The sequence below is a fragment of the Rhyacophila brunnea genome, unplaced genomic scaffold, assembly GCF_057557595.1.
Source record: "Rhyacophila brunnea isolate RB1 unplaced genomic scaffold, BYU_Rbru_1.0 scaffold_145, whole genome shotgun sequence".
NCBI classification, from domain to species: Eukaryota; Metazoa; Arthropoda; class Insecta; order Trichoptera; family Rhyacophilidae; genus Rhyacophila; species Rhyacophila brunnea.
The window spans coordinates 549,441-621,529 of NW_028232801.1; the positions used below are offsets into that span (position 1 = coordinate 549,441).

Below are 72,089 nucleotides of genomic sequence, written 5' to 3' on the forward strand. Positions count from 1 at the left end.
AAATAATACAAAAGATGGAAAATTTTTACAAATATCCCAATATATATTAGTATTTCTGCTTGGACGGTCCCAAGAACAAAATAACAGAGTAAATCGAGCATCACCATGAAGAAGAGAATTCGGAATAGGCGGCTGCCTTTTACTGGCTGATCCCAATTTCTCCAATAATTGACAAGATTGGAAAGATAAATAACTACAATAGTTGTGAAGATAGAAAGTATCAATATATGGAATAAATCGAGTTGAAACTTGACAACTTTCTCGATGATGGACTTTAAAAGTTTCATTTGGGGCTAAAAAAGATTTCTAGTTTTAGAAACCATTTAAATTGTCATGGAAAGAATCAGTGCTTAAAACTCTAGTTATGTTCTGATGGCTGATACTTCTCCAAAAAAGATGAAAATCTAGTCTATTTGTGGACTTTGGTTATGCTTGTTTATAAAAACAGTATCTAAAAAATATTGTAATGAAACTGAGATACTTTTATTGCCATGAAGAAGGGTAGTCACATCGACAAGTTAAATGGCTTATCAATCTCTCTGCGTCTCTGAATCTCTTTCTCTTTTAATATGTTCGATTTCATCGGCTAATTCTTGGCCAGCATTACAAACTTTTGAAATATTTTCCATGATGTTTTCAATTAGAAGTATATTATACTCCTTTCTCCGAATAATAGCCAAAATAACTTGGTATTCTTTATTCCTAGGATTAGAATGCTTCAAATCAGCCGGGACATTGGATTTATTTGTGGTACTACTATTTGAATCAGAACTTATATCAGTGGTGGAAATGAATTGATTTTTATTTGAATCGGTTACTGTGGTATTGATTGGATAGTTTGCATATATTTTGCCATCATCTATGTTAACCTTAGAAATAATTTCAGAGTTTGATAATTCGTCAAGAAGATTACGAATAGTTACTCTCTCTGATTTTATATAGGAAAGTAAATAAAAGAACTGTTTTCTTAACACTTTACAATCCACAAACTGCTCTCTGTACTCTATAAATCTAATAAGGTTGAACTCATCAGTATTTTCTGCTTTACTTCTGTTATATAAAACAAAGCTATCTTTCGAGGAATCCGGAATAAACAGACTACCTTCATTGTTGGTTTCAATCTTTCTTTCAAGCTCTTTTAAAACCAAATCTATCCACTCAGATTTAATCTCATGATCGATGCACTTTCTATTCATGTTATAAAGCATTTAAGGGAAAAATCAGAAGCATCTTTTTATGCAAAAGTGAATGGATATAACAGGACATGAGTTCAAGAGCTACGTCACACGAGAAAGCGATGAGGGACTTACGATATATGAAGTTCATATTTCTGATATTATGGAAATAGGTTTGTTTTTAGATATTTCATAAATAATGCAGGTCAGTTGTTACATACTAAGAATCACATCTTGCTTTGTCATGCACATTTTAGTAAATATCTATTTAAACAGATCATCATCCCTGTTTGTCCAGTGGTTAGGATGTCTGATTCTCACTCAGGAGGCCTGGGTTCGATTCCCGGACGGGGAATTTGAAATACTTTTGCAAGAGCTTTTTTATACAGTAAAAATGAATTTCTTTGGTGTTCCTCACTGGAAATTGTTTCTAAATTTCAAATATGACAATATATTTAAGTCCCACTCCAAATTCATTCAGGTAAGGATGCTGCATTTCAGTGGTGGTAACTTAAGTACATCAATCTAATATCCTATTATTTATTTCAATGTAAACAAATTGGTATAGATCATATCTCTTTGAATAATTATTATGCCACTGTTAATTTCTATGAGGTGAGGGCTTACCTCAATTATTAGTTTATTTTACAATAACTTTCTTACAAGATTCAAAACTTATTCATCTTACATAAAAATAGACAAAAAATGATATCTAATCTACTTTATTGCGTTTTAGCTCACTGGGCCATCCTTGATAGTAGTTTTAACATATTCTCCATCTACAAGAACCTTCTTGCCTTTAAAAGTCATGAAATGGTCGACAACCTTAAATTCCCGCAAAATACTGGCATATCTAGCTTTCTTCAAATCAATCTTTCCATGCTCTAGACCTGTAAAGATTTCCAGCATACCTTCAAGTTGAATTTTTTTATTTGGTGTGTTCACTTTGATAGCCTCAATCTCTTTTCTATCAGATGTGTTTATATCATCAGAAGAGTCTTTTTCGTGACTAACACAACAAATCATTCCTTCACTATGCTCTGAACCGAGTTTCACCTTTTTAATATTCACCACAAACAAGTATACATTGTTCAACAAATCTTCCTTCAAATAGTATGGTCTTAATCCAGAACATATAGAATATTCTTTCTCGATTTCTACTATTTCTTTAAATAGTTTGTCCATTCCATGAACTTCTTCAATTTGAGATATTTTTCCTGACTTAATGTTCAGCATTAGAAAATCGATATCTATAAAGTCAATACTATTTGCTGTAGCGAAGTTACAGATAGCGTCATAGTTTTTAATATTCCCCTTTTCAAGCATATCTCTAACTAGGTTGATAAAGCTGATCAGACCTAATGTTTTATTGGCTTTATCAACTGTAGAAATATTCTTTCTAGAGTTTTTGAAATCTTTCAGCTTAATTTCATCTCCATTCAAAATAAAAAGTTGCGAAATAAGCTCATCATTGTCAAAGGATTGTTCATTGAGTATCAATTTCGTTTCAACGCCCAATACACATTTTACTTTTCGATTTGAATAGTAGCACATGAATTTTAAATCCTCATCCTCCTTCTTATAGGTTAATATCATTAGGAGGGCCTATTCCTTAAGAAATTGGAAAAATAAATATACCACTGTAGCTATTTATAGGACTTATCTCTCCATTATGGTTTCCTCCCGGGCTCTTAAGACTAGTGCAATAGTAAAATCTTTAGCTGTGTAATCGTCAAAACCACTCGTAGGGGCTTGAATCCATCTTAACCAACTATATCCAATCTCTACAAGTTTTTTGAAGATAGAAGAATATTTTTTACCCATAGAATGGAGACTAAGAAGTTTGAGCCAAATTGGGAAATGATTGCTAGAAGATCCAAGATCGAACCATTTGGAGGGGCAGTAAAGCATAATAAGGATGGTCTACTGCCAGAAATCGTTCAAATGAGCTTTACCAAATATACAACTTCAGTCAAAGTTGAAACGCATTCGGAAGACATCGTTGGTGCTTATCAGCCATCTCAAGCTCTAAGCTTCAGCACAAGTACTGTTCTTGAGCCAATGTATAAAACTGCCAGGATCACAAACATTCCTATAAATATAGATACAAGTGGTTTATTGCAAATACTGTACAAAGAAGTCCCATCATTATTGTTTACAAGAGTACACCTGGTCTACGATCGAGATACACATATTTCTAAGGGAACTGCTTATGTCAGTTGTACAACTGAGGAAAATGCCAAGGAGTTCGCAAGAATAGCTAAGAACATTGTTGTGGATTCGTTTAGATTATGTGTAGAGATAATAGCCAACTAGTCATTGGTACATTTGAATCTGCCACGAAAATAAACTTAATTAACACTGATCTAGGGATATGGATAGAAGTCAATATATTTATATTTTGGCTATAATCTATACCAAAAATAGAACAGAAGAGATGAAAATATCACATCCTACTTTTAGTATAGATTATAGCCTAAGATGATATCATTTGTTCATTGGTCGGAAGTATACATCCAAATTAATCCTTGATGATATTTAGTACCTGAAGAAAGTACAATAATGTAAAACAGATTCAATGCATAAGTAAATAATACTCTACAATAAAAAACATAAGCCATTTGTTCTTTCAATCATTTAATCATTCTTCTTATCTTCAAAGTCATTACTATTCCCCAAGACAACCGATGATTTTAATGGTACTTTGGAAGCAATGGGGCTGGCATTCTTTTTCTTCTTTTTCAGCACATTCATGATGCAACTCATTGTCTCTGCATTCGACTCCTCTAAAGTTTTAATTCTATTCTTTAGTATTTTCTCCTTGTTGAGTGTATTGGCATTCAACGACTCAATCTGTTTTTCATATGTCTCCTTTACAATTTCGATTCTTTTCAAATATTCGGCCTGAATCGTTTTAAGATTTTTGTCTAAAACAGTAGTTGCTTCATCAATAGTATTCAGCTCCTGAGATTCAGCTAGGATCTTGTTGCTTAGGGCATTCTTTTCATTTTGTAATTTCATTTTGGAAACAAACTCAATCAGGATATTTTCCACATCCCCTTTTATCTCGTTAACATCATCCTTCAATCTTTTCACAAGTCTAACTTCATTCTGTAGCTTGGAATTCGAATTCTCCAATTCTATAATCTTCATTTCCAACTCACCTACTTGAGAATTCAACGAGTTGATATTCTTATAATACGATGTCTCCATAAATTCGCCATTATTATCAACACTGCTGTTTCCAATCTGTTGAAATTCGTCAATCTCATTCTGGAGTTTACTAATTTCATTTTTTAATTTGTTCTGCTCAATCTTATATTTTTTAGAAATTTTAGCTATTTCATTTTCGTTTTCCAACAATTCTGCCATTCTATTTTCAATCAACCTGTTATTCTCCTGGGTAGCTTGCTTATTCAGCTCCTTGAGATGCTCTATCTCCAATTTCTGTGTTGCAATTACTGTGCTATTGCCACTTTGACCATTCTCGTTTTCCTCGATATCATCATCTGCTATACTTAGTACACTTCTACTAGCTCTTGCCCTCTTATATTCTGTTTCTTTCTGCAATCTATTGTACTGAACATGGAGCTTCTCCAATTCATTTCTGTAGTTTGTTGCTTTAATTTCCAACTCTGAATTTTCTTTAGTGGTCTTATTCAACTCTTCTGACAGCTCAATAACTCGGCCATTACTTTCTTCAACTGACAATTTTAGCTCTGCTTCTACAAACTTGTATCTGTTAAGTTTGTCCTCCATTTGTTCCATTGCCAGAGAATTCTCTCTATTCTTAACATTCAAAGTCCTTTCTAAATCACCTCTCTCTCCTTTTAATTTTTCAACCAAAACCGATAAATCTTTGACTTGGTTTTCATATTTTTTGTTTCCACTCTCCAATTTCAAAACTACTGCTTCAAGCTTCTGTTGATCCACATGATGCGACTTCTTTAATTCGACAATCTCATCTTCTAACTCATCAATTCTACCTTTCATCTCCTTTATCTTTTTGTCTTTTTCTTGAATCAACTCATCCAGATTGGCCATTTGAGAATCCTTCTCATCATTTAAAGATTTACAATGAATCAATTCATTCATAGTTTCGTTGTAATCGGAGTTGAGCTTGTTGAACGTGGAATTTAAACTGTCACATTTTTCCTGTTGCTCGTTAAATTTCGATTTCAACTCGGCATACTCTGATTTCTGGGTCTCTAGTTTGTTTGAAATGATATTGTATTTCTTATTGGTATTCTCTGACACTTCTGTAAGACTTTTCTTGACTTTCTCAAAGGCTTTGGCTTTGTCCTCAATCGATTTCACCAGCTCCAAATTTGACTTTTTCATTTTTTCATTACTCTTAGACATTTCATCAACTTGTCCTGTAAGATGATCATTCTTAGAAGTTAGTTCTTCAATTGTGACCGTCTGCTCTTCATTCTGTTTACTTCTCTGCTCAAGATCTCTTTTAAGATCCTTTTCAGATTCCACCAGCTCATAGTAGGTATTTTGTAACTCATTATACTTTTCGTTAACCTCACTACCCTCTTGTTCCATTTCATTCAACAAATTGTTGTATTTTTCCACTGAACTGTTATATTTATCATTTAAAGTATTGAATTTTCTAGTTATTTTCTCATGCTCCTCTGAAATATCCTTACATTCTCGAACTGATTTCTTATAGTTCTCTGTTATGTCATCAAATTGCCTTTTGAGCTTCTTGTAGTTCTCAGACTCTACCTTCAATGATTCTGTGAGCTGCAAAACCTTTTCCTCAAATTTGTGAGATTCATTTTCAAATGCTTCTTCGATCTCCTCCTTCTCACTTTTCAAATCACTCAACTTGGTCTTGTTTGAATTATTTTCGTTGGTCAATGATTGATTAATAGCTCTTAGCTCAACCAGCTCCTTCTTACAGTCTGCCAATTGCTTTTCAAACTCATTTCCACTCTGCTTAAATCCTTCAATTAGCTTCATTTGCTCCACCTCTCTATTTTTTAAATCTGTAATTTTATTATTTAGTGTTTTGGTAATATCACTGATCTTCCCATTCATTTCCTCTATGTGATCACTGTTGCTTTTCTTCATCTCATCCTGCTCAACCATCAGCTTTTCTAACTCTTTTTTGTATTTTGAAATTTCTGAACTATTGCTTGAAATAAGTTTATCGGATTCCATTATTTTTTGTTTGTATTCTCTGATTTGCTCTTCTGAACATATAATCTGTTGCTCATACTGCTGCTTCACACTTTTCCACTCATTCAGATATATCTGTTTGTTTATTTCAAACTCCTCAATATACAAGGATCTGTTGTTGTTAAACTCTTCAATATACTTCTTCCTTTCATCCTCGTAATTCGCCTTGATTTTTTCTATTTCTATTTTTTCCTTCTCCCTATTTTTCTCTAAAACTGCCTCATTTAACAGTGGCTTGACCTTTTGATACATTTTCCACCAGTTACTCTTCAATAAATCAATACATCTCAAGCTGTCAAATTTCAGAGATTTGACTGCTGCCTCCACTTTTTCTATTCTTTTATTTCTTTCAATCTGTAGCTTGCTTTTTAAAATCTCTGCAATATAAAATCCTATCTTTTCAATGACCTTTTCTCTTCTATTTTCTAATTCTGCTAATATACCTGTTTTAAAAAATATTTTTGATTTTCCAAATTTATAATCAACATTGATCGAAAGATTTGAGGAGTCCAGAATACACTTTGAGGCATCTTTGACCGGCTTTGATGAAATATCATCTGTCAATCCCTCGATTGAGCTGCTCTTGCTACTAGAACTACTTAGAAGAATAATATGGATACATTTGTATTTGCTAATAAATTGATCATACTCCATTCTGCTGGGAAATCCAATTCTACTGATTCTAATACCCTCCAACACTCCATTACACCTCAGCTGATCCAAAACCAGTTTATTATTAAACAAATTGTGCACTTTTTCTAAATTCGGCAAGATACATCTCACAAAATGAGGCTGGGTATTGTTTAATAATGACATGAGCTGATTCAAATTGTCTCTGTGGCTTTGAGAAACAGTTCTAAAGAATCCTTTTTTGATAATATTGTTATTTCTGGCAAGATTAGTGCTGTTCTTGTGTGTTCTCCTTCGGATAGGATTGTCTCCATGATTATTGTTTTTGATGACCGACTCAACCTCACTGTGCAAATAATCTTTATTCTTCTCTATCCAATCAGAGACATCATATTCCACATTTCCTGCATAATGCTTTAGAACAAAGGTAAGATTGTTATAATCTACATTCACAATGACTGGATTAGCTTGTGTCGAAGCATCTTGCTTCATACTACCATTAAACCTATTGCCGTTGTCATCCTTTAAATCTCTCCCCTGAATCGTATGTATCTTTTCTGCAAATGTTCGGTCATTAGCTCCTGGCATTACACACTCCTCGTCCAAATAAGACAATATCCCTATTGGACTATTGGATTCTATCATGGAAATACAAGGCTCCAGATCCAGTCCGAAATCTATAAAATCCCAATCTATTCCTTCCTTTTCATAAACCGCCTGCTCTCTCACGAACATATGATGGTTAAAAAATTGTTGTAACTTCTCATTTGTAAAATTAATCAAAAGCTGTTCCAAAGAATTCTGCTTGAAGATTTCAAACCCTGCAATATCCAGAATCCCAATAAAGTTGGTTGAACCATAAGCACTGTTATTGCAAGAGAAATTGGAATTTCCCAGATCCAATTTGTCATTGACTTGATCAATCAGTCGATCAAACATTCTCTCGTATATAACCTTTATGATCCCTTCTACTATTTTATTGCATTGATCTTCATTTCTAGTAACCTCAACAACTTCATTACCCGCATGGATTTGAGGATGGATTATTGCCGATAGCAGGGCGGCCTGGTTTATACCCAATAAATCACATGCTATGGAAATGCTAGACTTATCTGGCTTATCATTCATACTATTTGGCTTAATGTCTATCTTACCAGAATTGTTCACAAATATAACATTCGATAAATGCATTATTCCTGCAACAACTCTAAAATACTCCATATGATCAATACCAAATGCCTCTAACATTGCAATTAGGGACTCACAATCTGTATTGACCATGTGATTGGAATGATTCACAGCGCTCTTGCCGTTACTAGCTATGCACATATATTGAAGATTACTGTCTATAAACAATGGCTTTTTAATCTCATCACTTGCTGCCAGAAGTGTATAGAATATATGATAGTTCTGTTCTAACTCGTTTCTGTAGCATAGTCTGCTCTTCTCCAAGAGATATTTGTTAATCTTCCCACCTGCAATATTGTTTTTGTTGAAAAATATCTGAATGTACTTTCCAAATCTGGAGGAATTATCATTTTTTACTGTTTTAGCATTTCCAAACGCTTCCAAAATAGGATTGGTCAATACTAGTAAAGAGTTTATATCTGTAGTACTACCGATGGGTTCATTTGACTTTGAACCATTTCTTTCTCCAATGCTACTAAGATACTCTATCACCTTCTTTGTATTTTCCGTTTTACCCGCACCAGATTCCCCAGTAATAAGAATTGACTGACTTACTCCAGAATCAATCAGGTCTGTATAGGCTTGGTGTGAAACTGTGTAAATATGAGGCAACTGAGTAGTTCCACTCACATTGTCATCAACAATTTGTCTGTACGGGTTTACACCGATTAGAAACATTCCTGAGTTTGTATAAATTTTACTTTCGGAATATCGATTGTTCAGGGTATATAAAACAGAAGGCTCATTCAGATGACTCAGTTGAGCCAAGTCATCAACTGTATCAAACGCAGATGGATTTGCAGGTGCACATCTGGAAATATTGAATGTAGATCCATCTTCTGTTAAATATGTTGTAAGTGAGGAATGAGTTGCAAGAACATTCTTGAAAGATGATGAATTATCTGTAGGAACCCAAATTCTGAGTGGGTTAATGGGTGCCATTGTGGACGCATCATCCTGCATTTTAGAATCTTTATCATTCTTCATGCTGTGTTTATTTTCAAACATGGGCACAAAAACAGAACTAAAGAAAACAATAATATGTTTGTTTTAAACAAATGGGTAAGGTAATCGTTAATCTGTTTGAATGAGATTATGAATATTTTATTAACTTTATTTCCATCTTCTGTTTGAAAAAATTCCAAACTGTGCTGGTAAGTGTATAAAATAGATCTGTGTTTCTTTTTTACTAAGAAATACATAGTTCTTCATAGAGTACACTGCTGGAAGAGTTATAGACTGATGATTCGATTCTTGTTGGCTAAAATTACAGTGCCCTTCCAAATTATATTTGTTTGGATGGAGTCCCAGATATTGATGAATGGGTAATAACGTTAGTTTACATATGTTCAAAACAAAATTCCAAACTGTCAATTTTCGTATAATAGGTATATTTCTCTATTATTCTAACTTTTAATCAACTGGCTTACTTTTTGAATTATCTATGCTAGAGCTATTTGAGAGAAATATTAAACTATAATGTACAATTTGCTATTGATATTGTGATCATTTGTATAAAGATAGCACTAACCTTTTTTAGATTATTAATTGATTACCTCCTTGATTTCTTGAGTTATAAGGAGTAGTCAATAATCTTTAAATAAAACTAATTGAATAGGAAAAAGCACAATGGATTGCATAAATAGGTTGTTGTTATAAAAATATTTTACAATTTTTTCCATCTCCTAAAATTAATTAATTGCATATATTTAATCAATATTATTTGGGTATATTGATTTAGTATAAAAATAAATTCTCAAATTTGTCCCAATGCTATTCACACAAATAATGACACTGTCAATGATTTACTGTGAAGATCGTGATCTTGGATCAGATATAATAAACCCAACAACAGTTCCGCTAACACCAACGACCAAGGATTCGCCAACACCAGGTCCAGATCCATTAGATTCACCATTAGATTTACCATTACCAGAATATTCCCCAAAATCCGAACTGTTAAATGAAATGACAACTGAAGGTATAACAATATCGGAAAAACTAAACCAAATATTTGAAGGTTTAAAAGGAAATATTGAATCATTTAAGGAAGCTGCAGGTAACGCGATTAAATCCATAGAATCTGAGGAGGGTCCTTCAGAAATCACTGAAAAGATGAATGGTGCTAGTGAAACTTGTAAAGAACTCCAAAAATCAATTGGTATTGCACTTCATAGTATAATTCTTGAGAAAACCGGTAAACTGACGAAAGAAGAGTTAAAAATGGTTAAGGGTGAATTCAGAAAGATTGTATCTGACCTTTATCAGGGTTTACCATATGACCACAATTCCTTCATAAGGTATTGTAAAACTCTCCCAACATCAACACCAGAAGATCCAGATTTACCATTCCCAGAACCAGAACATTCCATAACACCTGAAGCACTGTTAAATGAAATAACAACTGAAGGTAAAACAATATCGGAAACACTAAACCAAATATTGGAAGGTTCAAAAGGAAAGATTGAATCATTTAAAGAAGCTGCAGATAACGCAATTAAATCCATAGAATCTGAGGAGAATCTTTCAGAAATCACTGAGAAGATTAATAAAGTTCATAGAAGTCGTAACGAGCTCGTAAATTCAATTAATACTTCATTCCGTGAAATACTTCTTGAGAAAACCGGTAACCTGACAACAAGAGAGTTAAAAATGGTTAAGGAAGAATTCAACAAAATTGTATCTGATCTTTATCAAGACAAACCATATAATAACCATTTCTATTTTATAAGGTATTGTCAAACCCTCCCAGCATATAGAGAGTATCTCAACAAAAAGAGATGTACTGAAGTACTTCTTACTACCAATTTTACCAACCCCAAGTATAATAATATAACTGTTTTTGAAATGCTTAAAGATAAATTAAGTAAAAGTAACGTTAGAAAATCTCAAATTGATACGGTAAATAATGCATTGCATAGGGTTGATGAGTTAATAATTAAAGAAGCCACATATTTGAAGCCCTTAGTTGATAAGGAAGATTTAAGTAAGGAGGATTTAGATAATATAGTAAAATTTATAACGTCTGATTTTAAACATGAATATGGAAGTATGAAAGTTTTAATTGCTCAAGCTGACATTGAGCTTAAGAGAGAGGATATTGAATCAGCTCTACCTATCGTTGAGAACATTCTTGAAGAGGAAAAAGATGATTTGAGAAGTAGTTTACCCTCCACTATTAGTAGCACAATCAACAGTGATGATATAAAAAAATGGGTTATCGAGAAATATAAAGAAATGGAACGACTAATGCCGGAAAATATCCTTTTAAATTTTATAAATTTAAAGATACTTTTTAAGCATCTAAATGATAGCTTGGAGAGGGCAAATGAATGTCTAGTTGCAAATGGACAACCACCAGTAGAGATCTACTGGTTGCGACCTAGTCCCAACTGAATAAATTCATTGAACAAACATTAGGTGTATTAAAATTTTTCTAACCTTTTGAGTTTATAGAAAACAAGCATATTTATTCCAAACCACTTGCGTCTGGATGACCAAGGCCGTTAATTATTGTTGTATAGAATTTTTAATCACAGAATAAATAACTCACATGGTAGTTTGGTTTTGCAATACCCTCTATGGATGTCTACCAAAAACTTTCAACATAAAATGTGACCAAATTGGTTGATTGTAATCATAACTCCAATCACCGAACTAAAACAGGGAATAATTTACAAATTTGTTAAACCCCAACTCTATAGTTTATTTATTTGAGTATTTTTCTCTAAAAACTGCAGGTTTAAAGGTGTTTGAGACAACTCTCCAATTACTCTGGAAAACAAGAAGAGCATTGTCAAACATATGTATTCCACTGATAAACAATCCCAAATCGTAATTGTCATTTGCTGAATTTACGATAAATCTGTCGTTTGCAAAATATTTCTCATTTGCAATATGAATTACTCTATTTACCATAGACTTTCTCTTTCCCCCATCATTAACAACAAAGTGGAGACCTTCACTTTCAATTAAATAATAAATATCATTGCCAATACACTTTGCAGCCAAAATATTGGAATATGCCAAAATATTTTTCGATTTTGAAGAGGCTTCATCTTGGCTTGATAAGTTCTCATTTTCCTTTGCAGAAGATTCCATTTCAAGCTCATACAATTTTGTTTGCAATATGCTATCTTTTTTTATGGTATATATAATATTGCTAATAGGTAATATCAATGAGTTTTCGGTTGCAATAATAGATTCACTCAGATTATCAACTTTTATATCACAGCAAACATCCTCATAAGTTTCCAGATTAAAAATACAAATGCTTCTGCTCAAGAAAACCATAACCAAATACCTATCTGTGAAAACAATCTGCTTAGAAGTCTCAAAAACCTTGATTTGCTCAGTATTAAAATGTTCTCCATTATTAATTTTGTATAAAATCGATCCATTAATGGAGGAATGGGCCATAAACTTACAGTCTAAGGACATCGAACCTGCCAAGATGTGTTTTTTAGTGTGAAATTTCATATAATGGTTGTAGTTTGTAGGCTGTGGATCAATTGACGAGTAATCGATCTCACAGAATGTTGATTTATCCACAAAGGAATTAGAAGGATGGATTTCTTCATCATTAGATAACTTAAAAAGGCTGATTTCTAAATCACTGAAAATATAAAAGCATTCCGTGTGGCCATTTAGTTTGGACACACCAGTGATTATAGATTGATCAAATATACGCAATGGGACATATTTTTTACCTTTATATGAATTCCTCACGATCAGGGAATCCTCCCCAGATGTGTAAAAATCGTTACCCAAATTAATCATTGTAAGCACTTCTGCAGAATGAATCGTAGTCTGGGTCAGCTTGATAAGCTTTTCACCAACTGAATAGCAAATGATTCTAGAGTCTTCTCCAGAAAGATGAATGGTGTTATTAAAAAAGTTGATGCAGTTGATTTTGGAGTCTCTGGCCTGAATAGAATCCAGCCTCACCTCGTTGAAAATATCAAATAGAATAACTCTTCCGTTTTCGTGAATACTTACAAATCTGTTATTGCCAACACCAATAATATCCACTATATTTTGACTCAATCTCCTTTCCTCAGGGTTCCTATATCCCATTTTATCTGTTGACATTTTTAAATCAACCTCTGCAATAATTTTCTGATTTTTGATCAGTTTGACCGAGTGATCAATGGTGCAGACCAAAACCTTATCTTCAAACTCGTAAATGGATAAAACATCTGTCTTTGAGCTATATACAACTCGTTTGGTGCCAAACTGAACAATTTGGCGATGATTTATGACATAATAAAATATTCTTTCAGTGTATTGAACCTTTTTGAAGCTCCCAAAAATAAAGGTTGCATCAACCTCGAATATCTCCAATGTGAAGTTTACAATATTAAATAGAACAATGTTTCGACATTCGGTTAGCATAACCACTGTTTCCAAATCTAAGAAGAAAGATTGCTTAACGATGAAGTCCAATTCGTACCGAAGGAAGGGAATAGAAGTCAGGATGCTTATAAAATCAACAGTTTTATTTCTACGAAATGCTGTAATAATTTCTTCATTTGAACACATTGATGTAACTGGTGAAAAAATGTGAGGAATACTTTTAAAGATGTGTGCTTTCATAAGATGGTCAAAAATTTTCAAGATTGAAAAAATTCAAAAAATTATATGATAGAGTCCATTCCAAAAATTAACTCAGAAGAGACAACCAAAACTCTCTTTAAAGATGATATAGTTTTCGCAATAAACATCAGGCTCTCTAAGCTTTGATTTAAAATTACTTGAATAATACTCATGGATGTAGCCGACATTATATTGAAGAAGAGGATATTAATCCAGAGTCCATCTACTTGTCAGATATTCTATTATGATCCAAAATAGTTGTTGTAGGGAAGCATTTAATATGTAGATTTAAATTGTAAATTAATATTGGTTTCAACCAAATGCGCCCCGCTGGCTTAGTGGAATAGCACTCGGTCCGGGTCCGAGAGGTCTCGGGTTCGATTCCCGATCGGGGTCTTGTTTTACATTACAAAAAATATATGAAAACCAAGTCTAGAGATATCATCATCTCTCCTTTATGTATTTTGTATAATTTAATACAAGTCAAAGCATAATACAGAATCTCTTATTTAATTATATAATACAAATCAAATCGTTTTTGAACTGAATCTATATCTATGTCCCAAAATAAAAGCACTATATACAGCATCATCATAATTAGTATATAGCTTTAATCATATATATTGTATATTTCATGAGTTGGGCAAACATCAGTCCAAAACTAAAAACCAATGACAGCACACAAATTGCAGAAAAGTTTGTACTTTTATCCTGCATTTTTAGGTAGAATAGAAAGGGAAATATAAAAGATAACGAATTCGTGAATACACTGGCATTTAAAATTAGAAGTGTGTCCAAATTATATGGATTGAAAAGTGCAATCGAGGAAATCGAACCGCAAAGAAGTATGGTGGCTGTAGCCCTATTAAATTTAGTGTCTTCAGGGCCAAAAATCCAGCCTCTCAGTATTGGAATTATTGGATTTGCAGCCAATGGCAATGCGCTAAACAGAACTGCAATAAATCCATAGGAGCACAGCCTAATCAACACAATTCCAATTTTAAAAGATCCCCCCTTCAGTCTGCCTATCAGGGAGTTTGGGCCCAAGGTCATTGCGTCTAGAATAATTGATGTGATTTCTGTTCCCATAAGCCGGTATCCAGTGAACCCAATAATTCCATAGATAAAAACACTAGCAATGGATGAAATCCCGGTGGTGAATATGATGGACTTCAGATCTTTTCTCTCCATGGAATCGTAAATGTTCACAATGGAGAACTGACAATGCAGAGCAAAGATGAAGAGTGAAATGCCATCGGCAATATTATAGTTAAATGGTAGAAACTCCGAGGATTGGTCGAAGTAGAAGTTAGAGATTATTAAAATCAGAATCAAATAAATAATTACTCCAACACTTACAAACGCGTTGTATTTGAGACTCGTAATTTCCCGCTGTAGGCAGAATGGCAAAATTCCCGCCAATAGCATCAGCCCCATTAGGCGCTTTATAATAGCTTCAGGATAGTCCGGGAAAAATGAAAAGTTTTGATATAACTGCTCGGTACATTTACCAAAAGCCGATATCATTGCTCCAAAGCACGAAAAAAACAGTGAAATATCAACTGCATGTTTATATGTTGAGCTATATTCACTAGCTATTTTGGGATAAGAAGCTGTTTGTAGGTTTAACTTCATTGCTACGTACAAGAGAGCGTACAGGGATAGAAAAGTCATTATGCCTACAAACGATATTGCAGCCATTCCTCCTATATATCCAATATAGAGAAATGCTAAGGGCATAAACAGTGTTCCATTCCCCAAAACCGACATTATCATTGTGAAAATGGCCGATGTATTCGAAAACCGAGAGACCATTAAGGGTAATTTGCATATAACCGTTTATAAGATCACTGGAATGTCATACAAACAAATTGTAAAACTAAATAAAAATTGGTTTTACAAGCAAACAAGATTTTAGCAACTAAAACCAAACAAACCCCGTAGTTTTCCCCGGAAAATCTTATAAAGAAACTCTACCTAATCCAAGATCATTCCAATTAAATGTTCTAGAATCTGTTAACATGCCAAATAGTTCCTAATTGCTCCAAAAAAGACAACAAACAAAAAGACACTTAAATTATAATAACCTTGCCAGTTAGTGGCTCAATTTATTCCATTAGAATTCTTTCAGACAGAGCTTTCTGCAGTATTTCTTTTTTTTTATAATACAATTTCTCATCAAGTAGAACAACCTTCTTTTCCTTTTTTTCAATCGGAACCTTTGTTGCCTCACCAAATATTGTCTGTTCCCACCCTTGGCTAATGCTTTCTGCCTCTCTCTGAATAATTATTTTTTCAACAGATAGTTCTTCTTCAAAATGCTTTAGCCTATTCATGTAAGCATCGGAAATTATTGCATATTTATGAAGACCACTGGCTGTTTCTAACTCATCTGCCAAGTTCCAGCAGTTATTTAAACATACTTTTGCCCCCCGTAATAGCTGGATCTTTTTTTCCCGGCTATCCTTTCCGATATTTTCGTAATAAATGTCCAATTCACGATTTGGAAACTCCTCCATAGATTTGTTAGTAGATCTTCTAAAACTTGCAAAAAGGACTATCGTAGCAAAAATTAATGCGATTGTAACAATCATTGTATGGGTAAAAAAATGCACAATATCTTTGAAGAATTTGAAAAGTAACAAAAGCATACTAACTGGCATACCCTGTAGTGTTTAATGGGGGTGTATTATTTCAGGGCTATTAACATCTTTTGGTAATGGAAAACTGCCCCATAGTAGCAGTAGTTGTGCCAAGCAATTATGTTATTTAAGACAAAGATCAAAAATTAATATTCATTCTCTAATTTCTATTGTTGACTATTAAGGAGTAAAACTACTTCTAATGCAATGCTATTAATTGTGGTTTTTTCTTCACTACTAAATATGGCCTTAACCACCAATTGTTTAGTTTCTAACTAACTTGGGGGTTTGCGGGAAATTCAGATTATACTATGACAGAGCCATACTTTTCTTGCCCTTTATGGATGCAGATTTTTTTGAAATTTTTGATGATTCTTCTAAATTACAAGCCATTCCAACTCTTATAGAGGAAGATCCAAGAACAATTGTGGTTGATGAGTTTTTTGAAAATAATACAAAACATCAAGCAATCATTCCATATCCAATGTACAAGGAAATGTGCCAAAAGTCCAACGATGATAAAGTTAATACAATGTGCAGCAACAGCAATATTGTCGAGGATGGGACCTTGAGTTTAAAAATGGGCAATACTGTTCAATCTATTCCACGAATCCCTAGCCTGTCTGCTAAGCAATACAAGTTCCAGCTTGATACATTTCAAAATCTCTCAATTAGTGCTATTGAAGAGGACCAGTCAGTTTTGGTAAGTGCACACACGTCCTGTGGGAAGACAGTTGTTGCAGAGTATGCAATAGCTCAGGCTATTAAGAACAATCAGAGGGTGGTTTATACATCACCCATTAAAGCACTCAGTAATCAGAAGTTTCGGGAGTTGCAGGAGGAATTTAATGATGTAGGGTTAATGACTGGGGATGTCACACTCAACCCAGAGGCTTCCTGCTTGGTGATGACTACTGAGATATTAAGAAATATGCTATACAAGGGCTCAGAAGTGATTAGAGAAGTTCATTGGATTATTTTTGATGAGATTCACTATATGAGAGATAAGAGTAGGGGAGTTGTGTGGGAGGAGACCATCATACTACTCCCAAGACATGTGAGAATGATATTTCTGAGTGCAACCATTCCGAATGCGAGAGAATTTGCAGAGTGGATCTGTTATGTGCAATCGCAGATAGTTCATGTGGTTTACACTGAAAAAAGGATAATTCCTCTGATTCATTATTTTCAAACAGATAAATTGTATTGTATCAAGGACGAGAAATTTAAATCTAACGAGTTTTTGCAGTCAATGGAATCTGTAATTCCAAGAAAGGATTTGGCAAAATCCATTGGGGAAGTTCTTGAGCATATAAATGTGCCGGCTGTAATATTTTCATTTTCCAGAAAGGACTGTGAAAAGTTTGCAACCTCTTTAACTTCAAGTAGTACGGGTACTACCAGGGATTTTTTGAACGAAGATGAAAAGGAGACAGTTATAACCATTTTTAACAACGCTATCAGTTCATTAAGGGAAGAGGATAGAAATATTCCAATTATCGAAAATATGCTGCCTCTGCTTCTGAAAGGAGTTGGAATTCATCATTCTGGTTTACTACCGATTATTAAGGAGATTGTAGAAATATTGTTTCAAGAGTCTCTTGTCAAGGTCCTGTTTGCTACAGAAACATTTTCCATTGGTTTGAATATGCCGGCTAAAACCGTGATATTTACTAGCCTGAAGAAATTTGATGGAGAAAATAGAAGAATATTAACATCTGGCGAGTATATACAAATGAGTGGAAGAGCGGGAAGACGAGGATTGGATGACAAGGGGGTTGTGATCAGCCTAATTACTGACAAATTAGAGACAAGGCAGGTCAAGGAGATGTTTTCATCGAATTCTGATAAGTTATATTCTGCATTTAGGTTGACGTATAACATGGTGCTAAATCTGATGAGAGTGGAGGATCTTGATCCCATGTATCTTTTAAGCAGAAGCTTCTTCCATTTTCAGGCATATAAGAATGCAATCGCACAAGAGAAGGAATTGAAATTGGAAATGGCTATGGTTAAGAAATTCGGAGCAAATGAGGAGGTTACCCAACTAAAGACGTGGCTGCAGAAGAGAGAGCATCTTTACATCCATCGGAATCAACTACTTTCTTCTACTTTCATGGACTTTATAAAAATGAAGGGAAGAGTTGTTGATCTAATGATTCCGAGAAATGGATGCCCTCTTTTTATAAGAAATGCAGTTATTAGGAGTTTTAGAAGTGCAGATTCAGAATACATCACTGCACATATTTTGACAAATAATGATATAGAGCTAAAGGAGTTTCATATAGAGACTGTGTGTAATGTGTATGACATAAGAGTAAAACCAGATTTAAGGATATTTAGCAAAAAATTCAAATTGATGGAGTTTTCATGTGAATTGAATGAAGATATTTCAGAGCTGGAAGATCGTATTTTTACACAGTTTCCACAAATTGACTTAGAGAATTGTCTTTTTTGTGGAAAGCCGTCCAGGGCATGCTTGGTAGAATGTGCGACCGACAAATCTAGTGAGTATGGAGTTTCAGTTGTTAAGGAAGCTATTGAATCAATCAAAGCAGAAATAGGCCAGTCTCACTTTTTACAAAAGATAGAATATCTCAACAACCTTCGTGAGGTATATCACATGGCAGAATGCAAGAAAATGATCAATGTCTTGAAGAAGTTGGGACATCTAGAAGGAACTACTGTGTTAATGAAGGGGAAGATGGCATCAGAGATATCTTCTGGGGATGAAATGCTGTTGACAGAAATGATTTTTGGATCTGATTTCTGTGAACTTCCTCTTATGGATATGGTGGCTCTCCTAAGCACAACAATTTGTGAAGAATCGCCATCTGATGATGGTGTGCTGTCTGAGGAAAACAAGAAGCTCATAGACATCCTTAAAGCGTCAGTTCACAAAATTAGTGATGTAATGAACGAATGTGGAATTAGTATTTCAGAAGACGATTATATCAATAGGTTTTCTTTTGAACTAATGGATGTCGTCAAGATGTGGATGAGTGGATATACATTTGTGGAGATATGCAATAGCACTAACGCATTCGAAGGATCAATTATTAGAACATTTAAAAGATTAGAAGAGCTTCTTAGACAACTGTCCAATGCAGCAGGAGTTATTGGAAATAATGAGCTTATGAATATGTTTGGACAGGGGATATATCTGATCAAAAGAGATATTGTTTTCGCCAACTCATTATACCTGTAGCCCATTGCAATAGTATATTCCGAATAAATTAGTTTAACCAGCTTTTAATGCATTTACCCAACGAAGTTTGGCTATTCATTCCGAGATATTGTTCCAACCATCCAATTCTGGCAAGAAATACCAAGTAAAATTTAAACTATATATTCTTAGCCAAGGCCCTAGTAGAAATTTTTATTGAAATGCCCTTATGGACTATCCAGACAAAATATCCAAAATTATTTTTGAAAATATTTCACTGATTATTAATGGAAAAGAAGTAGCCTCGGAATTAAACTTTTATATAAAGGGAATATATGGATTGTATATCTCAACACCAAATTCTATTCTTGAAGAAGTATTATGCCTTTTCTCCAAAAATATAGAGCTGAGAAAAGAAATAGTGGTTAAAGGAACAATTTTGCTTCAAAGAAGTGATTCGATATGCTGTAAATTTTCAACAATAAAAGACAAGTATTTAGATCAGTACCATAGTAATAGTAGGCGCAGAAAAGACATTAATCTCATAATTGATTCATACTGCACTTCTCATGCCTCAATTAAGGATTTTACTAAAATAAACTGCGATAGGTTCCATCTATTACTGAATCCATTTGTTATTTTTGATTGTCACGAAACTGTATTGGATGCATTGAACTTTATAGATAGCTCGATATCACAGACTGTTGTTAAGGAGTGGAATGTAGATTTTTGCTACAAAGCGTTGGAAAACCTAACTGTGGATGAGTCAAGAATATTTGAGCTTATTATCAACGTCTTATCGAAGCCACCCTTTATATTTCTGAAGAATTTTGATATAGCAGTCAGAAAAAGAAAGGAATATCTAAGAAGACTTCATAAATTTGTCAATGAAAATGGAATTGTGTGTTTAATAACAACAAACTCAAAGAATTCGAAATCTAACAAATATTTTAATGGATCATTGATTATATCGAACGAGAATATTATAACCTTGGACGCAGTTGCATCTGAAAGATACTTTTACTATAGACTTCTAAACAAAATCGGACTAGGAGCCCCGTTGGATGAAGACACAATATTGATGAAATCCCTTTCCCATAGTCTAAATGAGAAATATCGAAAAAAAATACTGAAGAGTAATAATATCCCACCTGTAGATCAGATATCTAAACCAGTAGATGAATTTAACGAAGTAAAAGAAGTTACTAAAAATCTGTCAGAACTATTTTGTGATAAATGTGCTTTGTTGAATAGGAAGTATTCCAATTACGCAGCAACTATCAGTAAAATCCCCATGTACAACTATAGAGTTTATTATAGACGATTTAAGTGTGATAAATTGGTCGATATAAAGAGATCCAGTAAAACCTCAGTGTATTTTCGTATGTTCAATCTGAACATTTACAAAATAGATGTGAAGCAGGCATTGCTATTGGCAAGAAGAAGATTTTATCTTTTTATCTATAATTATCAAAACGAGACCAATATCTTTAGAGGGATGGGACCATTGATTATCCTAATTATATTATTAAAAATTAGCCGAGACATGTCATTTGACAAGCTTATGTTATTTCTTCCACATTTGGGAGTAGACCTTTGGATGGAGGGCAACTTGCTTCTAACGCTTCTTCTCTTTTTCTGCTACTCATTTATCAATTTGAATGATATTGAATCGATTCATCAACAAGTATTTTCGTTCGCCTCCAAGAAGGAATCTACATTAAATCATGGATTTTTCCAAGTGATATTTTCTAGCATTTCTATGGGTGTGCGAATGGTATCAAACATTGTCAAATTAATACACCAATACTTAGCATTGTGCTTTAAGGTTATATTCCAGGGGAAACTATCGGCAAGGCATCATCTCCTTGTCTTCAAGGTAATGATTTATTATGTTATTTTACACAATGATTCAGTGCTGTTGGACACAGACATGCAATTTCTTAGATATTATATTAATGTGGTGATATCACCCGGTACCTATATTTTTGGACTAATTTTATTCCTATTTGCCACTCAGTTTGCTACAACAAGAATTATTTTCTATATTTTTCAAATAGAAACTGATCAGCTGATCAATTCGCACAGTTTAATACATACACAGAATATCCAAAATTTCAACCCCGAGTATCAAAACACTCCAGATTTATGGATGTTAGGGCGGTATACCCTACCACAATGTATCATTGAATGCTTTCGAATGTGGAATACACTGTTTTCACCTATTCTAATAAGTATAATATTCGTAAATATCTTCTATGCTAATATTATCTCCTATCGGCATAGAGAAGTAACGGTTGCATACTTTATTGCCCAGTTTATACTCAGCGACTATTTGGAATTTTTCTTAAAGAATGAAAAGCTTATTTCCAATATCCACACTATTCAAAAATATTTCTCAAATATGTTCCCATTTATCACCTGTTGGAATATTTACTTTTCAAGCAATCTATACGCTCCGATTTTGTGCATGTACTATATTCTAACTTTTTTTATAAGTTGCACAAAAACATCATTTTTGTAAAAATCATTATCAACTTCTCGCAAGAACAAGGCTCAACAATCTATACATTAAACTAATTTTTACATCTTTATATGCTTGTGATATCATTTTACATTCATTTAAAATTCTTGATCTATGCCAAATCGTAAAGGCAACTCTTATTCTGGTTTTAAAATTATAACTTACTTCCATATCAAAAACTTGAGCTTTTGAATTGGTTATTTCTAACTTGAAGTGATAACAAATATTTGACTAGTTCAAGGAAAAAAACTGCATGCAGGTTACACAAATTCAAATGTATAGTGATGGGAAGATATTTAAAAGTCCTACAACTCAAAACTATTAGCATATGCAACTATATCTTGGGTTTGACATAAAAACCTATATATCAATTTTCATTAGATAATTTATGCTTAATCGAAAATTCAATGTTACAAAATTGACCATTTGTGATATGATATATGTGAAATACATCACATAGCATTTTAGAATATTTTGTGCTGAAATTATTTTTCAATTTTCTATTTTAGTAGTGTAATGACATTTACAAGTAATAATGAACAGAGAGGCAGGCTGAAAAATCTATATTGAGTAGCCGCTAACTTACTTTCTCCTTATTGATTCCGTAATAGTAAATGAATAATTAACCCCTCTTCAATGAAATTATTGATATGTTGGTTTTATTTATTCATGAGTGTTGTGGTCTCAGCATATAGTACAGAGCATACAGGGCAGGATGTAGTTTTGGAGCCTTCATACAATTTCTATAGACGATTTTACCTAAATCCAGTGATTCAAGGAGATACAGAGTGTAACTGTGATCTAAAAAATATAATGGATCAAATTTGTTCGATGGATAGAAATAGTACTAATAAAAAATATCAAATATACTGCAAGATGACTGAGGAGTTAGAAAGGTATAATGCCTCAGGACAAAGCAGTGATGTATTTCAAATTTGCGAATGCTGTGAAAAAAAACTTCCATTTTACAACAAAATATATTCCTTAGTTAGATATAATCGAATGAACGAGTTACAGGGAGTAGAGGACTCTGAAAATAATAGCCGTCAAATTATTACAAACAGTAATAAGGATGGAATTTACGTTTATGACAAATCAGCTAGAGATGAGGCTACGAAATATTTAGTGGGATTTCTAAATCACAGGATTGTTTGCTTTAATGCTGATTTCTTAGACATTACAGAAGAAATGATTAGTAAGAATTATGACATTGTAGTTTTACCGATTAAAGAGTCAGTAACAAAAAATAAGGAATCAGAAATAAGAGAGTTGATTTTAGGCGATGACAATATAGAGCCTCGAATTGTTCTAACATATCCTTTTACTTTGGTTGTGTTTGACACTTTAGAAAAACCTATAAAAGAAGCAATTAAGTGTGCAAAGAACAAATATAATCATTTGCTTGAACCATATAATACTAAAACCCAAAGAACTAACTATAATAGTAGCCGGATTTCTATACCAACATTTAGAACATATAATGCATTTCCTGGACAACCGAGGAACTCTTCCTACACACCATCTGGGGGAATATCGCAATCTCGACCAGGTGCTTATCCCTCTCAACCTCCAAAATTGGGAACACCCCATAATCCTGTTTATCCATCCCAAACAAAACCTCTGGGCTATCCTGGACAATATAAAAGCATTTTAATACACCCACAGCCCACAAATGTTAATTACAGCTCACCATACACTACAACCCATCCAACTCAGTATCATACTTACCATAGAAGGTACCCATATGGCTATAATTACTATTATTCTGATGAAACTCCAAAATATCATGTTTCTCACCACTATTCAGACACGCATTCTACCCTACCACCTGGCGAAGGTACTCCAATAGGAGTTATTGCTGTTATCATTGCTATACTTGCCATCTTCGCTCTGATATTATGTGTGGATAAATACCACAACACTTTTACTAGAACTACTTTATACTGAGTTTATATTCTTGCTTATAAAATAAAGAAAAGTTGATTCAAACAAATTTAATGATTACTGGATTCCTGTGTTGTGAATTCAAAGTATTTAGTTTGTAAATCATTATATTTGATTAGCATGACACGACTATGTGAGGTATGTTATGATGCCATCAAGTAAAATTTAATCAGACACTAGTCACTTAAACTAAAAGAAATAATCAGCAAACTCACCTTGAAGACTGTTTTTCATTTTGTCATTATATTTGTGTTTAAAAAATACATATGCCACAGTATTAATATTTTTCGTCAAATTTGTTGATTAGAGGCAATAAAAGACTTAGGAAAACAAGGTAATGCTGTAATAACTATAGATTGCCAGTGCTAACAATAAATATCTTTTATGTTGATGGAATAAACTTTTTAAATATTTTTAGCCCATGCTGCTTTCAACCCACTCATCTTCCGCAATAATTTCTCAATTTGAACAGATGTCAGATTGTACAGAGCCACTTATGGAATTAATAAGGAACACTCCTTTAGAAAATAAGAGAGATATATTTACGAACAGCATTAACACACTTGATGCCACTGGCACAAAGCATAGGGCATCAAATAGCAATAATCCCATCACAGAGGACAATTGTTCTACAAACTCATTATCCAAGCTACTCCATATTTTTAATTCTGTAAACAATTTCAATATAGAATCAATTATCGATTTGAGCTGCAGTTTGAACAGGCATCACAGACAAACAGCTATATATTTGCTATATAAGTACGAGGCTAAGGGAAACACTACAAACAGTAATTTACTTACTATTTCATATATTTTTGATAGCATTTTATCTGTAAGAATTCGAGATGTCGATGTTCTCATAAGGAATATGTCATTAGAATTTATATTTGAAAGGATACTTGTGTCTGCAAGCTTATTAAACACCACAGACACTATTATCACTAGCTCTTCAAAATATCTCACCTTCAGTTTGAACAGTAGGAGTGATTTAGTAAGGAAATTTCTTATTACAAAGCTGCTCCAAATATTGGGCAATAAGAATTCGACTCGATCATCATTCTGTATATCTTTCATCAAGAACCACAAGTCTCGTTTTCTAGAAATTGCTAAATTTGATAAAAACACTTCTATAAGCAGTGAGTGTGGAAAGTTAATCTTGGTCAATCTAAAAAACAGAATATTTCATAACAATGAAATTGTCGATGTACTTGGAGTAGTAAAGAATAAGACCTTGTTGAGAAAAGCCTTTAAGGAGCTACTACCAGAAGGGGCTCATAATTTAGAAGATATTCACGATGTCTATCAAAAAATGATTAGATCGAATGTGAAAAATTATGGATCAGCCCATGGAAAATTACCAGATGGATTGGTCGACACTACCTCAAACAATAGCTATTCTACCAATGCAGTGATGAATCTTGCTTTGTCACCTTTCTCAGCTCCAAATTGGAATATATCTACTTTTATTAAAAATATAGTGACCTATATTAGAAGCAATTCCACATGTTGTAGCAATGGGTATTTCTGTATGTTTGACATTTTGAAAGTTCAAGCAAATAGGCTGAAAGATGATAAGTTATTTATTGAGTTAATAGAAATAGTAAAAGATAATATAGAGAATATAGAAAAGGTCATGGAGGTGATGAATGAATATTATAAAAGAAATAAAAAGATAGAGCTGGAAGATGCGGTTGGTCCTAGTAATGGCTCTACAGAAGCTGATACACAGACGAAAATATCCCTAAACACTCTACATCGTATTTGTAGTCTACTATTGAATACTTTTGGAAACTTTGATTATAAATTGCCGGATAAAGTATTTCATAACTTTCTGAAATTATTGAAAATTCTACAAAGTTCCTCTCCAACATTCGTGGAGTCAGTTATACCATTAATGTATAAGAACACCCCTTTAGTTGTAAAATATTTTGATGTTGAGCTTAGAGACCAGGCGAATATGGAAGAAAAAATATACTCAGCATTATGGAAGATGTATAAGCGTGAATACTCCGAAATAATGCCGAAGTTTGAAAACAATGCAATCAGTAGTGATAGCATTATTGATATTACCTTTGCCCATTTGGTTGAATTGCTTTTATTTCTTCACAAAAATCTTTTACAATTAGAGGCCGTTATTGAGAATAATGCTGATGATATCATCGACTCAGTCCCTAAAGCTATGAAGTATATTTATGACCAACTTTATAGGTTTATCAAGGAAATATTGACACAAAAGTATTTTATAACACTTAGTTCAAAGACCAATAGCAACGAGAATATTAATGGTATTGTTGTTGCAAGTTTATTTAAACTAAATAATTCAGACCTATTTATTGATCAGACTTGTTTAATTTATCAATACTCCAATTCTACAGAATTGATTAACTACTTTATTAATAATTGTAAGAATATCAAGGGTGTGTTTGTAGGATTTCTGAATTACATTATAAACACGAGTAAGACCATTGATGGTAATGATACTTCTCATAACTACTATACAATTCGTCAGTTGGTAGATTGGTCAAAGGATATTTGTAAAAGAGTAACCAAGAAGGAGAGCGAAAGGTATGTGTTTAAAACCATCAAGGATGTGTTGAGTGATTTAAATAGCAAAACTGCCAATAGTATAGATGATGAATGTGAGAAGGAGAATCACACTACAGAGCAAAATCTTTCTAGGCTCAAGTCTGATGTTCATATCAGGCTACTTGACAACATTCTATCTATTTTCATTCCGTTACTGAATATCAATGAATGTATAGTTATTGAGGCAATTGCAAGGGATAATACAAAGTTAAAAAGTGCTTGTATGAGGATTTGCACTAAGAAAAGAAAAAGTGAAAAAACTACACTTATATAAATATGTTACTATGGAGAATTTAAAAATAATTTTGGTTTTTGATTTGAGACATATGATATATCCCATTTTACAAGGTATAAGAACGAAATAATTTTTTGAATTGAATTTTAATCATCACCAATTTGTAAAATCTCCATAGATAATTTTAGTTGAATGCTATTTTACTACAACTTAGACAACAAACGATATATCTTTGGAGTACGACATACTATCAGAAGATACACAGTAATTACAATCACATTAATCTAATTGCTAGAATTATGTTTTTATTTTTTGGCTTCCAAGCCCTTCAATGGTCAAAAAAGTTTCCACCGATGAAAAATTAACTAAAATTATAGATTTCTTTCAAAGTGAATCAGAAGTATTTACATTGAAGGAATTAGAAAAGAAATTACCCAAGAGCTGTAACTTCTCGGCCATGCTAGTCAAGGAATTGTTGGGAAAGCTCCTTGATGATAATTTAATAAATATTGAAAAATGCGGTGCAACAAATCTCTACTGGAGATTCAGATATGCCAAGCATCACTTCTATCTTTGTGAGAAGGAGAAAGCTGATTTGGCAATAGAAAGTTACAGAGAAGAAAATGAAAAGATGGCAGACCTTTATAATAAACTGAATGATGGCAGGAAAGATTGTGGGGAAAGAATGGAGATATTCGAAGAGTACTCGAAATTGAAAGCCAAGGTAAGTGAAATTGAGGAGCTAAAAACGGCAATGTCTGCTAATTCCCCAGAAGAGTTTAGTAGGATGAATAGAGATATTAGGAATTTAGTAAAGAATATCAATAAAACTACGGACGATATATTTACTCTCCAGGGCTATGTCTGTGATAAATTTAATTTAGAAAGAAAAACATTTCTAGAGAATTTCGAAATTGAAGAAGATATGGATTATATTGAATGATCAGTAACAGTGATGGAAATATGCTATATAAATAGTATAGAGTCTGTGTATTCTTTTAGCAATGCATGTGGATCAAAAAAAGTTGCACCACATATCTTAATTCCAAAGAATGAAGTGAATAAGTGCCTATGGAATAATTTAATAAAAGTTGTGGGATGAACTTCCTTGAAGATAATATTATCAATCAATTCTGCCTATATTCCTCAGTTTTTTGTTTTGAATGTTTAGCACAGTTTAATATGTAATTGTGATGAATGAATGAAAATTCAATGTTATTTGCCATCACCAACCATGAATAGGATTTGATATTACATCCTATTTACCATCACTAATCTGGATGATATTTGATGTTACATTGTTCTTGCTATGCAAGTATCACATACAATAATATTTACCCAGCAAATAATATACTCGATTTGTTAAATAAAAATTCCTATGAGAGCACTGAAATTGATTAGTCTTTTTGAAGATAGTGGTCTAGATGCTTATTTAACATTTATGAATGACAACCACTTAAATGAGTTTATAAATAACGAAGATAACAGGGTAAAATATTTGACTAATTTTACGGGAACCTCTGGAACAGTGATTACTATCAGACCAAAGTCTACAAGTAAGGTAGAAGATAGCATAAACAATCGTTTTGGAGGTTTATTAACCGATGGTAGATACTATTCAATGGCTCAAAAACAGCTAACCAACTATTCACTAATTAAGAGTGATGAGGAATCTATCGAAAGTTATTTAAGGAAAGCATTTAATGTCGAAGCATCAGATAAATACAACAGCAATAACAAGATTAGAGTAGGGTTGGATTTGAGATATATTTCTTACAGTAGGTATAAAAAATTAAAAAATGATGATTTTATCGAGTATGTAGAGATGAAAAGTGATCTAGTTGATCAAATTTGGAAGGTAAAACCCAGTAGACGATTTAATGAAATTATAGACATAGAACAGATAGAGTTTGATCCAAGCGATCCCATTAATATGCACATAATACAACACCATCCAATCCTCGAGAGAATTCAACGAGATGCTCATGATGAAGATAATGCCACGAATTCTTTATCTAGGCGGACCAATATATCAGGATCTAATAGAATTGACAAAATCAATAAGATTAGAAATTTTTTAAAAAATGGCCAGGCATTTATTTTTACGGAGCTAGACACAATAGCATGGATTTTTAATTTAAGGGGGACAGATCTGAGGAATAATCAGGTATTCTGGTCATATTGCATAATAAGTAATGAAGAGACGATACTATTTCTAGATGAATCGTCTTTAAAGACAAATATTAATGAAAACATTAGAGATTCCAATTTGATTAAGATTTTACCCTATTCCTCATTTGAATCATTCATTTCGGAAAACTTGGATTACTCGGAACTGCTGATTAGTGGAGAATGTAGTGCATTTATCGGAAACTTGTTAGAAATGGCAAATAAAAAATTGATTTTCACTGATGAAATCAAATTGTTGCAGTCAATCAAGAATAAAATAGAATTAATTGGGTACTTCAGGGCAAATTTATATGATTCTATAGCCTTGATTGAGTTGTTTGACTTCATAGAAGAATCTTTTGCTAAAGAAATCAGTATTAGTGAAATTGATATATCGAACAAATTGATTAATATTAAGAAAAATACTAACTTAGTGGTGGGAAGAAACAACGATATCGACACTTATAAAAGCAAACCATTTGATTCTTGTTTCCTTTCACCTTCCTTTGATTCTGTAGTTTCTATTAACTCACCTGATTTGCACCACTCAAATTCCAATCGTATTCTACAAAGAGAAGACATCTTACTGATCGATTCTGGCAGTCAATATATCTTTGGTACAACAGACATTACACGCACAATCAACATAAAAGTTCAAGAAAAATATATGGACTCGTATACATTGGTATTAAAGGGGGCCATATCGAACTTAATAAACCAGAACAAAGATAATTCCGATGACCAACCAATTAATAGTTCAATAATTGATAAAAATGCACGGAAATATTTGCTTAAGTATGGTTTCAACTATCAATCAGCCACAGGACATGGAATAGGAATCTACGCACATGAACATCCCCCCAGAATATATAGTTACCATGAATCTGAAGAGTATGAAGGTGATAAACATACTTTGCATTCATTAATTAACGATTCATTGGACTCAATTCATTCTAACACCGATATTAATTCAAAAATCCTCAACTATCAATCCTTTTCTATCGAACCGGGGTTCTACGAAGAATATGGAATTCGTTTGGAAGATGTTATTGTAAAGCTGGGACATCTATACAATATGACATATTTGCCGTATCAAATATCCCTAGTAAACAGAAATTTACTTAATGGAGATGAAATCAAATATTTAAACAAATACCACAAAAAGACCCTAGAATATTTAAAACCATTTATAAAAGGAGGAAGTAAGTACTTAACAGACAATACGGCTGAATTATAGACAACAAGCTGTTAAGTAGATGGTTCCATATCTATTTTCTAATCTTATATTAATTTATTCCTCTGTTAACCTTTTGGCCTACTATATCTTTCAGTATACTATGTCGTCAACCAATATTCGCTCATCTATTCCTTCTTCTTTCATGCCAAATACTGTTTCAGCTATGGTGACTTCTACGTTCGTACAGCATGATCCAGTGATCACCATAAAGTCATTAGCCAGTATTCCACTACCTACAGTCCTCTTTCCCTGATTCACAGTAGACGCTATTACCTTCACCTTTAATAGATCTGACAGCTCTTTTAGCTCACACTCTGTAATATCTGGATGCACCACCATGCCCTGCGAGTTCATCGAGGCATATGCACCCACAAGTGGAATGGTTCCAAGAGTCATTTTATAAACAGGCACTCTTAAATACTCCTTAAGAATATCCACATCTGTAAATTCTGGATTGACAAGGCACACATGATCATTACACAAAATGTTGTTTCCAAGTGCATTCAGTTTGTCGTGAATTCGAGCTACACGAATATTGTCCGGCAGGCTATTCCTAATATGCATAAGTTCCTGATCCGAGCAGTTTCCAGAAACGATAAGTGCATTGGAATTTCCAATACATTGCGCACCAACAGAGATGATATTGTTTATAGTGGTTTCTACGACTGGGAAATTTACTTTCTCTCTTAAAAAATTGATAACATTGCTGGACTGACTCCTACCAACAATGGCATATTTGTTAGTTAGACACACGTAGACACCGATTTCACTATTCCCTTCAAAATCAAGTTTAAAATGCATAAAATGAGGGATTTAAAAATTTTCTAAAAAAGAAGAAAAGAGATACATAAGCAGGAATATGGTAGGGTAGAACTGAGTCGGAGTTGCTACTGTGTCCAGGCTCGAACAGCTGTTGATCGGTCTACCTACATCATTATCAGCCAATACATACTTTCTTTGCCATGAGGCAACAGTCCACATATCTTTTATAGTTTGACAAGCATTGGTTTGTAAAATGCTAAGTGAATGTTTTGACCCTAAAAATGGAAAATACTGGAAAGAATAGAGATATTTCCAACATCAGCAACACAGATGATCTTGGTATTGAAGATGATCTCGATAGTTCCAACACAAGTCAAGGCATTGGTGTAGATAGTATTGGTGGTCCTGATATTTCTGTGGCTTGGCTACCGCATATTACTAACCTATCGACACCTCGACTTTCACACTTATTTAATTCCTCAATCAGAGAAGCTGTATTTTCTTTTCCCATTGGCGAGTCTGTCAATACATTCTTTAAGAGCTTCTCTAAAAGTGCTATAGGTATTTCAGACCAAATATCGTTAATTCCCATAAAAACTTGTTCTTATATTCCAGAAGGAATTAGAGAAAAGGTTTCAAGAGGGTTGGAGATAATAACGATTTCTCTAACAGTATCTATTCCTATACTTTATGGATTAAGCCGAGAGAATGATGGCTTTATGAGTAGTGAATAAATAATACAATTACAATATAAGAATAATCATCCACAAGCATATTTGAATTGCATTGCATCTCTTTTAAGTTCCACTCAGTGTACTCACTGATTTTTACATTTACTTATGTGCAATCTTTTTTCACCCCCGTATGCTGTATAATGTTTTTAAATTACTAGATCCTGAAATCGATTATACTGGTCAAATTTATGCCAAACGTCTTACAATCATGATATTTGTTGTTGGGTATTTTGTTTCCTTTATTTTGGGATTGTTGTTCCAAAATCTCAAATACACTCTGTTCAGTGGGATATTTACTGCAACTATGTGCGCAATATTGACAATACCTGGATGGGCACATTTTAGACAGAATCCGATGAAATTTAAGAAACATAAAAAAGAGTAAATAAATAAGCTTAGAGAAACAAGCTTAATGGTATGAATGATACAGTAATATTTGGCCACATGTGACTGGCTTTGAAGAATGTAATTCCTATCCACATCACATCCCAAATAGCTTGCCCTCATGCCAGATTGAATTCCTTTACTACTCTGTTGATTTATTCAAAATAGTCCCTTAAATTTCTTTCCTTTTGGTTTTACCATCTGTCTAGATAATATGTGCTTGAACCAACCTATTGCCATTGTTAGGATTGGGAATAACACCAATAGATTTACCATTCTTTTGATCTTCTTTGCTTCCTGAGACATCTGATGCCCCAATCGGCTCATTAGCGAATTTTCTGCCTTTAATTGATCCATGCCATCTCTAAGTCTTTGTAGCATATTCCTAAGCTCCACAATTTCCTTATTCGTATCATTAACCTTCTTTGAAAGGTAAGTAGTGATATTAAATGAAATATCTCTATTGGAGGTATTGGTTAGTTGAATTATATATAGCCCTTTCTCCTTGTAGGTGTTTCTGATGGGAGGACTATTGGCAGGAATAGGTAGTCCAATATCATCATCAGAAGAAAACTCGGAATTGCTGATGGAGTCATCATTTTCATCCTCATTAATATTCTCAGAAGAAGAATTCGGAATTTTCTTCTTGTTATCCTTTTTCTTATTACTAGATTTCTTCTTATATGCACTATATTTTGTCTTATTTACACCATTGGGTAAAGTTACCAAATATCTTAATCCATCCATTTTGGAAATATTTCTAATGATTGCTGTGAATTGCTCGGTATCCTGGTCTACATGAGAGAAGAAAGTGATATGCTGAGAAGGATGAATGGCCTTGTCCAAGTTGGTACTTGAATAAACAAATAAGAAGGAAATCAGCAGGAGCATTAAGGGTAACATAAAAATAGAAAAGTAAACCATATGGGGTAAGAGAGCGAGTTTGGTTGGAAGAACCTAAAGACATATTGAACAATAAACTATGTATATGTTCATTGATATTAGGGATATTCTTGCCACATAATATGCAACTATTCTTCCATTTCAAAATAGTAATCTATCCTGTAATCATAGTAAATCTTTAGCTGAACATCCATACCATTTTGCAGCTATATTGCTACCCATAACGCTTATGTGAATAATTTCATTTATTTTACTATAAGATGCTTTCTAAGATATTATTTTTTCCACCCATGCTTCTTCTGTTAGAATCTCCTGTGGGAGTGGCCATTCTTAATTTAAATCATATAGTAATAGATAGATTTATGTTTGCTTCACCAGAAATGGCCCATTTCATATACAGTAGTATGGAAAATGACCCAATCAACAGTAGTCTAGTCAACAATAGTCATCCGTTATCGGTGGATTTTAAGAGCTTCCTAGCATTTCTTACCAAAAATATCTCTGAGTCCATCTGTGTCAATAATCCAAATTACGTCAATAGTTTACACACATTGCTGGGTATAAAAGTCATTTACAACGTGGGGATATTCAAAGGTGTTAAAAGAAATACCTTTAAGTATTTTGGAATAAACAAGAACATTTATAATATGATGACTATACTATTAAGCAAAAGACTCATAAACCAGGGCGATAATAACCATATTGACCATGTCAATAAAGCAATTGGTTCCTTCGATGGCATTTCACTCTTAAATTCCATCGAGTCCATGGAAACCAGTATTAACAATAGAATTATGCGTATTAGAGAGTGGTATTCTTTACATTTCCCAGAACTCAACAAGATAGAAGATAATAAAAAATATTTGGAGACAATAATAAGAGTGAAAAGCAGGGACGAATATGCCACGGAATACGATAAAAACAACAGCGATGATTGCAATACATCTATGAACGGTGAACACGCAAGGGATATCGTTATTGACAACAACACCCTGATTTTTCTTAGTAAAAACTCCATGGGATCACATCTTTCTAAGGATGACTTACAAACAATCATTATAGATGCCAACGATATTTTAAAGTCTATGCTGCATAAAGACTATTTAAGCAAACTATTAAAAGGCTCTGTGGAATCAAATATGCCAAACTTATCGAAGTTGGTCAATGAAGTCATTTTAACCAAAATCATTAGAAAAGTGGGCTCGTTATCAAAGTTAAGTCAAAAGCCAGCCAGTACGATTCAAATACTAGGCTCTGAAAAGGCATACTCAGAATCAATGTTGCAATGCGACAATGGCGATACCAGACAATGTTGTAACACCCCAAAGTATGGCTATATTTTCAACTCTTATTTGATTTCTAAGGCTGTTAAGAAGGGAAAAATAGCAAGAATGTTGGCCAATAAGATAGCACTTTGTGCAAAGGTAGATTTAAATAGCGAATACAAAAGCGGAGATTTTGGTAAGAAGTGCTTTGAGGAGATCGAAAGCAAGCTATTGGAAAGAATGAAGGAAAAGAAGAAATATATCAAAACCAGAAAGACAAAGATATCGGTGTTAGAGTATGATGAAAGACTAGATAAATAAACTTATAACTTATTTTATAAAAAGACATTTTTTCTATATCCAGTTGGCAGTGCTAATAATCATATGGTTTGTAAGGATACTGTTGGTATGCTTGACTATTCATTTCTCTCGAAATAAGGATAGCTGGGGTTTACACGGTTTAATTTATTCACTTAATACTGTATTTTTGTAAAATGCGACTGTATATAACTTTTACCTTCATTCAATGAGGCATTTTAATCTTTCACTGTATACTAGACAATCAAACAAACAGTTTGCATACTCGAAAGCTCTGTTTTTCTCACCCATTCTATTTTCCATTGCCATATCAAAAAGCTCCACTACAACTCTCTTTCGTTTAACTGAAATGCTTTTTCTATAGTTAAGTATTGCCTCATCAAAATTATCACTTAGATGATAGATATATCCACGTGTGGCAAAAAACATTTCATCATCTTTGCCTTCCATGTTAACGCTTGTCTTATCAGTCATACTAATGCCACCGCTTGAAGTTGGAGACAATACACCCTCATCTGTTTTTTTCAGCATCGTACCACCATTCCATTCTGACGAAACTGTTTCATTATCAATTTTGAAAATTACTTCCTTGGCTCCTTCAACATTTCCCATAAATAGATGGCAGTACACTAAAAGTAAATTTTCTATTCCATATGTTGAAAGTAAAGAAAGGGCTAAATCATAAGATTCATTGTAGATAAGTGAATATATGTAACTACATAAAATTCTATATGGCATAGAGGTTTTCCACTTATTCATCTGGAAATGACTCAATGTCCGAAATTTATAAAAGGATTCATGACAGTTTATATTATCATCAGACAACTTCTCTGGAGCATCGGATTTAATATCAAACACTTCCTTTCTTACAAATTTCTTAAAAGACTCCTTTCTTATGGCACTTTTGTAGAAGAAATTCGATTTAGTTGGATTATTCAATTTCTGAAATTCATAAGCCAGACTATAGGAAGGTAAATACGATTCTTCCATTATTAGATATGCCTTGGATAAATTAGTCATCGCAGACTCCACTTCCAAAAGACAAGATTGGACAATTCCAAGGTATAAATGCCCTAGGCCGAAGTATGGCTGTATTTGAATGCATTTGGTAAAGGCTTTGAGAGATTCCTTATAGTTGTTTTTTAAAAAATAGTAAATTCCAAGAGAAAAATATACAAACTCGCTTTCAACAAAGCACTCCTTCACCAATACCGCCCCTCTGAACATCTCATCGAGCCTATCAAAACAATCTAAGTTGTTGAAAATCCTGGAATGGTATGGCATAGTATTGGACATATCTTCAAAAAAAGATTTCGTTGCTTCGAATCTTTTTAAACTCCAAATTCTTGAAAGCTCTCCATCGTTTTTGGTGTACATAGCATATGTATTTATTAGAAGTTGCAATGGATGTTCTATTTTCAAACTATATTCTGTAAATATTTCATATACGGTTCTCCTTAGATGACTATTTGGAATCATTTGGATCAATGTTAATATTTTTGACATGGGACAAAGAGACTCCTTAAAGAGAAAGATAAGCGCCTCAATATTCGATGGATTTTCCATAAAGGCTTCCAAAAATAATTTTTTTCTTATAAATTCCTTTTTGTTCATTGCCATAAAGAACAACTCAATTGAGGATGAATTTAAGATGGTATTTGGTATATTCCCATGTGCTCTCATGGACAAGATTTTACACTCAGGAGAATTCACAAAAGGCGTTTCGGCAACGATATTGGAGGGGTTTGGAATATTGCAAGGCAGTTTTTTATCACTTTGTGAATAAGAGTGGATATAATTTGCAGCATCTTGAGAGAAATCTCCAATTTCATAATTAGTGTCGGAATTAACCAATAAACTCTTGGTGTTTTTAGATTTCTCTAGTTGAATACGTCCAGAATCTAAAGTTACCTCTGCATTTGTACTATACCTACCATCTAATGGTTCACCGCTTACTTCCAACTTTTTAATTCCAGACTGCTCTCTTAATTTATCAACTTTTTCATCACCTTTGGTTAATTTATGATTGATAATGTTTTCTAAGCTTCTTGAATTCTCCTGAGATTCAATGCTTTCAAGACTTCCTCCCGATTTTATAAAAATCACCCTGATTTCATTATATTTTAATAAATGCTTGTTTTTTTCCAGTATTTCAATAATCTTTGGGTGCATTTTTAACCTGTACAATGAACTAACAATAATAAAATGGGTGTCGTAGAAATTATCAGTGTGAATTTTTTGGGCTAAAAGCAAAGCAGACCAGTACAGCTCATTTTCCAGAAGTTCATAACAAAGCTGCAGAAGAATGTCCATAAAAGGGCTAAAAAATGAAAGAAACGTATATTGAAGAATCAAATTGAAAAATTTAAAAGACTAAAATTGTAAAGAAACAGTTCTGGAACTCAATTCATTAAAGCACCCCTAACACCACCTATGAGCGAAGCTTCATTATCGAAAATAATTTCGATTCTACCTATAAAATTTTTGGCTATTGAATTTAGCTCTAATTTTAACAGGTCTCTTATCCACCGTTCTTCATATATTGACCCATTCAAAACCAATATTAGTTTGGAATACTCTTGATTACTTTGTTCCATTTCAAATTGCAGAATTCCAGAAACTAAAGACGCAATGATTCCCTGGTTTCTTTTGTTAACTTTATAAATAATCTTCTCAATATCGGTAAAATCTTCGTATTCCCTGGGAAAAGAATTAGTAAACCCCGCAAAAGAAAGTTGTTTTAATTCCTCATGGCTACTAATAGTAGGATCACCTAGCATTTCTCTGTATATGCTGTCGATTAACTGAATATTTCTTTTGCCCCCCACCATAATATCGACAGCACAATATGGTTTTCCAGAGCGAATGATTTCATCTTCAATCATTCTATCAAATCTAGTAGCTTTCAATGCAAATGAATTGTAAATTCCCCATTCAGAATTTAATAGTTTGGCTCCACTTGAAGATGTCGATTTAAATGATGCATTTGTCCCTGTTCCCAATACAACACCTATAATAAAATCATCCGAATTGGAATAATGCGAAAGAAATGTTGCATCTGCATCATTCAATACAATACAGACATTAATAGCCACACCAATTCTTTTACAAGAGCTTATTAATAGCTTTGAAGGATCATTGTCCCTCGAAAAGTCTATTGGGTTAAAGGGAAAATCCTTGGTAACCATAATAAGAGTTGACTCAACTGCATTATGCTTTTTAATGGGATAGCTAAACGTGAATGAGATGTCAATATCGCCATTGGTTAATAGTGAATGTTTGACGAGATATTTTTTAATATGTTCAGCCATCCAATCAAATAGATCTTTTCCAGAAACCTCATCTTTTAAAATTGGGATTCTTTCAATTTCTAATAGTTGTTTGATTTCCCCATCTTTATACTTCCACATCGATATTTTGAATGCTGTGCCTCCCAAATCAATGCTCATAATCCTTCTGTCTTCTGTGTTTATTGTTTTGATGCAATCAATGTTTAATTTCGAATCAATTAAATTATTTCTGGTGCCTGTTTCCAAGCTGCTTGCTATATACTTCTTGTATTCTTCAGCCAGTTTAATCTTGTCAGCCAATGAGTAATCAAACTGTGGTAGTAAATCAATAGTAGCTTCAAGAAGCAAACAGTATAGTAAAAATAAAATCATGAGGGTCTTCTTATTTGGCAATGAACCTAGAAAAATAAAATAAATTATCAGATTATGTAATAAATTTCGAACAAGATAAATATGACAGTTCTAAATAACCACCAATCGGGTCCAAATATCAAAACAAACATTGTAGATTATTTGTTTTTCAATTAAACCTTTTAGGAATTAAAGGCAAACTGGAAATGATGTTTTAAGGTGTCTTTTGTAAAACTTTTGGATTTTCAACTTCCTTCATTAGCATCATATTTTGTAGGTATATATTTCTACTTCTTTATGGTTTAGGTAAATGAATAGTGAAGTTTTATTTTAAATAGCCCTTAGAGTTTCTATTATGTCCAAATCCTTTGGTGATCGAAAAGTCCATGCAGGGCAAATTAAAAAAGCACAGAATGCAATAGAGGAGAAGGAGAAACAAAGGCTTAGGGAAGAGGCAGAGGAGGCCAAAATATGGGAGATTGGTGCCAAGCCTGTTACAGGAAATGATCTACGTAGGCAGAAGGTTGAGGATAAGACCAAGCATAAAAAGAAGTTGCAAGAGCTGTACGAAAAGGAGATGGAAAACCTATAGAGGATAACAACTTTATCAAGAAGTGAATTTTTCAAATAAAGAACTGTTATTTCTAAAGGTATTTATTTATTGGATATGCATTAAAATTTTATTGGTTTTAGTGTTGAGAGTAGCATATATAATATCTTTACTAAAAAGTCTATATGGTTGCAGCTTGATTGTTACACTCTGCTATTTGATTTATCAGCTCTATTTCTTCTCCATTCACCTTTACATAAGTTCCAACTGTATCCTTAACTGGGATGTTGTATTCCCTGCCGAAGAGGATAAACTGTAATGACTTGGATTTTGCACAGTATTTTAGATTGGAAACGTCGTTTTTGGTAGCACTGTTTGTAGTAAGAATAATCTTCATAATTGGGGATAAATCCACTCTCATGTAATGAATAATAAAGAACAAAATGCTATTTAACCAAGCTACTTTGACTACAATCGTCGATGAACAAATATCTGGCTTCTAATAAATCACAAAAATGGTTTTTGAAGTAATAATCCATGTGATAAGTATGCTCGGCTTGGCTATCCATTATCTTACTGTTGATAGGATGAGTTATGAAAATAATCGATTCATCACTAAAAACTCTTTCTTAGTGCTAAACCAAATTTTTTCCAAAATAATATCAGACTTATTGTCCCCTCTCAATGATAAAAATTGCACATCCACTTGCCGATGAGAAGACTGCAGCAAGAATTTTACAAGAGGCAAAGAAGGAAATAGAACACAAGAGACTAATTACAGGAATTAAGCAGTGTACAAAAAGAATTTTGAAGAAAAAAATCGAATGTAACGGGCTTTCTGCTGATGAGGGGGGATTAGGTATAAATGGTGCTGAATCTGGTAGTAACAAATTATATCCTATCTTTGTGATGAATGGCAATATTTCTCCAATGGATATAGCCACCCATTTGCCTATTCTCTGTGAAAATAATTCAATCCCATACATTTTTGTGGAGGATAAAAGGTGGATTCATGATTATACTTGTATATTGTTAGAAATTGCAGAAAAGGATGCCTATGACAAGATTGTGAAGAAGACGAATCTATGCAATAAAATTTCATAAAAATTAATTATAAGTATGAACTAAGAATTTTAATTTATCGACTGTGATGGCAGGTGTCAGAAATATATGGTTGCTTAGACTGATTGTAAGTAATGGCATTTGTATTTAACCTGGTTTTAAATATTTTCTTGAAAAATTTGTTCCTCCTTGAATGGATTCGTATATTATTCATCATATTAGTCCAGTTCTTTCCGAGATAAATGATCTATTTAAACAGAAAAGAGGGCAATTCTTGCTTGTAGGTTTGGATGCAGATATACTTGAGGTAGCAGTGGAGAAAATATATGATTTGATCGACTATGATCCAATATGGATACAGTCCAGAAAGGACTGTGGAAATCCAGAGAATAAAATATTTTTTATAGATTTAGACAACTTTGATCTACATAACAGCACTCGAAAAAGCAGAATAGGTTCAAATTCAATGTCTTTCCAATCACTAATGTATCATTGTTTAGAACTACCCATAAAGTTTGAATGCTTTGTTTGTCTATTGAGTAAGTCGGCAATATGCTTGAACTCATTTGAAAAGCGTGTTAAAAGTAGGTTTCAAAACAAAAGGTTCTTTATTGGATATATGGATATAAAGAGGTATCATTTGAACGAGGTAGCAGAGGAGAAGCTAAGGGCACAAAGACCATGCCGAAAATCCAGTGTACAAATTATAATTAATAAAAAACGTCAGAATTCAAAATCAGGCAGCATAAGCTCTTTGGCAGCTAGGACTTTAGACTCTGCGGAGAATACCCTTGGTTTAGTTGATGGTCAAAAGATTGATTCGTTTTTCAATACATTCTCTTCAATTGAATATTATGACAAATTTCAAATGCTGGAGAAGTATGATCTTCCAAGCTATACAATGGGCTTTCTAATGGATATTCTTGAGCCAATTCACTATGTCCTTGTCTTTATTGCGTATAATACCAAGCTGAGCTATACAAATTGTGTTGAAACTTTTAGAAAGTTTGTTACAAATGTTCCAGAGCTAAAAAATGTTGTGAGTGGCTCAATTCTATCGGGATATTACACACTATTGGAAATGGGAATACTAAATGAACAGGGAGATTTGTTAATTGATAAGTCTGAATATAGTAGCTACATTAAAAAAAAGAGTGTGGCTTATTTATGTAAAATTGAAAGCCAAATGAATTATATCGAGCCGAAATGACAAGCATTGACCATAAGTGAACACACCAGCCTTTAAGATACTGCCAATGATCATTAATGGTTGGTTAATACACTAAATGATGAAATAAACTGCTTTATTCAATAATAAATCATCCTAGTAAGAAATATAAGTCTCTTAAGAAGCATCTATAACCTAAGATAGGGATACATGCTTGTTCTATCAAGGTATTTATTGTCTTACGGTTTTAAAATATCCTCCAATGTATTTGTATGCATCATTTTCTTCATGAGAAGATCTATCATACGCTTCCTCAACAATTTCTTTCGTTTTTTGTAATTTCCTATAAATGCAAGGGGCCAAAATACAAGTATTTGAACAATTTGGAGACGATATTATGCTATTAACAGCGACATTGGTGATATCAATGGTTTTTTCAGCGATATTTTCAGTAGTATTAATAGTATCGTTTTCAATTCTAAGGTTTTCTTCATTTGCCATATTATAATAATCTTTACTGAAGTTTCTTACACTGTCTCTTCTTAAGAAACAAAGATCTAAGAAGTGCTCATTGATTGAGTCTTTTATCATAAGCAACTCCTCTCTATCTTTCGATTCTTTAAGCAGGGTGTTCTTTTCCAGCAGAATTGAGAGATTATTGAGTAGCTTGTAGGACTCTTTATTGAGTGGTGGAGCAGCTTTCTTAATCTGAGATAGAATGAACGACGGATCAAAGATGGGAATTTTTTCAGAGAAATCTTCATTTGAGGAATTCATTGCCAAGGGGCCAAGCAGAAATAATTTAATTTTGCATAACAAAAAATTGCTTTGGTCACCAAAGAGTTTGCTTAAATACTGTAGAATATTACATTTGCTAATAACCATAAAGCCCCTGTATTTTCAAACATAATTTATTTAGCCCCAACTTTTGAATGAATTTGCGTCAAATTGAGGGATATTTAAACAACATAGACTTCTCATTACTAGATGCCAATGGTTTAAGCAATATTTATTTGGAAATATCAGACTCTGTCTCACAACTGTCTCTCTCACAATACTCTTCTACAAATTTGGAAAAAATAATTTCCATTTCTTCGATCTCTCAATTATCTGCTTTTTTAGAGAAAGTTGACTTTGAAAAAGTTGTTTATAAAAAGCTGGGCTCAAGGATAATAGAAGCAGCCTATAAACGATTGTTTGAAGAAATATACATAGCAGGTGATATTAGCAGTGCAAATGACAGTAACGTCGCCCATTTGATCAAACATTTGGCTGGATTTATTAATATTCGCAAATGCATTAGAAATGAAAATGCCACACATGTTTTGCGTAGTGCAATTTGTTTACTAACTGGTAAGCAAGTAATAGATAACTCTACAGTAAAAAAATATACCATCAATAGTTGTGACAAGATCTTATTGGATTGTGCTATTTCTGAATGGAAATTACAGTTCCATTCAATTATTCCAGAGTTAGTTAATGATTTCTCCTTCATCACTCTCCTCACATTCATTCAATGCACAAAAAGCCAATCACTTATAGAAACTGCAGTGGAAAGAGATCTGTCCCTATCCACACTAGAAAATAGGGAGTATTTTTACGAAGGACTATGCTGGGTGGCGAATAGAAAGAATATGCAGTTAATATATGATCGAATCTTTAAATCAATACTTGATGTTCAAAAGAATACCAAGTTAGATATTAAAGAAACCTCCTTGTTCGACATATCAAAAATCAACTATTTTCTGCAGGCTTTTTTAAAAAACACCAGAATTGATATGTATCGTATTAGTTATTTGATAGATGAGTTTTCCGATGAAAATAGTAACATAATTCTAAGTCTATTGATTAATCAGCAAAACATTGCTATTAATACGCAACAGAATGATGTTTGTTGTGGACATATTTGCAATATTTTGAATCAGTACTATTCGATAGAAAATGGGGATAGTGTGTTTTATAAGTTTCTTCTTGAGAAATATGATACAATAGATACTAAATATGTGCCTGTCATAGTTAGTTTTATGAAGATATGCAGCAATAGTGATACCAGTAGGCTCTCCTTTAATGTTAATTCGGATTTCGTTAAATTCTTTAATTCTGTTTGGATTAATTCCAAGTCAGGTAAGGAATTAATCACGGGATTTATTGAGGGAAATGCAAGAAAGGAATTAAAGATGGGTTTTTTTAATCAGCATATTGATTTGTTCTGGAATTGCCACAGATGGAGGTCTGGAAAAATGTTTATCAAACGGTTAATAGAATATACGAGTGGTCACTCAAGAAAGAAAGCGAGAGAGATGCTAGTAAAGGTATAGACATGCAGTCAATGCATTGGATTAATTTGTGCTGGTGTATCTATATGTGCAGTTTCTAGTCATTACTTTTACTGAAATGGTTAGGATATTTCAAAAATTGGAGTAATAGAGTTTCTCTGTTTTAAACATATGTGTGGCTCTTTACTAAATTAATATTGTCTTTTTTATATCGATTTCACATTTTTATAGCCCCTTTATGTCTGCTCTGTATAACTTTGAATCTTTTTTGAGAGCTCTTGTTTTGGTTATTTGCACATCTACTTTTGCTAAGAGAAAGTTCCCATCGTTTTTTATTAAAAAGGATGGAATGTCGTCTGGCTTCTATAAGGCCGCTATATCAGGAGAGAGATTGTCAATATATGTATCTATTTTATGTGTAATATTTGGAGGTGTTAAAATAGTGAAGTTTTTTATATAGTGGGGTTGGTTAGAGAAGTAAATTTTAATTGATCATTTGGTTCTTTTATTCATATTTTCTCTTCATTTCCAAGTACAGCTCTTTTATCTTTCTAAATTTAGCAATTAACGTCTCTCTTTTTTCTATTCCCACAAGCGCTACATTCAATTCGTTTTGAATATCTTTTACTTGCTTTAGTAATTTGTCATTTTCTAACTTCAAAGACATATTGAACAGGGAGCTGTGATTTGCATCAGGTATATTCGCTGCTGATTTATTACCGAAATCTATTTTATTGAAACATGTTAGATAAAAATTCCTTAATTTCTCTATTGTATTTTTGATATTGAAGATGGCTGTACAAACGATGCTTAGTTCTGAGTGGATGGAATCTATACACGGTTGTAGTTGTTCACAAAACAATATATATTTCGGTTCAGAATTAATCTTATGCTGTGATGCATCTGTACTATGCTGCTTAATCAACTCGAGTTGTTTGTTTTCATGGTTTATCAGTTTTTTCTCTAATTGTTCATTTTCATATCTTATTAAATCACTGAAATTTCCCCTACTTTTATCCTCAAGCAGTTGAATCTGCAACTGCAAATCTGATATTTCTGTGTTTTTCTGAAAAATCTCATTGGATAACTGAAAAATAGACTCCTTCAAATCTTCCTCCTTCAGTTTATACGTGTCTATTTGTTCAATTTTTATATTTAATAAATCTAAAAGCATTTTTGAATTATTGATATTCATATTGGCTTGTTCCAACTCATTCCTGTTCTGCCCTATTTCCAATAGATTGGTCACTTCTATAAGTTTATTGTTTTTAGCTATCAGCTGTAACTTGAAACCTGCATTCTCTTTTTGTAACGTTTTTATTTGATCATTCATTTTTGAAAGTGATTCTTTGAAGAAAGAGAGCCTTGCTTCATGAAAAGTGTTTAGTTGCAAAACCAATGTGTGCAAATGCTCGAAATGAATAACTAGTTTGTCTAAAGAAGGTTTGGGAATGGCTTCAATTTCGGAAGTGGAAAAAATCTGTGAGATGTTAAAAAGGAATGCACTTGGATGAGATATGCTATAATCACAATCAATATTTTGCGCAAACTCATTCTGCTTGGAGCTTAATGAAAAATCTGGCATTTAGGGCTAAAAGCCCAATAATATTGAGTTTAGTTTAGTAAAATATTTCAAAAAATATTTTCAAAACCATAATGATTTTATTGCCAGGGCTTATAGTGATTTTCTAATCATGTATGTGGCCATAAAACACATATAGGCCATTACTATCTTATCCTGTTTTAAAGAAAATCATCAGATCTGTGATTCATGGCATATACAATCTAAATTATTGGATAACAGAAATGTTAGCTTTGTGCTTATTAATGGTATATCACTCACATCTCGACAAGCAAGCTGATTTTACTCATTATCAAACCCACAACAAATTGGCATGAGCTGTAAAGACACACTAGTAATTTGAAAATTCTTCAATCAAACAATGGCAGGTATTATTTGGAATAATTTTTGCACTTTGCACTATCCCTTAAATGTCTGAGATTGAAAAGTTAGTTTCACTTGGAAAATATGAACAGGCTTGCTTGTATCTTTCTACAGACTTGAGTGGCTTAAGTGTGCTTATTTACAAGCTGTGTCCTTTATGTAATAGTTTGAAGAATTTTACAAATGGATTGGAAATTAATCATAAAACAGTGAAATCTCATTCAGATAACGTAAGTATTCAAGACATAAACAGTACCACATTGGAAAAAAACATCATCCAGATTCTTGAAATTTATACAATTTTGAAGAATCCATTTGATTTTTATTCTATCTTACCTTCAGATGAGTATTTCGGCCTCCAAGAATATTTAATTTCAAATCTATCAAAATATCCAGAGAAGGTCAAGAAAATAATGCTGAAGTGCTTGGCCCTAATGCTTCCCCCATTTATAGCCAGTATTGAAACGTCCAAATTTGAGTTCATACATAAAATTACTCTCAAAAGGACTGAAGATGAACAGTATGTTGAAAACAATTTTGTGTTTTGGAAAATTGCAGCAGAGATGGCTAAGTTGGGGAAAATAGAACATTGTGAAACAAAACAACTTGTAAATGGTTATGGTTTTAGTATTTACGAGGATGATCCAGTTCTTTTACAAAGAATTAAAGTAAAGATTGTTTGTGGGATTTTAAATAAGATAGGAGATGGCAAGAGTTGTGGAGAGAGCAATGGGCATTTAAGCAATTCTGTAATGGTCGAAAACCACGAAATATGTAGTGACATTTCCAAGCATAATAGATGCCTTAATATTTATGAAGAGCTAATTCAACTATTGAAATCAAATAGCTCTAAGCTGGGCTGGACATTGAGCAAGCGAATTCACAGTCTGAAACACATTAATTCCATTGATTTGATCAAGAGCCTAATTACTGGTAACAGAATGGACACTGATGAAATCTTTGGAGATGAGCAGCTATATATCAATCTTTTCCAAATCATGGCGCTAAATATTCTTAGTGCTGGTAGCAGTAGGACCAACGAGAAATGTATTTTTACTTTTTTGAAAAACCAAAAGTCATCGATGGAGATTTCAAATATGCAGCTGCTTTTACAGCAAATATTTCAGTTAATAGCAAAGTGCTTGTTATACGATTCGGAATTTACTTATAAAAGCCTTGTTGTTCGAGAAACAGCTATTTTTCTTACATGGTCAATATTGAGAAAAGCTTCAGTTTCAGGATTTGAACAAATATTGTTTGAACAAAAGAAATTTGACCATATACTAATATATCTTTTGCTTCTGGGAGTATTTGATCGTGAAAAAAAGTGTAGGGATGCCTCAATAACCACTATGAACGAGTTTAAAGATCGATATCCCAATCAATTCAACAGACTTTTCAATTTAAACAATAGTTTTAGTCCCTTGATTAAACTCAGCACAGCCCCACCAAGCAGTTATATTGAATTTTCCACTAGTTATCAGAAAGAAGCAGGTTTTACATGCAATTTCATTCCTATTAAAGAATTATACACTCACCAATACGATGACGCTACTTCTAAATATTTCACGAATCTCCTATATTGCTCACTCAACACACCACTAGCCACAAACAACTATAAACTTTTCCAAACCTATTTTTATAATTTAATTTATCACTTTGATCATAAAACAAGGAGGGCAGGAGCAAGAATGCTATGCCAGTTCTGTGATGATATCAGTCTTAGAAACTCTACAACCATAGAATTGGATGGAGGGTTTCTATTTATTATAGAAAGGATCTTACAGATAAATTCAAACATAGAAAAAAGCAATGCAACTCAACCTCCAAAGTTTTTATACGATATTTCGGAAAGAGAGGTTGATCTGTTTAAATCAGATATGAATTTAACTAAATATTCAAAAAGTAGGCATTTCAATGCATTGGTGGATTCCTACCTCAAAATCTCTTCACTTATTCTTAAATCTGTTGAATTGCGCCGAAAAAACATAATTACTAATGTGGAGTCTGGTAGATTTGAAATGATAGAGGATTTAATGAAGAAAACTCTTGAAACAAATATTATTTTTTTACTTTCAAAAAACATTTTTTCAGAAGACCTTGAATTTATCCTGAGTAAAATTGCAACAGAACGTTTCTTTACTCAATTCAAAAACAGACATTCAAATAGTGCATTTATCCTAGCCCATTGCTATAATCAAACCGATTTTATGGGTTGGGAAAGGAAATGCATATTTGAAATTGAAAGAAAGTCTTCAGATACTGCTTTGTGGATAAATGGACTGGGAAAGCTGCATGATCTATATAACTTCAAATACGAACGCCTTTATCGCCAGTTTGATATGATTAACCAACGTCTGAATGATTATTCGATTGGATATTATGGAGATGAGGGCTTCAGAACAAGAAGAGATTCGTTATTGCTGATATTAAAGATTTATCAAAAACTCATATGCCAGATTCATTTAGTAGACGAATATTGTATTCCGAGCCCCGAGTCATTAAAACTGACAATGTATAAAATAATTTGCCAAACCATCGTTAGATTTTTATCAGACAAATCTAGAAAACTCAGAAATATCATATTATCCTGGCTAATTTATGGAAAGTATACCAAATATGCCTCTTTCTTTACACATCTTCATTTGCAAACCACCTCAATGGAGCCTCTTTCGCATCAAAATATGTATTTAAGGAGTGTAAATGTGGATTTTAATGAGGAGTTTGATAAATTAATTTTACGCTATTTTGAGATGTATATGAAGAAGATAAGTGGGGATTTAGAAGATAATGGCGGAATTACCGATAATCATTCCGAGATGGGAATGGACCAGATTCATTTTGAAGCAATCTTTGAAGCATTTTCCGAAAATTATTTGGAACAGATAGTTGTTGGTCTGACAAATGTTATGAACACGGGTAGTAATGAATTTATTTATTCCATTTTAGAAAAATATCATATTAAGCTCCTGTAAGTTACAAATTTAATGCCTGATAGCTCAAGCAATAAGGGATATTGACCTCAAATGCTAATACATCTATGAATGGGATTTATTAAAAGCAACACTATCCGATAATTCGTGATCAAAGTATTATAACAAATATTGATTATAATGGTAAGTTTAAATTAAGTTTATTGATTTTGGTATGGTTGCAGGTTTAATCAGCAACTAGCTATGTTGATAATCTCTTGTTGGTGCATATGAAACTTGAATCATACATCCTTTAATACTTTCATCCAATAAAGCAGATTTACAGTTTATAGATTCTTCAAGACTGGAAAATCTAACATAAGACACTCCTCTAGACAGCCCATTTACATTATCAACTGGAACCGTAATTTTTATACCCACTGTTTTAATTCCATTCTCTTCCAGCTTTTCTTTGATGTCCTCTTCGGTAGTGAACTCACTTAAACTCGATAATTTAATTGTGTTAGAAGGTGGATAGTTTTTATTCTTATCATCTGAGCTTTTTTGAAGATGATTTAGAGACTCTCTACTGTTTCTGCTGGTATCTTCGGAAAATCCTGAAAAACTACCAATCTTATTGTCTTTATCCGAGTGATTTCCTTTTCCATAATGATCTCTGCTTGGGTAGTTGGATGAAGTCGAAAATCTGTGATCTTTAGATATAAATCCATCATCTCTACTGTTTGGGGATCCATCTGCTCGTTCATACCTCTTTGAATAGTATTCTCCATTTCTCTTAGGATAATATTTCCTTTTCACATTTTCTTGATTGTAACCATAATCCAAATCAGCGGAGTTTCTCGAATAATTGTAGTGATCTGTACCATTCTGTTTTTTCTCTTCTTCACTCTTATTGTCGGAGTACCTCAACTCCTTATTCCTGAAGCCAGAGTCATATCTTGGAGATCTCCATTCGTTTCTCGATTGATATGATCCTGTGCTTCTATAGTCGGACCTGTTAGTATCGGTTTTATTTGGCCACTTAGTGTTGTGAAAACTTTCACCACCATACCTTTCTATAGTGTCTTCAAAACTCGGACTTTTTTTACTTGACTTGTATGAGTCATTATAATAGTTATTGTCGGTATATCCACTCTTTGCCACATAATTAGTATCAAAATTATTATTATTAAGATTTCTTTTCATAGATGGGGTATGATAGGTATTACTATCTCTTTCGTAGCTGTGTGGTCCATTACGGTGATAGGATCTATCACTGTATCCTTTACTGGTATAACTATACTCCTTATTAGCATAGCCATATCCTTTATAGCTATCTTTATACGATTCAGAATAATTGTGTCGATCTTTCCAGTATTTTTCACTTGGTGGACACGTGGTCGAGCTATCGTTTTTAGGATCATTGCTGTGTTTCTCATCTGTTCCGTTTTTTTGGCTGGCCATTGTAGAGGGGTTAAAATAAATTAGCATAAAAAGCGAATAAGCAGATCTCAACTTTAGTTTGCTCTGAAGAGTTATCCCTAAAAATTGATCCTTATTGCTATATTACACACATGTTACTTACCTTATAGACTTTTCTTAATTACATACATAAAAAATCAGTTAAAGTGGCTGAGAAAAATTGAAAAGTCTGTCTGTTGTTAGTTTATTTAGGTGGAAGACGTCTACCCAAAGGAAACTCTATTTTTATTTGCAATCGGATTGTGTGCTTCAATAGTTAATCTAAAATCTCATCTATTGGATGTCTTTTAGCTTTGCTAGAAGATGGAAGGTGGCTAACAAGATAATGAATTCTGGCAACAGTTCCCATAACAATAAAATTTAATGGGAGGAAGAAACCACTGGAAACATCTGTCGAACACACTATAAACAGTTGTTCACAGCAGTTTATAATTTGGGGCTTCAAGGAATTGATGGTCTGTGATATATTGGGGTAGAGCTCCTCGACTCCATTCTCAGACTTCTGCTTGGAAGATTTAAATATTGAATATTCATCATCTATAAACTTTGTCTTTGTAATTAGACGTCTTATTTGCACCATTTTCCTTAGAATCAAGCTGCTTTTAAACTGATTGGAGCTTCTGTATATCAATCTCTGCAAAAATACAAACTCTATAGATAGCAGGGAGTTTATTTTACTTAGTTTCATACTCAAGGGCAAAATCTGAAAGAAAAAATTCGTGAACATCTTGTTCGATGGAAACTAAACACGTAACAAAGAGGACGTCTAATTAATCCATGATTTAATAATTTCTCTGACGGTTGTTGTTCCTGGGCCTTGAGAAATCAACCCTGAGTTCTGTTCCATCAATAGTTCCTACAGACAGAAGAATACTCTTACATCTGATAGCATCATCAATGCTATCAAAACTTACAAATCCAAATCCTTTACACCTTCTTGTTTCACGATCTTCAACCAGATTCGAATCAAACCTACCTGGAAAATCCCTAAGTGTCGACCTTACAAAGTCATTAAAGTCCGGATTTGTCATGTGTGGTGGCAAACCAAACACAATAAGCCCACTAGATGGTTCATTATCCTGGCGTGGTCTTCTATCATCATTGAACCTTTTTGGTGCTCTGTCATCATCTCTGAAACGACGATCATCACCACCCCTGGGAGGATAGCGGGAATCATCATCTCGACCAAAGCCACCACGTCGGTCATACCCTCCGCGCCTGTCATAGCTCCCACGACCCTCATCAGCACCATGCCTATCAAGTCCTGGACGCCTATCATCATCTCGACCAAAGCTGCCACGTCCTTCATATCCTCCGCGCCTGTCATAGCCTCCAAGGCTTTCATCAGCACCACGTCTATCAAATCCTGGACGCTGGTTCTCTCCTCGCCTGTCATAGCTACCTCTTACTTGACTACGATCATCTCTAGGTCCTCTTCTATCCCCATCGTTTTCAGTGACAGGGCCTAATTTGGTATCTGCGTTAGAAACAAACTTGGTGGTTTGTTGTTTTGGCCTTTTGTCCTCCTCTGGAGCTGTCCATCCTAACTCAACGGATTTTTTTGCCATGTGAGGGTTTTAAAATTTTTACAAATAAAAGGAAATAAAAAAGCCGGGAGATTCTATCCAACTATGTTCTGTAGGATAGCACCGTTATCCTATACAGGGGTGGTTTATAAACTAAGACGTTATAGAGTCTTCTTTTGCCCACAATTAAATTTTTCTAGGGCAAATTTAATAGTTTTTTATTCCATTACGACAAATACACAGACAACGGTGCTATTAGAGGCATCCAAATCAACATTAGGTGACTGAATCTACGATCTCATCAGACCCATGACAAGCCTATATAATAATGATGCAATGCTTACTAATACCCAATCACCTTCAACCTCCATCAGCCATTCCTCGGGCCAAAAAGCTCTGGATAGTCTTCCATCAACCCAAGTTGGACTTCAGTTACAATAAGCACTTGCATCGTATTAAATACTTCCTTGGATGTACTGGCATGCTCAAGTGCCTTTTTGTACATGCCAATTGCAGGCTTTTGTCCCAAAAAGTAAGCTGCATAGTGCATGTATGTATTATAATAAAATGGGTCTGCCTCAATTGCTAAATCTAAAAATTTTGAGATATTTACATTAATTGAGTCGTTCTGCACAGATTTAAGCATTCCATTTCCATCTTCTCCAAAGAATCCATTGGCATCCTTATCCATCTCCTTCGCTATTAAATATCCAAGTATATGTGTCCTAGGATCACCTTTGTAATAATTGATCAATTTTTGATAAAGTGGAGGAATCTTGTTAAACTCACAAATTGATAGGTAGAACTCGATGGAAATACATAGCAAATTGATATTTGTCGGAAATTCTTTCAAGCACATGTCTACCAATATCTTGGCATCATTTATTCTCTGCAACCTAATCAAAGCTATAATTTTGGTGTTTAAAAGCACCTCGTTGGAGATTAATTTCAAGGCCCTCTCAACTGTGTGTAATTGGGCTTCATAATCATTGTTGTTTTCATAAACTTTCGAGATCAAAAACAATAATGTCGGGTCCAAAGCATATTCTATAGTCTTTCCTGATGCTTTACATTCGATGTACTGTGAAATATATTCCAGATTATTTCCAACTGGTACCTTTAACAACAAATCTATCTGTTCAAATTCCTCTATGCTAGTGCTTCTAGTTGTACTATTCATATAGATTATGAAAAGTTTACTATAAACAAAATCATTTGGTAATCCTGTGGATGAAGCATGAAACCTGCATTCACTAGAGCTTAAGACCCTCAATGCCTCTGAAACCCCACCCTTCAGATAAATCAAGTATCCTAAGATAAACTGATAGAAGGGATTGCTTGCTTCTGCAACAAAATGATAACACTTTCCAAAATCCTCCGAATTGATGGCTGAAATTGCTGGATCTGAAAGCTCCCCAAGAAAGAATAATTCAGAAAACCCATTTGTAAGAATAATTTTCGAAACTTTCCCGGTGATTTGAAATTTTTCTGCACACTTTTTGGAATAATTTCTCAAATACTCTAAAGCCTCCGAATGACGGCTATCGGTGATGCAGGTTATCAGAAAAAGATCTCTAAAGGCATCTCGTTGTAGATTGATCAGATCATTGCATTTAAATCTTTTTTCTAGAAAATTGATGGAATCTCGTATCGGATTTTGTTTTATTAGTTGGTCTAGAACAATGATGGCATCCAATATGTTTCCAATATTGATGTGGCAATCCAAAACATAAGTCAAAATGTCGGGTGTCATATTGGACAGTAATCTGAAATGCTCCAACGCAGCTTTATAATCCCCATCCTGGTAATAAGTAATGGCCAAAGCGTACTGATAATTCTCATTGGTGGGTTTTTTGGCCAACTTAGATGTGCAATAGACGAAGGCGCCGGCCAAAACTACAATCCCTGCAAATTTACAGGATGTTCTGCTAATTTTAGGCATATTTAATTCGGGGATAGAAAAATATACAAATTTTTTGGAATGATACCTATCTTTGAGATGATGATATTAGGGATTGTAATATTTTGAAAATTGTCGCAACACATGGTTATATGTGTTTCAGTGCATTAGATCCGGCTCTCAAAAGCAACAAACTTGTCTTCACTAAAAATTAATAAAATTATTGTAATTTATTTTTTTTCCGTTTTGAGAACTTGGGTTTCACCAACAAGAAGAGAAGACATTGGGTCGCATGTGTCATCGCAATTAGAATATTTACCGTCAACGGTTGTGGATGTGGAGGACCCTTTAAGGAAGTCTGAACAGGGTTTGCACTTGAGCTTCTTGGATTGGATCTTAGGTGTTCCCTTAATACTGACGAGGTCTCCAAATTTATTAGTTTCAACTTTGAAGGATGGCTTTCTAAAGTATGATTTGCATGGTGTTTCGGTGATCGTAGCAACATAGCTTGGCCTTTCAACAATTATCTGCTTAATAAGTAAGTCACCTTTCCACAACTGTGTAACATTTTCATTAGATGTCACAGACCACTCGGGCTTCTCAACCAAATGGCTTAAGACATTCTTGGTGTAGCATTCTTTAGACTTTTGACTCATTGGGATAACACACTGTTTGGGGGTTGTTTCATTCAACTTTGTCTGGATGAGAGACTGGACCGACCTTGCAATATCCTTGAGCTTCTTCTGCTTCTCTTGAATGCATTTTGTATAAACAGTCATGTCAAATGTTGGTGGCTTTGGCTTGTTGTCATTTACGGTTATTCCTTCAACGGTAAATCCAATTTGGCTGCTCTTTTTACGACAATCGATTTCAGCATTCTTCTTTTGTGCCATTTGGTCTGCATTGATCTGATTTAGGGCATTGGTGATTAGGGTAGACTGTGGACTGTTATTAGCAGAGATAGTCATGTCACCTGCTGGTGCTACTGGTGGCTGTTGTGGAGTATCAGCTCTTGAAAAGGCCAAAAATAAACTGTACAAGGTTAAAGAACTCACTCGATTCATGATTGTATCCAGACATTATTTTTTTTATAATTCAAATGTAATACAAATGTTTCAGAATGAACCTATTGTTTCTCGAACAAATGTTTGAGGAAGTTTTGTTTCAAATCATAGGTGTTTCATTCTGAGTTTTTACGTGGTGAAATGATCGCTGAAAGTTTTGATGGGAATCTATTCTTGTGGTAGAGAATTTAATAAGCTGAAAATGATTTTTATGGGCATCGTCATCATTATATCATAAATGGTGCAACAAGATCTAGTCAAGATGAATAGCAGCTAAAAAGTTCCCAGTACGAGATGGGTCTATCCCTACTTTCCGGGGTCAATGGCTAAGTAATAACAATCATCAATAACGGTTGGTTTTAGAACATATCTAAGGAGATGTGCTTTGTTATCAAATTTCAATAAAGTTACATATATTAAATATATGGTGTTTTAAAACATCTCAAGAATATATTATATTCAGGCCTTTTTAAATAAACAACTACCAAACAATAAAAATATCTTAAATTAAACTTCTGAAACAACCAGGAGTCTTCAAAAATAAAAAAGCTATTTCTTATTAGATTTTATTGTTTAGCGCAAATAGCAGTACCACATCCATTCTGTGAAATTGTTAAATTTGGAGAGGCTGGCATCTCAACATTTCCCACAACAACTGTTGGGTAGTTCACTCTACTTGTGGCATTTGAAAAGCATGATCCAAATACGTGGTCTTGCCCATTGTTTGTTTGTCCGGTCTGGTTTCCGAATGTAGCTGGCTGTGCTGGACATTGAATGGAATTTTGATCAACACCCATAATTGGAGTTGGGGAAGTAGGTGGCTGTTGCACTAGTCCAGTATGTGGTTGCTGGGGCTGGGGAGGTTGAGGCTGAGAGACTTCTACTGGAGGAAGAGAAGTTTGTGTTGTCTTCTCCTCGGGTTTTGGCTGATTAGGAATTTGACTACCTTCTCCAGCTGGTGTGCAATTCATGGTAGTGGTTAAGTTGCAAGACTTCTGTGGCTCATTTTGTTGCTGAACTACTGGTGCAAACTGAACAGGGGTACCAACTTGCTGTAAAGGAGGTGATGTTTGTTGAGGTTGACCAACTTGATAGTTAGGGACATCACTACCTTGCTGAGGAAGTGGTAAGCATGCCCCATATCCTGGAATGACATTGGTGCCACCTGGAATTAATTGAATTGGTTGGTTAGTAGCTGGAGAAGTAGCACAATTACTTCCATTTTGTAGCAATGTGGACAAGTCACTGGTTGGATTACCTGTAGACCCTGCATTTCCACATGGGCTGGAGCATACATCATTTGCCCTAATGATAGAAATGGCAGTGAAGAGTGCTATAAGCTTTTTACTGAACATATTTGTCCTGACAAATTTTGTTTTTATAGAAATCTTGAAACATTACGTTTCATTTTATTTAGAACAGCCAATAAATCACTAAGCTTGGCTTATAAAACAAAATAGTTTATAAAAACCGTATTTGAAACAAAAAAGATTGTTTATGGATTATAACATAACGTCACAAAAAGTAGCTATAGGTTTTGAATTAGAAACCTGTTGCTTTCAGGTTTCGATGTGTAAACAAAATAATTCAGCATATCCCATATGATCATGCAATATCTTAATCTTATATTATATAAGATGTAAATAGTATACTTCAACAAGAGGTAGGTGCAGCTTAATATAGCTATTTCAAAGAATCAGAGTTCTCAAAGCTTGATTTATTAGAAAATAAATGGATCCAGTTGTGCACTACTCTCTTCCTGCTTAGATGATGAGTTAGATCTCATGGTATTAAGAATCTCTAGATCATCCATAACCTCTAGGGGCATATTTGATTTGAGGTAGAAATATGTTTTCTCTTCGTTGATGTCACAGTGGATTTCTGAGTCTGTATTGGAATGGATAATCATAAATGGAAGATAAAGCCTCTGATCCTCCGGGCAATTTCCCAGAAGAGCATTTCTTCTGGTTATAAAGTGGAGAGAATCTCTCATAGACTGAAGCTTATTTCTTTCTATCCTCTTCTTCTTAACATCGTCTTTTGATTCTATAATGTAGTACTTCTTTCCTCTTTTACCAATAACATTCACCGCTCGCATAACATTCAAAACGTCATATATTCTGCGGACTTTGGTTTCAAGGTTTTTTGTGGAAATTCTATCGACAATTTGCTGGTATGTACATTCTTTTTCGTCTTTAAATATTGTGTATACCGATTCGGTAATGAACTTCATTCCCTCCTTTTTTATATCTAGCTCGAGTAGTTCAGACTCGCAATGGCTCATGGGACGGCTAGTAGATGTAAAGTAAAAAGTTTTTAAAAAAATCGAAAAAACACAAGTTACTGGGCGTTTAAAGTTGTGAAATATTCTAAATTCCTATGGGAAGTAACTAACTTGGCTTCCTAATATGCCAAAAACCTTCGTCAATCGATTATCAAAAATTAATTTATTAATAAAGCCATTTACCCAAAAAATTTAAAATTATGTGATTGAAATTAGTATTATTTTAAAAACATTCATTGATTATATGAATGAGTTAGTTAGATTAAAGAAAACTAGTCGATGCTATTGAATAGTGCATGCTTTCGACAGTCAGCAAAATAATATTTACTTAATGTGGTTTAACTTATTTTATCAAGCAATTTCAAAAAAAGAGTTTAGTTTACAAAGCATCGCCGTTAATTTGAGACAAATTTGCAAGGAACAGTCTTGAACATAAATAACAATGTTTTTTAAACTCTACTTGTGTTTAGACTTTAATTCCAGGGGTGTCTGGGCTCTTTACTGTGATCATGAATAACGTTGTATTCTACACTCCCAGAGGAAACATAGATCATTATCCCTTACTATCTAATCAATGAAAGTTTAAAAATAAAATTTATTGGAAAAACAGATGAGGATTTAAGGGTTCAGCAGCAATGTTTTCATCAAGTTTCTCTTTGACTTCAATCTCCAACCCTGTTGTTCTTTGAAGATAGTCCTTTAATTCCTGGATAACTTCTAATTCATTGAACGAAATCTCCTTATACTTCTCTGGGGAACTCAGATAGTCCATACAGAAAATCATTCCCTTTTTCTGGTTGATATTGTTTCTACTCATAATTTCTGAAACTACTCGAATCACCTGTTTCTTTAAGTCACCATTTGATGAAGATATTGATATTCTAGACAAGCGATTTTCCAGTTGCTCCTTATGAGTAATTTTGTCAATTTCCTTAATACACTCTTCCTTCCAATCAGCATACTTCTGGCTCACCGTTATTATAACTTTTGAATAGTTCTTGTTCATTAGTTTGGTGCAAAGAGATCTCACATATTCTAAAGAATCAATGTATTTGGTTGTAGAAATAACAATGTCCGTTGAAATTGTGGAACAGGAGTTTGTATGTTCAGAATTCAAACTTTTTGGAACAACATAATCAGAAACCCCAAAAGACTGTGGCAGATGCTTGGGTGCCCCACTAACTTCCATCAGATATCTCACCAAACTTGGTATAATTGGATACATAAGTTGAATGATAGATGAGTAGGCATATTGGATCAAACTCTTATTGCCACCACCCAAACCATCATACAATTCAATAAGATGAAGATTCTCATAAAATGCATATTTCAGAACATCCCTATAAACCATCTGCTCATGCGCATCGATTGAAAATAGAATATTTTTGTATAGTAGGTGGAGGAAAGCCAAATCAACCAGAGATGTTGGTTCCCTATAATCATAAGCAATCTTTTTGCCAAAAATATCTTCCACTGACTTAGTAAATGTATATAACTTAAGAACAAATGAGTTTGCATTGGATTCCAAAAAATTAGCATCTTCATTTGTATCTCCTGCCGCGGCCAGGCACAATCTAGTGGAGCTAGTACCAAACTTCTTTAATGCATCATCCACTGTTAAAAAGTTACCTGAGCTCTTACTCATTTTGGCTGAATTTAACATTAGGTGGCCATTGGTAAATATGCGTCTGGGCCAGTTCTCTTCAGGGAATAGTGCTACATGATTCATTATGAAAAATAGTAGATGGTTTGGAATCAAATCCTTTCCAGAAACACGCAAATCCACAGGATAAAAATGCTTAAAGGCATTTCTGCACCGAATCAGAATGGTTTCAAAACTATCATTCCATTGTTGAGTTGATGGTCTGATTTTTCTAAACTTTTCTAATGAAGTATGTCCGAAAATAAACTCCCAGACCTGATCACACAACAAAGCACTCGGAAATATTTCGTCCTTACCTTCCAAATCTTTGAATAAAAGATGCTTAAATGTATATAAAGCCATATAAATCGTAGAGTCACTTAATGAATCAATAAGATATCTCTCGTCCCAGGGCAATCTGGTTCCTAGACCAAATTGGCGACTTACTCCCCACTTGTGAATCCAATCAAGAGAATCGTACAATTTATCTTTAGTATCAGATGAAGCATATAAAGCATCGAGACAGTCTTTCGTAGATCCCTTCCAATCGGGGTTGTCATAATCTATAAACCACTGATCAAGAAGACTAACAACACAGATGCCTCCAGATCTGGAAATAACTTTAGATTCTGGAATGAACAATTTTACAAAATTAGTACTCGATATCAACCGTGTAGATTCATTCTGAATGGCCTTGATTGTTTTAAACTCATTAATTAGCTCCATATTGGCACTTTTATCTTTCCCTATACCTCCATCATGCTTCAATTTTGCAGGTATTTCGAAATCTATTAATTCCATTCCTTCCAAATTGGCAAGCTCATCTGTATTTTCAATCGAATCAACTTGATATTGCAGTGAATTGTACAGCTCCGCTTCAATACCATATTTTTTATCCTCAATTGTGAAAGAAGTCCACTTTGCATTCTTAAAGGCTACAATTGTGGGATTGGAGGGAATAGTGGACGGATCCTTAACCCTAATTAGGTATGTAATGTCCCCATATTTAAGCTTATAGCATATTGTCTCAACCGGCTTGACACCTTCTCCTTCTCGTCTATCGTGATCTAGGCAAGCCTGCTGATCAACTGGGCAAAATATCGAATATCTCTTACCAAATGCTATTAATCCAAGACCTTTCAATCTGTTGAACTGAAATCGAACAAATGAGTCATAGTATGGATTTATTTCCGTAGTTATAAAGGATCGACGCCAGTCTATGTTAGCATCAAACTTTAAGAGCGAATTCTTGCACAGAGGTGGGAAGGTACGGCACCAATGTAAAGGATCTACAAATGAGCACACACACCTATCGATGTTCTTATCTCCATTTCCCTTACACTTGTCACATCCTCGACTCATACCCAATGACTCCAATATATTAACCACCGAAACATCAACACGCTTGCCCTGTAGTTCTTCACCCAACTTCTGAGCTGAGGCTGAAATTGGCATTCCAGTGCAGTGGAATGAAAATGGAAAAAGAACATTAAATCCTTGCAATTCTTTAAAATAAGAAAAGAAATCACTTTTCGAAATTGAGTATAAATGGCCCAAATGCAGTTTCCCATTCATATAAGGATATGGAAAAGTAATAAAATATTTTGGCCTATCAGAAACTTCAACAAACTTTTGATGATAAATCTCCTTGGAGTTTAGGTAGTGCAACTTGGTATTTTGAATCTTTTCAGTGCCCGAATCTATCTTGCCCTTACTTTCTTCTGCTGAACAATCTTCAACTAGCATTGAGGGGATAAAATTTTAAAATATTCTATGAAATGTATTTCCTTATAAAAATCAACTACAGGCGAAAGTAATATATGGCATATACTTTTATGTTCTATTAAGCCAGATGATAGGTCAATAGCAACAGTTATATATAGTAATGGAAATGATGTCCATGGTTCTTACTCTCTGCCGTGATTAATACAATAAGGTAAAGGGTTTTTATGGAACTATATGTAAAAATTTATTGAAAAGTATCTAACTATCCATATCTCTCTGTCTTGTTATGAAATCCAATATCTTCTTAAATGGATTACAAAAGATCTTCGAGTTCTGCCAATTCATCATCTATTTCTTCAATTTTATACTTTTTAACCAGTTCCTGATCGATATCACTAATACTTTTGTGGTCTGCCTCAAGAATAATTCTTTTAGAATTTATCTCATTACTATTAATACCATTGTTATTGATGGAAACTACATTGCTGGGGTGTCTAGGCTCAGATTTAACATTATATGCACTCTTTGACTCCACAGCATCTGGCAAACCAATGCTGTCAGTTAGATGGTTAAGAAATCCATTTTTCGAATCTAGAAATTCTTCTGAAGCTTCAATACAGCGATTTTCTGGCTGCTTATCGATGATACCTGGAGTGTCATTGACTGTATGTATCTTTCTCTTAATGGGATTGTCCAAAGCCTCCGAATTTAATTCTCCATTGGAATCACTCTCCAAGTGGAATACGTTAGGGTTACTCGTTTCTATATTTGATCCTAATGAGCTAGTGCAAACTTCCAAACTATTGTGTAACTCCAATGGCTCATTACTATCCAAACCTGTGCATTCTCCACTATTCAAAACATTATGACAAGGAATGGAACGGACCGTGCTCTGTTCCACTCCTTGATTATGCTCCTCCAGCATGTCTTTTTTTATCAATTCTCCATCTTTTTGCTTGATTCTTTTGTGAATTTCATCAACAACCTTTTCCAATTCCTGTGTACTTTCAACTTCAAGCACCATTTGCTTCAATTGGTCAATGGAATCTTTTTGTTGATTTGAATAATCTATTTTTTTGTCTAATCCTGATCTTGGGGAATTGACTATTTCATTTGTCTTATCCATCGGGTCCATTGATGTGTGTTCGCTCGAAATCTCCCTTTTGGCCTTCTTCTCGGCTATTGCTTTATGAATCTCTTCCAAATCAACCACCTCAAGCTGCTTGCTTCTTTCGTTCTTTTCACGTCGTATATTCGATAGCTTCTTAACTTTTGCCTCCTTCCATTCATCTTTTTTTGAATCTTTGTGTCTAAATTCGCAGAACTCCTTGGTACATCCGCCTTTATCCTCCCAGTAGCATTGGTCCGACTGTCTCTCTTTCTGTAAATGGTATGTTGAGTGGCGCATAGGACAATCTTCTCTACAAGCTCCACTGTGATTCCATTCCTCACAGAGAATATTACACTGTTTAGACAGCGGATTGTGGCGATAGGTACAAGTGGGACCACGTTTACAAACTGAATAAAGAAAATAATAACAATCTGCAGTTTCCACGGGCATAAAATAGGGGATGACTAAAAAGTATTCTTCACAAAGATAGTCTAAGAAATGGAAATACCATTTTATTTCATACTGTGTAACACGGATTCAGCTCTTCATTTCTACTTGGAATGAAAACAATTATTGTGCTTGATAATCTTATCAATGGTACTATATTTATACATTGTATAACGTGATTAAAATTTACTGATAAATTCTATTCAATGCCATGCAAATTCAAAACTTCAAACGTAAAAGTGCTCATATAGGACGTCTCTGCGTTATAAGGAAGTCTACTTAAATTCAATAAAATGAATAGTTTGAGCACTTTTTATATGGCAATTAAAAGCTGATATCAGAGAACATAAACAATGCTACTGGTTCACCACAATTTTCTCCCATCAAATTTGATTTTCATTTGCAAAAATCTCATAGTCTAAATGTTCCACACAAACTAACCCATTGAATTAAAAATTTTTAATAAAAGCGAGAGACTTTGGATTTGTATCTAATTCCACCATGGTAAGAAGCTGGATTGTTATCTTACAAATTAGTAAAAGTAGCTGAAGATCGTATTATGGATCTGTTTTTCGCACAAATGTTAAAATGGAACATCATCGAAAGTGTTTCTAGTTTTTATTCAAAATTCACTTCTAGCCTTTGCTTCACTCCATGCATTAAAACCATCTAGTTGGTAAATCTTTTTATTGGTAAAATGTATAATTTTTGAAAATCTCGGCAGAAGTGATATGTTGTGAACGATCATTATCACAGTTACTCCAGATTTGTTCAGCATTGTCAAATTATCTACTAATTCCATTTCAGAGTCCTTATCAAGTGCTGATGTTGGCTCATCAAGCACCATTATTGGAGCGCCCTTAATCACGGCCCTCATAAAATTTATACGTTGTCTCTGACCACCACTTAGAAATTTACCATTTTCACCCGTCCATGTTTCATATCCATTTTGAAGTTGCGAAAAAAATGCATGGTAGTTGTATTTCTTGCACAGTCGATATATCTCCTCTGGGCTGGGCTTGTTTTGGGAAAATGCCAAGTTATTAAAAACAGAATCGTTGAAAATATGGCTATCTTGGGGGACATAAGAAATCATTTCTCTTAGTGACTGTATCTTGAAGTCTTCAATTGGAGTTCCGTCGATTCTGAATGCCCCCTCAGTCTTCGAAAATCTCAAGATTGATTTCACAAAAGATGATTTTCCTGTCCCATTCTGGCCAACTATAGCTACTAAGTCTCCCTTGTTAATCGTTACATTAATATTTGTTTGAATCATAGTACTGCCAGCATATAAAGTTACATCTTGCAAGGTGATTTTGTCGGTAAAAGTGACCATGTAGTTGTCGGATGGTAAGGTTTCAGCATTAGTGTTGTCTATTTTATTAATGGTATCGTTGGTACTAATTGATTTCTGTATCGTCTCTCCCTTAAATCCACTTCTACGGCTTCTTTTGATCCAATCTCCATAAGAGGTTTTCTTAATGATATCAAACAGTTTGTCTCGAATATCTGTGAAGTTGGTTCTATATTTCATATATATGGCATTGTAAGCACTCACTTGCTCCAGATCAAACATACATCTATCGGGCATGGTAATTATAAGATATAACACAACAAGATGTGGTGCTATTATAGCTATTTTCTGGAGAACCTTTAGAAATTCCTTGATAAAGTTATATTGGTGTGTCTGAAGCGTGACATTTTTTAAGGATCTTCTATAATTTGCTGTCTCGACAGATTCTTTGTTAAAAGACTTTATAACGTCAAAGTTATTTAGAATATCAGTCAGAATAAATATCTTCGAATTAAACATGTTCAAAATGGCCTGTTCATTTTTGTCTATATACCTTCCGATTACAAACCCAAAAATACTGGCAAGCGTTAGACCTCCTAAGAGAACAGCCGCAGTAAAATAGTTGCACAACTTCGATATTTTGTATGTGATGATCATCCAAAAAATAATTAGATCTGGTATCTTGCATACTAAGATAATTGTTGCCTCTGCTAGACTATCGGAGCCCCGGATAATAGATTCTTGTATCTTTCCAGTCCCAGCGAGATGAAATTCATTATTGTCGTATTCCATAGTGCTAGAAACTGCATCGTTTAAATAGTCTCGATTATATTTTATCTCCAGAAACTCGGATAAAAATTTGCCAAATCCCGATATCAAATAGTGCTTCAAAAGAGATATGGATAGCCTCCTTAGAGGGCCTAGTTTATCTGCACTATCAAATCGGATCGCATCAACAGCATCGCATCCTTGTATCACCAAAATCATGGAAAGGCGATTGTCAAGTATCGAAATTATCAAACCAGCTCCAATTAATATCAAATAGCTCTTCTGTTTTACAGTAGTTGCAAAAATATAGCTCAAAATCAATTTCTTAGACTGTATACTCATTCAATGGGGAATAGGATTATTTTTTTTTAAATGGAAAAATATTTTCGAAAGCAGTGGAGAATCTCAATGTGTAATAGAATTCAAGTGGAGTTTGTGGCAATTGAAATATAGACGTTGGTGACTGTCAAATTACGATTATTGATTATTTGTATTTTTAAGGAGCTAAAAAGGAATTTAATCAAATTTTTTAAGTATAAAAGCATTATTAAAACAAATGGATGCCCAGCCGGGTAAAAATTGGATGCTTCACTGTTGACAGGAAATAGTCTAGCCGCAGATCCAGGATCATTGAAAGATTTGTTTGTTATTGGAATTACAATATAAACATCAAAAACTGTTCATGCCCAGAGGCAATTCCTCAAGAAAGGCTAACCATTTAGATTAAAAATTTGTTAGGCTCATTAAATATTTAATCTATGGATCTTATTAATAAACTCATATGAAAAATCAATATTTTAATAAGCGTTCTCAAACATATCTTTTCCACAATAGAAACCTTCATCTTGGTAGGAAGCTTAATAAATACTTTATTCAATCTTTAAATTCAAAATATAATTGGTTCCTCCCTTAATCACTTCAAATCTTCCAATTCTAGACTCCTTCGATACAGCAACTAATACTTGACCTCCTGTTTTACAAAATGCTGTGGGCACTCCTACAACTTCTAATTTATCGACAATATTCATGGATTTATCCAATATATTTATAAGGTATATCATACCAATGGATCCAACCAAAACTGTTGAAGAATCTAAAATACAAAGCGAAACCGGTTTGGATTCGATTTTAAGCGAGCATAGTGGCTTATCATCTTTGAAAACTTCCAGAATCCCATTCTCAGATCCAACAACAAAAATATTTCTATCAACAAAGGATATTACCAGTGGAAATCCCCTAAAATTAATGGTTGACTCTTTACTGTCGTACAATGGTGTGATCTTTCCTTGTAAACTATTTTCTGCAATTGTAACCAGTTTTTCTGAGTTTGCTGAAAAATCGATAATATTTGATTTATGACAGAAGTATGTTTTTTTCAAAATGAATTTTTCGCCAAGCTCCAAAATTTTTCTAGAGTTTGCGCACAAAATATCGCCGGGTGTTGATTTTTGTAACTTAATGATTTCATTGCTTCCGGTATTGATTTTTTTTACAACTTTATGATCTTCGTTTATTCCCAAAATACGGCCGTCTTGAAATCCACAGTACAAGATGCTTTCATCGGAGGCAAATTCGAGAGAGTTAATTTTTGAAGTGAAAACAACAGACTTTGTACCACCAGGGGTAAGATATATTAGCTTGTTCGATTTTGTGGAAGTATATGTCCGTCCAAAAGCTGTCTCTAGATCGGTTATGGGGAACTTGATATGATGCTTATCTTGTGGAGTAATTTTTTTGAAAATCATTTTTAACGGTTTAAAACTATCATTCTGATTTAGCCACGTTGTACAAACTTTTGATAATTCCGGCAATGGCAATCTTTAAATATCTAGTTAGACATAGAATTTTTACCAAAAAATGGGCCCAAAATGGCAAAACCCCAGAAGGCAGCCGCGCCAATAAAACAGAAATCAGCTAAGGATCTGAAAAAAGAGCTGGAGGCCAAGTTATTTGGTGAAAAGAATAAGACCAAAAAGAAGGACATTCAAACCATGATTAAAAAGCTTGATTTGGAAATGGAATTGGAAAAAAAGTCGAAGCAGGCCAAAGAGGATGCTAAGAAGGTTGAAGTCAAACAGCTCATTCCGGTTGGAGTAGATCCTAAGACGGTTCCATGCATAAACTATCAAAATAAAATTTGCTCACTTGGAGACAAATGCCAATTTGGCCATGACATTATAAGGAAAGAGGTGAAAAGACAAGAACTAGAAAGCGAAGAGCCTAAGGTTAAGCTAGTGTGCAGATTTCTAATTGATGCGTTAAATTCAGGTGAATATATGCCAAGCTGGACATGCCCCAACCCGAGCTGCAGGGATATTCATAAGTTAATTGAGCTAGGCTCTAATAAAGATGCTGAAGTTTCTTTGGAAGAATACATTGAACTACAAAGACAAACTATGGCAAACATAAAACTGACACCTGTGACAGAAGAATCCTTTGGTATTTGGAAGGAGAAGAAGCTAAAAGAGGAAGAAAAGCATGCATTGAGAGTGGCAGCACTTTCATTGAATGCCAAGGGTATTGATTTGTTCAAATCTAGACCTGAAATATTCGACGATGATGAAGAAGCGGTCGATGGCGACGATATAGACTATCATCATAGAAGCTATGAATATTCTGAGGAGAGTGAAGTAGAAAGTCCAAGCATTTGAAACTACAATAAAATAGTTAATTAAATAGAACAGTAAGGGGTGAGTTTTGCCTATCATAGCATTTGAGGATGTTGGATAGGTAAACTTTTCCAGTTATTTTATATTTATTATATTGAAATTGTTAAAGCATCAATCATATAGGGGATTTTGGCAATATTAACTCTACTTCCACTGCATTTACATTCTACCATTTGTGCAGTGATTCATTACCACTGCTATGGTTTTATTTATGCATAATGTTGTCTTCTACTAACCCATCCATAGTTTTGCGGAAGTAGAGCTTTAAACTACAAGAAATAATACCACTTCCAGACTGTATTAGTATATAGTTATGTAATAGAATACACCATTCTCCCGAACAATACATCCCCTTCTTTGAAAAATATTTGCCCCCTTAAATGTCCACCCCAACAGCCAGAAGACTTGTGAAGGATATGAATGTAATAAATAATTTGTCTAAAGACACTAGTATTTTTACTATGCCGCTTGAAAATGATCTCTTCACCTGGGTTGCTGTTCTCTATGGTCCAAAAAATACACCATTTGAAAATGGCATTTTTTCGTTGGTTCTGTCATTTACAGAGCAATATCCGCAGAGTCCTCCAGAGGTCAGCTTTTTGTCTAAGATGTTTCATCCGAATGTATATGAAAATGGTGATTTGTGCCTGGACATTTTAAAGAACAAGTGGTCTCCGTCATACGATGTTTTGGGGATACTTCTCAGCATTCAGAGCCTTCTTAACGACCCTAATACAGACAGTCCAGCAAATCCAGAAGCAGCAACACTTTTTAACAAAAATAAAATAGAGTATGAGAAAAGAGTTAAAATCACTGTAGAGATGAGCTGGGATGATATAGAAAACGAATTTGCCAAGATTGGGTCTTGAAATATGCAATACAACAATGTTCAATAAAGATATTTTATTTAATTTATCTACAAATTTCTTTTCGGTAGTTGCTGATTTAAATTCAATAAAGACCAAGGGTTTGCAAAAATTGCTATGGATTCTTCCCTGGAAACCTATAATCACTAATTTATTTTAATAAGTTGCCGAAAACTTCGAAAGTACATGGGTTTTGATTAATATAATATTTCACATCTTCACGTGCATGCTTGCCCTCTAAAATACTCATATATTCCTTTAATGCATCTAAGTAGAACAGTAGCATGCTGCATTTCATACGGTTTGATATGTTTGAATTTCTACCTCTGCCGCGCTCGATCATTCCATCCATAACACAAAACAGGAGCTCTGCCTTTGCAGTTAAAGAATATTCAATATAATTATTTTTTAAGGTTGCTAAATCAACAAACGCCTGGGGCAATGGAAAAAGTAAATCATAGTCCAGCAGCTCGAGAATATCCATTTCTCGGTATAAAATATTCTCGGTGCTACAGCTATTGTCAGTTACTAAGGAATATGTCGAAACTGGTCGAGTTGAGGTTTCTTCTATTTTGGCTGCAATAAACAGAGAAGTTATTCCGATAAGCTGATATTCATCCAGAGTAAACCCTTGCTTATCTGTGTATGTATCTACAATAAAGGTGGCAAGTGTAAAGGTCTGATGAGTATACCTGAACTCGTTGGCCACCTCATATATCCATCTAAACAATTTCATACGATGTGCGGTTTTATGTATTGTTATCCTGATATTTTTTCGTGCAATGTTCCTCCCGTGGAGGTTTGTTATATCTTGAAATGGTGTCTTCATTGTGGCAGAAAAGTTTGTGCTATTTATAGAATTTTTGGAGGGATTATTATAGTTAGAATGAATATAAAGTATTCTCAAAATAATTATCATATATTAAACGAACTATGACCATTATGCTAATGCGTATATTTAGATTTCCATAGGCCTATTGTCGATATATGCTGCTGGCTTTCATCCGGTTTTTTTTAAATATCTATAATACAACAATATGTTTAAACCAATAGTTTATTCGAGAATAATTGAGAGTATCTACATTCGAGGTTAAAATATGGATAGAATTCTTTGTATTCTTAATATTCTACACATTAAATTAAGTATCAACAGTTCAAATAATAGTATACAGTGTAAAAATAGTAAGTGGAAACAGTGCGATTTATATTATTCCAATTATTTTTGTATTTTCGAAACCAAGTACTATTGTATGATATTGCTTGTATTGGCAAAAATTTACTCCTCGAGTGCTTATGATTTGATAATACTTCAAAAAGGTTGTTATAAATGCACCATTTTATCAATGAAAAACTAGGAGGTTGCAGAGCATAAATGAGTTTGCAAAGGCTATTTTATTGTATTACAAAGATTTTTTCTTCTATAACTGCTTTTTTACAGCCCAATATGAGTTCTAACGAATATGTTTTATGTAAAACTAAAAATAGTAACCTAAACAGGAAGAATAAGGGGAATGCAATTTCACTTGAGGATAGAATGATTCTAAAAGAAATGATTTTAGAGTCATTCTCAGAGTCTGTGAAACGCTCCGCAGCAAAAAATACGTCTGACAATATAAAAGCTGTAGGCATATTTGCAAAATCTGTAGGAAACAAAAAATACCAAGAAGTAATAAGAAAATATTTGAAGAAGAAAATCAAATTAGAGTTCTTCAAACGATCTCAGGAAATAGATTTGAGGATCAGAAAATACACAGTGCTACGCAACGCACACATTTATGTCATCAAATCCATGCAATCTGATATTGCTGATCCGCATGAATATGGCTACAAATTTGGGTTTTTTCAGATCCAATCTTGTTTTAATGGATTATGCAACCTTTTAACAAGCTTTTCACACTTTCTAGACATTTTTCTACCAAAAACCTCCAAGATTAACAAGTTTGTACTCCATAAGCACCAAAGAGTCTTTTATTTCAAATCAGTTATTTATAGGCTGAGCAATAATTTGATCAAATCACTGAAAAAGCCCATAAAAAATCTTATTTATCTTTCATCAATATACTATAAATACCAAATTTACTCAGATTTTATTTACTCGGTAAAATGTGGATTTAACCTGCTTGGAACAGACGACTTCCTAAACACACTCAATTCATTTCCGAATCTTTATGAACTTGGAGATGACAAAAGTGGGTTGCTCACCTTGCTGAATAAGCACATCGGTGATTCTCCAGATCCTAATATAAAGAAGTTCGTTCGCATTCTTAAGGATATTGATGATAAATATAAGCTTTTAGAAGATAGATCTCGTTATGTGTCATATTTCTCTATTTATCAAGAAAACAACGAGTTGGATGGAACATCCCAACTATTTTCTGACATTATTGATTTAAGATTAGTTGTGAAAAACTTTACGAACAAGTTCAAAATGTTTGTGAATTTCTATAGAAGATGCCTAGTTAAGCTCGATATCAAATTGATAAGTGCCAAAAATATTGATTTTTTGAATCAAACACAGTTTATTCATCTGACCCGTTATAATTTTGAATATCTATTTTTAGAATCTAAAAACATCAAACTGCAATCGCTTGCAAACATTATAGAAAAGAGTGCCTTTATTAGCTGTTATTTATCGTTTCAGAAATCCAAGACAAATGATTCCTTTTCTGAACTGGACAGCTTATCAAGGATTTACTCTCATATTAAAGGCATAACATTACTGCGTTGCATAGACAACTTGAATTATTCAGAACAGTTTTTAAAGATGTATATTCGAGCAGGATTTATTGAAAATATCAATCCTGCTTTTATCAAGCATTTATCTATTAAGAAAATTGGTATTCTTAAGGTTTCTGAAATGAACTCGGTGGAAATGAAAGATTTTTGTAAACTGATCTATGATGATGAAGACCATTTATTGAACTTTGCAGGTATAGACTCTAGGCTTCGTGTAGAGTCACTGCCCACTATAGTCCATCCATTTACTCAGTTTTATTCCTTATATGTTGAGATGTCTCGATTGTTTGGCATTTCCACCTGCGAAATTTGGGATAAGCAATGGAAAGAGACAATGACTGAGATACTAATGAATACGCATTTCATTGAAGCCATGGCCAAATGGATTGACCTATTTTTATTAAATAAAGTTGATGTAGATGTCTTTTTGTATACAACTATGGCGAGGAACCCATCTATATGCATTAAGAATGCCAATACACACTATCAGCATATCATTGACAATCTTTCCAAGCTGCCATGCATTTCACAAATTGAATCTGATATTTTGATGTATGGGCATTTAGTGGAAATAAAGCCAGGCGATAGAGATGCGGCTCTTAAGTTTATAGATAAGCGCAACAAAGAATTTGTCCGAAATCATGTAAAGTTATACAGGGTGTTATTTTTAGAAGGAAGTAGCACAAGTGAACTGAGGGCTGTCGAGGTAAAGGCTAAAGAATTACTCTATATTCCTATTGAAGAAAGTGATCAAGAAATTTCCGGTGCTTCAGCATCACAGGAAATAAATGGCACATGTAATGAGAAACTGATTGGTTCTTTTGGGTCAGAAGAACTACCCAATAAAAGAAATATAGAGTTTCTTCGTTACATGGCAATACAAAAACTAAACCAATCAAGATTCGACCTGCCCACGCTTAAAGTTAAAGCCTTTGACACCAAGTCTGAACTTAACAGGTCTATTTTCCAAGATATCAAAAACTTTACAGTCTTGGATATATTTTCATTCATCTCGAAATGCATCCAGATTATGAAGGACAAGGAGTCTTTTCTCGAGAGATTACGCATACAAATGGCAAAAAGAATCTTATCTAGACAATTTATTTACCAAAACGAAATATCCTTTCTGTCATTTCTACCAGATTCATTTAGACATAAAATGCAGAAAATGCTGGAAGAGTTTATTCATAAGAATTTGAACAAAAGGTTCTTCGTAAACCTAAATGAGGAGGACATCTCCCACCTCAACCGCACACAGGTGTCTCATCCAAATGATTTTGTAGAGAATCATTTTCCTAATCACAATTTATCAGGAAATTGGAGGTATCTTTTCAACAAATATTTAATAGAAAGAAGTAAAAAGAATCCTGGTTATTCTGCAGAAATGGAAAATGAGAGCACGGAAGAAAATATTTCATTTATAGAATCTAATTTGGGGCCAAATGCACTGTTTTCGGATGAAGCTCCCAAGCGTAGTTGTATCGTGGGAAAGCAGATGGAAGAAGGTAAGATCTTTGATTTGTTTTTCAATGGTCCAATAACCGATAGGCTAAAGCAAAATTCACTTGAACTTGAAAATTCAAAGTATAATGTCTTAAGGGATAAAAAGATTCAGAAGATTGTCGATAGCCTCTTTTTGATGAAAATGTGTAGATGGCCTAAATTCCAATGTGCAGAATTTAATATTGCAGAATTAAGCACTGTTAAGAACTCTATTGTTCAGAATCTTCAGCTGGATGGTGTTGTGGTGGCATTTAATGATTTGATGGGCAAAGCCTCTATCCAGTTGTGTGATAAGATAATGAAGGTAACAATATTTCAATATGTGGTTCTAAAAATAGTAGTATCAAATGATGGTAGGATATCTGTGGGGGATTTGGAAAAAGCATTGGTAAAGTATAAAAAGGAGAACGAATCTCTAGTATCAAAAGATGCAGGCAAAACACGCAATAATGGAACTTATACCGATAAAGTTTGTTCAGATCAATTTAATATTCTGATTGACAAGGGTCTTCTAATAGTATCTAATGGAGTATGTGTACTGAATAGGCAATGCAATGCAACATCTTTCATTCCAAAGGAAATATACTTGTATGAGGAGATTTCCCAGCAGTCTCAAGCTCATGGTACATTTTATAATTTAAAAATTGTTAATGAAGCCAAGATAATGAGATTTCTCAAAATCAAAAAGGAGATAACATATGGTGCATTGAAAAAAGAATTTAACGATATTGAAGATTTGAATAGCATCATTAATTCCCTATCAAGTAAAGACTTAATTGAATACCAGAAGGATAATATTGCCTATATTCCATAGATTTCATTATTTACTGCATATTGTATCTTAATGAAATAATAGAGATTAAAAGTATAT

General features: G+C 33.7%; 4 protein-coding genes, 2 non-coding genes and 1 pseudogene across 6 annotated transcripts; 6 read left to right on the forward strand and 1 right to left on the reverse strand.

The window, feature by feature from the left end:
* The first annotated feature begins 1,458 nt into the window (after positions 1–1,458).
* TRNAE-CUC (transfer RNA glutamic acid (anticodon CUC)) lies at positions 1,459–1,530 on the forward strand. The gene has a single exon. It is a non-coding gene; the product is annotated as a tRNA-Glu (tRNA).
* Positions 1,531–3,002: 1,472 nt separating this feature from the next.
* LOC147075419 (uncharacterized) lies at positions 3,003–3,491 on the forward strand. Its single transcript, XM_085942486.1, has one exon. The coding sequence runs from the start codon at positions 3,003–3,005 to the stop codon at positions 3,489–3,491; it is 489 nt and encodes a 162-aa protein (XP_085798612.1).
* A 10,611-nt stretch (positions 3,492–14,102) lies between these two features.
* TRNAP-CGG (transfer RNA proline (anticodon CGG)) lies at positions 14,103–14,174 on the forward strand. Its single transcript has one exon. It is a non-coding gene; the product is annotated as a tRNA-Pro (tRNA).
* A 2,586-nt stretch (positions 14,175–16,760) lies between these two features.
* On the forward strand, positions 16,761–19,628 carry LOC147075421 (exosome RNA helicase MTR4 pseudogene; annotated as a pseudogene).
* Positions 19,629–30,371: 10,743 nt separating this feature from the next.
* LOC147075422 (uncharacterized) lies at positions 30,372–31,082 on the reverse strand. The gene has a single exon (XM_085942487.1). It carries the CDS (start codon positions 31,080–31,082, stop codon positions 30,372–30,374), a length of 711 nt encoding a protein of 236 aa, XP_085798613.1.
* A 2,776-nt stretch (positions 31,083–33,858) lies between these two features.
* Positions 33,859–34,650, forward strand: LOC147075423 (uncharacterized). The gene has a single exon (XM_085942488.1). The coding sequence runs from the start codon at positions 33,859–33,861 to the stop codon at positions 34,648–34,650; it is 792 nt and encodes a 263-aa protein (XP_085798614.1).
* Positions 34,651–65,312: 30,662 nt separating this feature from the next.
* On the forward strand, positions 65,313–66,095 carry LOC147075424 (zinc finger CCCH domain-containing protein 15-like). Its single transcript, XM_085942489.1, has one exon. It carries the CDS (start codon positions 65,313–65,315, stop codon positions 66,093–66,095), a length of 783 nt encoding a protein of 260 aa, XP_085798615.1.
* The last annotated feature ends 5,994 nt before the right edge of the window (positions 66,096–72,089 follow it).

Excerpts from the sequence above, each read along its gene's own strand:
- LOC147075424 (XM_085942489.1), top strand. The coding sequence starts at position 65,313 with ATGGCAAAACCCCAGAAGGCAGCCGCGCCAATAAAACAGAAATCAGCT.
- LOC147075423 (XM_085942488.1), top strand. The coding sequence starts at position 33,859 with ATGCGTATTAGAGAGTGGTATTCTTTACATTTCCCAGAACTCAACAAG.
- LOC147075419 (XM_085942486.1), top strand. The coding sequence starts at position 3,003 with ATGGAGACTAAGAAGTTTGAGCCAAATTGGGAAATGATTGCTAGAAGA.
- LOC147075422 (XM_085942487.1), bottom strand. The coding sequence starts at position 31,082 with ATGCATTTTAAACTTGATTTTGAAGGGAATAGTGAAATCGGTGTCTAC.